We start from the raw sequence: 72,089 nt of genomic DNA on the forward strand, positions 1-72,089 counted from the left end.
AATAATTAATATATATATAGCTCCATGCCGTAATCGGCAACGGCGACCCTAACTAATTACGAGCGTGGGCTCTGACATGGCTGGCAAAGCCGAACTTATTTTTAAAAAACTATCGCAGGTGGGGCAGTAAAGCTGACCAGAATCATTGTAAGTGTAATTATAGGAGGGTTTCGGCCGGGACTTACGTATCTGACGTTTCGTATCAAGCGTCACCTAACTGCCTGCGGTATACCACCTGACAAATGGGAGGAGTATGCTTCTCAGCGGCCAGAATGGCGTTCTTGTGTTTAAGATGAGCGTAAAGAACTTTGAAGACGCTCGTCTCATTGAACTTGTCAAATAATTAGTGTGTGTCCAGATATTTAGGAGCACCTCGGCCGCTCCGATAAATCTGATGCCGACCGTATCTACATTTTATTTTCAAAAATTAAGTGATTTAACGATCGTCAATAGCGAATTCAACAATTTTTTATGAATTTACCACTCGATCAGGTTGGTTTTGATGATCAAATGTCTGTATGGGATCTCAAAGCAATACAAAAGTCACAAATGATGGTCAAAGTCTGGCTTCCTTCACTTTCATGCTATAACATTCCTCACACACGCTCTCTCATTTCTTCAATGTTATGATTATACTTTGCTGAACATAATTGTGACTTTTAGGTAAAAATGGTCACTTGGGTGTTACGTAACTTTTAGGTAGGGAGAGGGGGGTACACGAAAACGTTACGGAGCGTTACGCGGGGGGAAGGGGGGTTAAAAATCTTCGAAAATTGCGTTACGTAATATTTGAACGCTCCCTAAGGGTTGTTTGTCTTGTGCTTAAGATTCGTGAAAGCCCTCCGAAAAGTTCTGCGATACTTTCGGCTAATTGTAATGAAGTATGGAACTCCTTATAACGAGCGCAGTTTAGAGTTTGGGTTTGGGATTAAAATGCGGGTAAGACAGACCAACGGTTGGAAAAACTTATTATACAGAAGACCGATTCTAATAATTCTGTTATGGTTTTGATCATGTTATGATGCGACCTAGATACGACTTAAATTCTAGAAAAAAAAATGACTTGTTCTCTAGCTGAATACGTATACGTACATGTATATACTCTGAGAGGTGTATATACATGTATAATTTTAATTTTATGAGCCAACCTCGGAATCGAAAATTAAGCTCCTGTTTTGTACTGGAACAGCTGACTTTTTCCCTTTTCAGGGTTCCGTACACAAAGGGTAAAAACGGGACCCTATTACTAAGACTCCGCTGTCCGTCTGTCCGTCTGTCTGTCTGTCACCAGGCTGTATCTCATGAACCGTGATAGCTAGACAGTTGAAATTTTCACAGATGATGTATTTCTGTTGCCGCTATAACAACAAATACTAAAAAGTACGGAACCCTCGGTGCGCGAGTCCGACTCGCACTTGGCCGGTTTTTTGTGGTTGTTACCTTAGTAAGTAAGTTCAGCATCAAATGGTCTTTATTACCCCTCAGATTATGACAGGTAATCTCTAAAATTATGTTTGGAATGAAAAGATTCGCACGCTTCTGGTAAGCTTTAGTAGCTCAGTTGGTTCAAAATGATCGGTCCGGTGTTCCGAAAAGTTTCTAGTTCGAGTCTTGCCCGAAGCGGTGAATTATTCAATTTTTCCTTTAATTGTAGTCTGCAATGCTTGCTAAAGGGGCCCACTGACTATCAGTCCGCCGGACGATATCGGCCTGTCAGTTGTTCGGAACTGTCAAATTTTTGTTCTAACTGACAGGCCGATATCGTCCGGCGGACTGATAGTCAGTGGGCCCCTTAAAAGTCAGTTTACTATGGGTTAGCAACTCAGCACATTGTTACTGGTGAATCCTTAATATAACTTAGCACTCCGGTTTAGATATTATTAGGTAACTTCATTATCCTTCTATTGCTCTAACCCAATTATACCGGATGTAACTATCCTCAAATCCGGTTGGAACTAATTTAAAACTGGCTATAGTTCGTTAACGCCCGGTTTGATTACCAGCGGATATCCGGAAAAGTCGGTAAGTTTTAAATGAACCTATTGGCTCGCCAGTAAAGAGGATAGTAGACGCCCGTTTCTCCATACAAACGTAGTACCAATTTTCCTCCCTGTATGTTCGCTAGGTGCACGACGGGTGCTGCCTTCTTTTTGTGGGCTTTTCTGCGTAAAATCTTCTTCTTTCTCTCTTCTTTGTCCAGCCCATTTCCCAGTTCAGCTGGGGTCGGGCCTCCTCGTACGTCGGCGCCAGGACAATCTATCCTGGGTTGTCTGTGTTGTCAGGTTTTGTGTCCTCATCTCTTTTTCGACATTTGACCACCAGGTTGCTGGTCTTCTGCCTCTTCCCCTGGGGTTGCTTGGGATATTTATAGCCTTCCTCACTGTATAGTTTTCTGCGTAAAATCTTATGTAGTAAATAGTTAAAACGGCTGCCGCTAGAATAATGTGGGACATACCATTAGATTACGTGTGTTTGTGATAATCAGCGCCACTTCTCCCTCAGCCGACTTCGCACCTTGCCAGTATTAAATAATAAAAAAATCGAACAAAATCAAACGGACGAGCTTACCTGAAGGTAAGTTAAAAATATTTTGTACCTATAATGCTAATATCCAGAGACATGAAGACTGCCCACCACCTCAACGCGAAAGACCATCGGGTCATTATAAAATAGTTGAAATTTATTAAAATTTCAATTTTATGATTTTCCCCACTAAAGACTTATGCTTCGGTTAAAGTCACTATAATAAAAGTTTTCATCATCTTCATTAATTTAAGAGCCTAGCTCTTGTCGGTGGAGCAATTTCCATATATCTCTTTCCTGAGCCTTTCGTTTGACCTCCTGATACGACACGACGTTTATCTTTTCCTTTAGTTGGTCCATGTATGTTCTTCGGCCTTCCGCCATCCTTCTACTTTCCCTTCCACAATATTTTTTATGAATTCGTCGTGTCGTAACGGGTGCCCAACCATCTTCCCTTTTCTGCTCTCAATGATTTGCAACAGGGACCTCCTCTCCTGCACAAGGTTCTCCTGCAATAAAAGTTTTAAGCAGACTAAATTTGCATCAAAATCATTCTAGATTGGTCTTCATAGACCTAATAAATCTTGAGAGATAATCTATTTTATATATGCGATCGACGACTTAAGCAAAAATAATCAAAGTCGAATTCTTAATACCACTCTGCAACTTTTTAATAGTAAGTGCGCAACTGAAACCCTGTAAAAACAGTCTACTTAGTTCACAAAGTTGACTCATATCTCAAGTCGAATTTGAGTAGGCTACTGAATAATAGATACCCAAGAGGTAGATTCTGTTTATCAGTTTGTAAAGGTCGAGATGTTATTTTGATAAGGCCTTGAGTCCTGTCAGAAAACTAACTCGAATTTGCATTTTGTTCGATGTCAAAATGATATCTGAATTATGGCATTTGTCGGGGCTTCTAACCTCCGTGGCGACCTGACGTAGACCGATTGACTGACTGGCTGACTAACATACATATTTGGAATATTGGAACGACCGACATTTAAATTTAAAATTAGACATGACAATCACAAAACCAGTTGACGGCCAGTTCACGACAGATAGCGGACGACGACAGACGCTTCGGCATTTTATCATTCGTGCGTGCCTTTTACATATCATTTTGACATCAAAGTTAAGTTCTAATTGGCCCCCTGGCATCTTACTCTCACCTCACTCTCACGGGCACCAATAAGTGTGAGCGAGATGCCTTATAAGATGACTCCTGATTGCATTTTGTGAGGACTAATCAGCGTCAGCGGCTTACGCTGATTGGTGCAGCGGCACATGCTGACTCATGGTCGTGTCAAATTAACCATTCAGATTTTTTTTATTTTTTTTTGTGTTGGGTCATTGCCTAAAAATATGTTGACAAAAAAAAAATGTTGTTATTGTTTTTTATACTGCGGCAAATTGTTGATAATTTTATCAAATTAATGTGTTTAATACACAATTAAGGCCGTTCCATCGGTTTGCCGCTGTCTCTGTCACATTTCGCAAGAAAGAACGGGAAAGATCATGCGCGCCAAGTGTCAATTTTGATCGAATTTTGTCGATTTTTATTTATTTTAAAAACTTTATCCTACAATATCGAAATTCGAAAGCTATGAAATTATTATTTCAGTTAAGATTGTTTTTTCTTCTTTTTTTGTTTATAGTATCACATAATAAATAACCGAGTAAAGTTGGATTAAAAGTCCGAGTTAGAGGTTACTTTGGGAATTAATTGTATCGAGCGAAGTGTCATAATTCGTGTATCGGAAGCTATGATATTAAAGATAATATAGTCAAGAACTACATATATTTTTTCCACGTCTACGAATATCAACGCCTCTTAAAAAAACAGGATCTTATAAGGAGATTTTTCGCCTTCTGGCTCAGGGAACCGCCTTAAAGCCGAAGAAGAATATGAAAATGAAAAAATGAAAAATGAAAAATCGTTTATTGGTCACAATCATTTTGTTACAAATTGAGAAAGGGTTGGGACCTCCTAGTAAGTATTGCAATACTAATATTTTGAAGGTAATAGATGATTAGTTTTAGATGATTGTAGTTTTTATTTTCAATTACATTTTGTAAAAGACGAGTAAGGAAAATATTCCAAAAAATAATTGTCAACGTAGGTACTTTAGGCCACCCTGTGAGATGAAAACCATATCAATTTGTAAAAACAGAATTACCCTCCAAGTGAACTCTCAGTTTGATTGAGACATCTGAAACTTAAATGTAAAATGAGCTGACTTGTAAAATTTATGGATTGCTGACGTAATTTAGTTAGGGTGTCTTTTGTGAGATATCTTCATTCTAACGCTTCGAGATTGGACATCATTTATCGCAGAGAAATGACTAATTAGGGCATTTACTAGCGGGTGCACGCACGGCGCACGCGGGTGCACTTCGCGGGCACACGCACGCGGGGAGCCTTTGTAGGTTAAATCCTTTGCTCAATGCTCATACCATCTCATACTATTTATTTATTTATTTATTTATTTTAAACTTTATTGCACAAGAACAAGTACAAAAGGCGGACTTAATGCCTTGAGGCATTCTCTACCAGTCAACCACTGGGCCAAACAGAAATTGTTAAGGTGGGTAACTATTTTATTTTATTTTCTTTATTTAGAAACAAACAGTTTCTTATATTAATAAGTTGTTACAATATAGGGTAATAGCAATAGCCTCATAGACCTACAGTTTCCTAAAAAATTGCATGAAAACCATGTGACTTATATAAATACTAAATTAAACTAGAAATAGAAATTCCAAGTTGTCAAAGCAATGTTACAAAAGTACTCTTTCATTTTAACAAAAATAAAACAAGAATGGAAAAATAGAACAAAAATGGAAAAATTGTAAAAACTAAACTATTTACTAACTATTATTATTTATTAATTAACTAACTATTGTGAACTATTTTGCGTTAACCCGCTCACCCGCTCCGTGCGACCGCGCCAGCTAGCGGATGTCCTTAAACTAAAGACAAACTTGGACACCGTAACACTGCCATATAGATAGGCCAATTCGAGTTTTAGTTGTTCGATCTGTTTCTGATATGATACTGATTTGTCAGTGTTAAAAGTGACGTTTTTGGTTGAAAAAATGTAAATTTTTACACTTCTTTCTTTTTCTTCTTTGATTCTTTGATTTTGATTATTAAATCAAGATCAAATGCGGGTAGTTCGCAAAACGTGCGCAGCAAGAAGATGTTGATACAATTCCTAGTCAGTCTGCCTGTGACGACGAACGTAACGTCACGTTCGAAACGTCAGGCCATAAATAAACGTAACGTTTTACGCTATTAAGTTTAAAGTTAAACTTAATATTTTTTTCGTCAAACACTAAAAAAATGTTTAAAAGCGCTAAAACGTTTGTTAAATTGTATTGGCCAGTAATTATATATAACACAGAGCCAGTGGCACTAATCACAAAATATGGAGGGTAGAGGTAAGGAGAACTCTCTTTGTATGAAAAACGGTCCTCCAAAAAACCTTAAATAGGTCGCGCTACAATACCAGAGGATACGAGTATTTGATCTAAATTTGAGGTCTCTGGCACGCACTTAACTCCGTCAATAACGTCTAAGTTCATTTCATGTCCTATAGCTACTCTAGCGCCACTCTGAAGAGATTTGGAACTGTTAATTATAGCATAGCTGAGAGATGGATACTTTTGCAACTTTTCTCCCATTAAGGATTTGCCACACTGGATGCGTTCTGTGGTCAGCGGTCAAACCAAACCCGCCAGGTCAAACCCGCATTATGTATGAATAACAATGACAGCAACCTTTGAAGTTGAAGTTTGACCTGACGAGTGTGGCAAATCCTTAAGAGAGCTTTCTCCTTATCTCTACCCTCCATACCACAAACTGAACAACGTCAACCAACCGTGACCAGTTCGTATACAATACAATTTAGAGAACATAATTAGCGGTGACGGACGGTTCGGTGCAACCTATATATTTAGTATTATATTAACCAACCGAGTGCCTATGGGATACTTGTAACCACAAATTGATGGGCTGAACAACGTCACCCAACTGTGTACTGAAGTTTCGCATACAATTGTTTTATTTACATAAATTTAGCGAACAATTTAGCGTTGACAGACAGTTTGTTACCGAAACCGAACCTAAAATACCCGCTAGCATGAGTTGCGTTTCAATTCAATCGGAGTTAAGCTCTCCTTTTATATGGCGGCGGCGGTTCCCTATTGTGTTGCAGAAAGTTTTGGGACATATTTTTGTATTGCATAATGTTACTTGGCAGAATTACCTTTCGCATACTGCTATTCGCATAATATTACTTTGCAAAATTTCTTTTGCATATATTATTCGGCAGAAAATATTAACGTAACCAACTTAGAATATTATAAATATTATGTGAAATTACTATTATGGCAATTATATATTTATGCGAAAGTATCATTCGACTAGAGTTAAACCAAGAAAATTCTGCAGAGATTTTGGCAGCACACGCAGTGCTTTGACACTTTTTTTTATTGGTCTACTTTGGTGTCCCACTGCTGGGCAAAGGCCTCCCCTCGTTTTCTCCACTCGACCCTGTCATCGGCATTTTCCCACCATTTGGGGTAGAATGCGTCCAAGTCGTCCCGCCATCTCCTTTTCGGTCTGCCTGAACCCCGACCTGCACCGTCTATGACATTATGACGTATAAATAACACTGGCACTGCGTGTGGTGTCAACCAGAGACTTTTCTTGATCTAACAGAAAGTTTTCTGCGATATACGTGTTATGCGAATTGTATTTCTGACAAACAATATTCTGCCAGATGTGGGTAACCCGGCGGCGGCTCGTGTGTCTCTTAAAGTTTTGATATTGATAATTATCACTAGACTTATATTGACCGGGATAAAGACCGTGATTACCTTTTGTATTTTGTATTATTTGTGTCAATATAAGTCTAGTGAAACTAACCGTTAATCATTCAAAACTCGAATTGATTATGTTTCGATACTTGCGAGTTGCGATCGTTCGCGCTTACTGTTGCCCGCAAGACGCATTGCAAGATCGTATCTTAACAATTTTAAAACCTAATTGTAACATCTGGATATCTCTAGGTCATAAAGGTGAACCTGTACAAAAATGAAATGAAGGAGAAGTAATGATAAACTAAATTCACTTAGTATGCATCCCTAGAGTTATGTCGGTAGCCGATAGCCTAGCGTTTAGATAATTGGCTGTTTGACCACAGCTAACCACGACACACACGTCATATTATATATGTATTGTACTTTAGTTTATACGTATACCTATACGTATACGTTTTTACTTTAACAGGAGGGCATCCTCTCCACGGCCACAAGCTACCACCATCTCGTCTAAAGAGCCGTAGGAGCTTTATGCGGTGTACTGCAGCGATCCGGATTCCACCGTCCCAGAAGCGACTTGCCCAATGGGAGAGTTCCCGCGCCCCTCCTGACGACTACGTCCGCCCCGCTGAAGCGCTTCCCGCTGGGCATAAGCAGCCGTGGCCGATCTGGAAAGCCTTAAACAGACTGCGTTCCCAGGTCGGTCGTAACAAAGAGAACATGCTGAAGTGGGGCGCTCTAAGCGGCTCAGACGCCCAATGTCCATGTGGGACGACACCCCAAACAATGGAACACATGTTATCTTTCCCAGCGTGCCCGCATTCCTGCTCTGAGCAGGATCTCCGTGATGCGACGGACAGGGCGATAAATGTCGCTGCCTTTTGGTCCCGCACAGTTTGAAAGTCTGAAACCATCGACACGAGAAGAAGAAGAACTTTAACAGGAGTTCTTTGCGATCCTAAAATGCCTATAAGAATGAAAGGCAAGGTCTACAGAACAGTTGTGAGACCTGTTTTACTCTACGGCAACGAGGCATGGGCTATGAAGAAAATCCACCAACAAAAACTTCATACAACTGAAATGCGGATGCTGCGGTGGTCGGGTGGAGTTACTCTCAGGGACAAAGTGCGTAATAATTACATAAGGGGTAGTTTCAAAGTAGCGCCCATTACTGACAAACTAACCGAGTCACGGCTAAGATGGTACGGCCATGTAATGCGTAGATCCGAAGACCATGTCGTGAAAAAGTGCCTTTCCACGGCTGCGCATAATAGAGGGAGAGGTAGGCCGCTGACTACCTGGATGACGTATGTCCAGAGAGACATGAAGGAGCTCGGCCTAACTCCCGACGACGCTTATCAGCGGAGCAAGTGGCGCCTCAAGATTTAGAAAGCCGACCCCGCGTAACGGGAAGTGGCGAGAAGAAAGAAGAAGAAGACCTATACGTAAACGTTTTAAAACTGACAGGCCAATAGGAACGCGCACGCATCAAACCGATATTTGAATGATATATCATTGGAATCATAAATCAGTTAGCAGCCATTCGGGTGGGCGTTTCGCTCGCACTAACACTACGGAGAAGTCAGTGCGAAATGAACGCGCGGATGACAGCTAAACGATATGATTACAATATCATTCAAATATCGGTTTAATGTCAGGTGCACGTTCGAATTGGCGAATGTTTCAGTGACACTAATGTTGTTATTCAATTCAATATAATCATTCAATTCAATGTAACGTGATACTGTGTCTGTAACATACCTATAGGGACCGTGCGCGTTGGAGGGTCTGCCATCTTGTGGCCTGAATCGGAACCATAAACATGTACATCACATGTACATTGACACTTCACGCCAAAGCAAGTGCTGCCATCTTGTGAGCTACTTTGGAAGAATAAACTACACATTTACGCCTCGCGCCAAATTCTGACGTCTCCTGTGCTGCCCCCTACAGTTTATGCACGCTCCCTATTGCAAAATCTAAAGACTGCTTCATCTGCCCCAATCTGTGACCGATACCATAATCAGACGTTTCCAATTCTCAATGGGCCCTCGGTATTATGACAATTACCTCACACCAGCTTACAAGCTAGTTCCATTTAACCACGCAACCTCGCATCTCACTCGAACACGGCATTTCAAAATCGGCTCTATCACTAGTTGTTAGAGATGAATTTTGAATTACTTTGAACAGTTAGAAAGGAAATGGTGAAATGTGTTTAAGGTTATTAGGCTAAATGTTTGATAGTAATAATATTATTATTGGCTTAAGTAATGGCCTTTATAATGAATATTGGCGTTTTAGACTACATTAGCCCAATATTCTGATTGAGTAATGTTAGTGACATAAATTACCTATACATATTACCTAACCTCAAGAAGTATCGACTGAGAGATAAGGTTATTAATTCATACCATAGAGTAACTTATACTAGAGCGGTACTACTGTCATAGTAAATTTTGTAAACCCAGTAAATTCACTGCCATCTGTCGACACACTTTAAAACTAAAAATGAAGATTTATAAAAATACGATAAAATGTATTTAAATAGGGATAAATGATTTTTTTTATTTGCATTAATTATTTTTTTGATTTGACCCATGTTCTTTCACTGATACGCGTTAAAATTGTTAAATAACAAACGAAACAATCAACGCCCTCTATACGAGTGTAGGCCAAAACTAGTGGCGCCATCTGATCGAGAATCAAATTTTCTTGATTTTCGAGGCACGTTTTTTCCTTAGACTGTATCCATCTATTACGGAGTTATATGTATCTTTGATTCATACATAAATAAGTAATGTAGCAACTTAGAGTAATGTTAAAAAAGGCACATAACACCGGACAAGTGCGAGTCGGACTCGCGCACGAAGGGTTCCGTACCATTACGCAAAAAACGGCAAAAAAATCACGTTTGTTGTACGGCAGCCCCACTTAAATATTTATTTATATTGTTATAGCGGCAACAGAAATACAACATGTGTGAAAATTTCAACTGTAGCTATCACGGTTCTTGAGATACAGCCTGCTGACAGACGGACAGACAGACAGCTACATGTACCTACTAAGAGCTTCGTCTATGTATATTCTCTCGACTTTCAAACATGATGGGTTTACTAAAAGTCAAATACGAAACTCATTGTGTCTAGATTAAGCCTTAGTTTGTAGTTAGTAGTTTCAAACTCAAACTCAACTCAAAAATTATTTATTTCAAGTAGGCTTAAAAATAAGCACTTTTGACAAATCATACAGTCATAATCAAGAGAAAATAAAATATAACAAACATTCACTGAATAAAATAAAATTTTGAACGAATACAATTGGTTACAATTAATAAATTAATAGAGAATTTACATACAAGAAGGGAATAAAATGTCAGACAATTGGTAACAATTAATAAATTAATAGAAAATCAGTATCAAAATTACATACAAAAAATTGAATAAAATGTCAGCACAAGAAATAAAACAAACATAAATATCATTCAGTCCCAGGCAGTTTTGTCATTAATGTAATCTTTGGTACTATAATAAGCTTTACAAATTAATTTATTTTTAATGTATGTCTTAAATCTATTCATTGGAAGCTTAGTTATACTACTTGGCAGTTTATTGTAAAACCGTACACAATTACCTTCAAAGGAATTTTTAATTTTTTGCAGCCGTGTGGCTGGCACTGCTAACTTGTCCTTGTTTCTTGTGTTAATATTATGTACGTCACAATTTCTCTTAAAATTATGGATATGTTTATGAACATACACAATATTTGCGTAAATGTAATGGCAGTATACAGTTAGTATATTAATATCTTTGAACTTATTTCTGAGCGAAACTCTAACATTCATTTTATAAATTGAACGAATGGCGCGCTTCTGCAGTACAAAAATGGAATTGATATCAGCAGCATTACCCCAAAGCAAGATGCCGTATGACATGATACTATGAAAGTAGCTAAAATACACTAATCTTGCTGTTTTTTCGTCTGTTAAATGACGCATTTTGCATACTGCATATGCTGCAGAACTGAGTTTACCTGCGAGAATATTTATGTGAGGGCCCCATTGCAGCTTGGAATCTAACGTCAAACCCAGAAATACTGTACTATTGGTCATTTCCAGTTCCTCATCTTTGATAGTGACAGTCGTTTGTATATTCCTGACATTTGTAGTGACGAACTTTATATATTTGGTTTTCTTCTCGTTCAATAATAGGTTATTGACATTGAACCATTGCACTACTTTTGCTATAGCACTGTTTACATGATCGCTCGTATCTTCGTGACGCTTGACTTTAAAAATGATTTCTTACTAAATGATAGTTTTTAATTGTAACAAAGTCTGATATTTAAATTATAATTGGTTCCCCGCGATACAGGCACTGCCTAGTGCGGAGACCCCTGGAATGTCTGTAACCTTTAGCTGAAAATAAATGATCTTTATTCTTTATTCATTGATAATAAATTAAATTGGGTCTACAAATACAAGTTCAAAAGGAAATTTATGCGAAATCCTAACAAAACAAAGCTTTAATAATAATCCTCTTCAGTACTTCTGTAACGTTGATAAGCTATACAAGACCTAGGGTTCATTCAAAACCAAATCTATCCAAAACCTGAATAACTTAACAGTAAGCTTCTACTCAGAGCTACTGAAACTTTTCGAGACAGGGCTTTGAGCAACTTTAGAAAGTTTAACCCTATCCACTTTCAGTATTTTAGCGGATCCTTTATCCTGCAGCGGAGGGGTTAACGGCCTGTTATAGTCATTTGATATGGTAAAGTTTGGCTGTCTCTTTGATGAAACTAATTGTATGAATGAAGATGATTGTATGATTGCAAAACACTTCTTACTGCGTGGCTAAAAACAAAATCATACGAAGAAACGGAAAAACTACTAATATCAGAATACTAAAAAAAACATAGGCAAACGGACAGAACAGTATCACACACACACACACACACACACACACACACACACACACACACACACACACACACACACACACACACACACACACACACACACACACACACACACACACACACACACACACACACACACACACACACACACACACACACACACACACACACACACACGTTTTTCATGCATTTATAGTTATTATTATAAATTATTTAAGTTACAATATCATAAGTTTGTTAAAATATAGTGTAAGTTAAATGGTCATTTTTGTTGTTTTAGAATTTAATCTTTAGATTTTAAATTTTAGTTTGTACAAATAGTTTGCTTTAACCTAGGGAAGACCGGTGCCTCCCGACACGGGCAATTTTTTGCTTACCGGGCGGTTCCATCACCTAAATCATGGCAATTTGTGTTTAAAACAAATAAAGATTTTTGTATTTTTTTGTATTTTGTATAGATGAGTATTAAAACTATTAAAAGCTAAACATATTTAAGAGAGTAACGTACGTCTAGGCTAATTTCGCACCGACTTTAATAGAGCAAAGTGAGAAGTGCGTTAATTTTAATTGATGTACCTAGTTATAGTTTAGTTTTAAGAAATACTTGCTGTGCCCTTTCAGGGTTCATGTGTGAACGTACCCTAATGTAACATCTGTTTTGTACCACATGATATAAGCAATAAATTATGAATTATTATTATTAAGTGAGTGGTTTTCCCGAGGCGCTACAGTATGGAGTCCTTCAAAAAACCGGTCAAGTGCGAGTCGGACTCGCGTTCTAAGGGTTCCGTACATTACACAATTTAAACAATGTATTTTTTATGTGAAACCGTGAAACGTGAGTGAAATGTCTTTAAAAAACCCGTAGGGGTCTGATCAAAAACGAAGTAATTTTAGATTCGCTATTAGATTTTATCAGTCTAATATCAAAAATAGTGGTCGTTTTTCCGGAGGCTTATTCGCAGTTAACAATTTGTTATGATGTTGATCTTGTTCAGATACGCTCACTTTACATTTTATTGTGCGTGAAGTGGAATCAGCGTCGTGTCATTAGAATTTAGGAATTTGCTCGCATTTACTAGTACTCCAATTCCAAACCGCAATTATAAAAATAAGCTTTATACATATAAGTAGTATTTTTTAAACAATCGAATTTAAACTGTTGTGAGACATACTAACATTAAATAATTTCACGGTTTAGACACTTGGTTTAGTCACTCGCGTGACATGTTCAATGTTGTTCATGTGTTGTTCATGCATTATGTTCATTTTTCAAACAGCTTAGATACCGGTGACAGATGTCATCTCCATTCAATTTATACCCTTAAAACGCAAAATATTGCAAAATTAATTGTATTAAGAGTTGGGTATGTCACCGTATCCAAGTTGTTTGAAAAATACGATAGCTAAGCCAGAGCGTATTGTAATATTAATAAGATTATTATTATGGTATTGGTTGTCAGGAAATGCCCAAAAACTTTACCTTTGTTATAATTTTGACGGTTATTTCAGAAACTTGAGTACATTCGGCAATCGCCTTAAGCGATCCTTTCTTAAGCAAGGGATTTATTAAATCGATCTAGGTGACTGTTTCACCGCCAACGATACAGGCCCATGTACAACAACAAACAACAATCCTTTTGTGAAATTCTTATTATTAAGTTTGACATATCTATAATATTAAATCATTTTACGGTTTAGACTCACTTGTTTTAGTCACTCGCGCGACATGTTTCGGAGAGCCTAGGTCTCCTTTCTCAAGCACTAATAGTGCGAGATGATTTAATGTTAGTATGTCTCACAACAGTTTAAATTCGAATATCTAAAATAATTCAATGTTTTTGAAAATAATAATAACTGCATCAATAAATTGCTCTGATATTTAGATTAAGGTAATATTTGTAAAACTTGACAATTTAAAAGTGCTTGTTGCTAGGCCTAAGAATATTTTGACTTTGACTTTGACAATCAACAGCTAAGAAATCAGATGTTCATATATCACTACGGTCACTTAATACCTTGCCACAGCACAGTGATAATAATGAAAGCCGCTAGCCTCGTATTATTGTCACATTGAAATGACATAGAAATCAAATTCCTTGACGTAAGTTTGGTATAACTTTACGTACCATTTTCGCAAAAAAAGTATGTGATTTTCACAGACTGAATCTGACTGAAAAAATGTATTAACCGCTCAAACGCTTAGTTTGTGCAACTAGAAAATCAATGTAAAAGTTTTCATGTTTTTAATAAAAAAACTTTAAAATTAACTAATGTTAAAATTAATTAATGGGTTTAAAATTTGGACCATTGAGTACCAGACCATTGAATAACAGGAATGAGTCTATTTTTCTTTTCAGAATTATTTTGTCAGTTCACTCTTTCTGGTTCTGTAAACATGTTGGCCCAAAAATAGGTTGACAAATAATGTTTAGGATAAATTTTCTTACTTACACGTATTCTACAAAATCCATACTCCATACTAATATTATAAATGCGAAAGTCTGTCTGTCTGTCTGTCTGTCTGTCTGTCTGTCTGTCTGTCTGTGTGTTCCCTCTTCATGCTTAAACCGCTGAATCGATTTAGATGAAATTTGGCATAGAGATAGGTTGAGTCCCTGAGAAGGACATAGGATAGCTTTTATCCCGAAAATCATCCCTTAAGAAAGTAAAAAGCGGGGTGGAATTGAAGTGCCTGCTAATTTGTGTGCATAATATGCTCAAATTGAATGATTGCTATGCGAATTTTTCCAGGCGCTATACTTACTTTAGCTGCTGTTACTAAGTCCACGCAGACGAAGTCGCAGGCAAAAGCTAGTGTTAATATAAAAAAGTAAACTATAATCATTTAACTAAAACAAAACGCATTATCTACAAAATTTCTCATTTAGCTTTGTTACTCAAACGCTGGTGTATGTTCAGAAATATGCGCAGTAAAAAAATATTTGTCAACGTATTTTAGAGCCCCTTGTATTAATACAAGAAAACGACTAAATTTAGTCGTTTCTCGCAGCCGGTCGTACTAATGCCTATATAGGCAATACCAAGCCACGATTCCGGTTGGCATTTCTGCCTAATTGGTAACTTTATATTTTACTGTGGGCTCCAGTAACTTCGCTTTCCTACGATTGTGATTTTATTGTTAAATTAGCCTCTGCCTGCGACTATGTCCGCGTTTAAAGCTTAAAATTGCGCAACACTCCTTCCTAGCACTCTCAACGCGCTAAAAGTACCTGCGACCCTGGAATACTTTTTTATATACTGATATTGATATATCTCTAAAGCTCGTGTTCATACGTATTTATAACAGGTCGATTTGAACATACACTGATATCATAATGACATCTAAATGTTGGTTTGGTTATCTTGTATCGGCGAGGGAGACGCACGATAACCTAATGACAACATTCAAATACCACTCTAATGTCAGTGTACGTTCGAAATGGCCATACAGTCTAATTATTGAGCCACATGCAGCTTGTCGACGCATATGACATAACTCCAATTGTTATTATTTTTTAATACAGTTGTTCAAAAAGTGGTACTTTTTGTGGCTGCGTAGCGTGTGAGAAGCTCAATTTCTCGAACTAGTGCTTTTTACTTTTTAGTTCCAAACTATACTTTCGAAACGTAGTTAAAATGTAATTTAGCTTGAGCAGGTACCAGGGCCTCATGAGTTACTCGGAGGTGTCGTTGACCAACCCGCGCCGGGCCCGCGGCGGCCGCGGCCGGGGCGCGCACGAGTATGAAGGTATCGCGGGCTGCGGCAGCTCGCGTATCGCGGGCTGTATAGGTACTTTTGGTTTTGGTTTGGTTTGGTGGTATGATTCTACTAATGATATATTAATTTATTATTTTTTCGCAATTGTATTAAAAAACGTCGTTTACAACACGTGTGAAATGTCTTTTCACACTAGTTGTAAAATGTACTATTATTTATTTTTATTTTATAGCCTTTTATCAGGATATGTGGTATCATTTGTTTAATTATTTTCCATTGCTAATTCTGTGTGCCCTTTGGCAAAGGCCTCCCCAACATTTTCCATTCTTCTCTCTTCTGTGCCAGTCTATTCCAGGTTTTGCCAGCTGTCTTTACCAGATCATCCTCCCATCTTCTGAAAGGTTTTTCTCTCTTTCTCTTGCCCTCTCTTGGGTACCATAGTGTTGCTGATTTATTCCATTTGTCTTCTCCTCTAATTACATGGCCAGCCCATTTCCACTTAAGTGTTCTTAGTTTTTGCACCACATCTTGGGTCTTTGTAGTTTTCCTGATCATGTTGTGGTTGATTTTATCTATTTTCCTCTTTCCCATCATGCTCCTCCTCCTCTCCTCTTGTTAAGCGTTAGATAATTTGACGCTGACGAATCTTTTGTTAGACTTTTTTGGAGCACTTCCAGTTTAAAGAGCATAAAGGAGCCCACTACCAGTCCGCCGGACGATATCAGCCTGTCAGTTAAAACCAAAATTTGACAGTTCCGAACAACTGACAGGCCGATATCGTCCGGCGGACTGGTAATCAGTGGGCCGCTTTAGACTTTTTTGGAGCACTTCCAGTTTAAAAGCTTCCCAGAACCTTTTTCTAAAGACGCCTAAAGCCATTATTGCCCTAATAACCGCCCAAGCAAGACCTCAACTCTAAAGTGTCGTTATTAATTATTCCTTCGTCTGGACCCGACTGTCAGTACGAAGGTTTTATTGAAAAACTTGCTTCAAATCTGCTTAACAATTTTTAAAGCCTGCTTGAGCCTTGTTAAAGTATTATGGCGCTCTTTTGTTACTTTTGACAGTTCTTGTTAACAATAAAAGGCCAATTGAGTATGATGAAGTGATTTTCACTTCGAAACTGGTATATGGATCAGCCTCACTAGGTTAAGTAACCATAGCTAGGGCCCTAGCAAAATAAATTAATATTTTGGTATTACAGGCAATATTTTAAATAGTAGGTATCAACCGATTTTTTCGTTAGATCTGTTTCGCATCTGTCTTCTTCTTCTTTACGTGCCATCTCCGTCCAGGAGGTCGGCGACCATAATTATATCTATATGTCTCTCTATGTTCAGTTATGCGAATTAGTCTATCTATGCTCTTCATTTTTCTTTCACCAGTCTCTTATATTTTCAGTCCATGATGTGCGCCTTTTACCGCTACCACGCTTCCCTTCAATTTTTCCTTCAATTATTAATTTCAGTAAATCTGTCTACCCTATGTTAAATTGGAAAACCATTTCGAACTGCGCGATAATACGATAATAATATGTAAAATGGGCTTTTAAATGTCACATACGGTTGTTATGCGTATTTGGGCAGTATTTGAACGGTCGTATTAACTAATAAGGATTGTATTTATGTTGAAACAGATTTAAATTTGTTCATTTTTAGGGTTCCGTACCCAAAGGGTAAAAACGGGACCCTATTACTAAGACTCCGCTGGCCGTCTGTCCGTCTGTCTGTCTGTCAGCAGGCTGTATCTCATGAACCGTGATAGCTAGACAGTTAAAATTTTCACAGATGATGTATTTCTGTTGCCGCTATAACAACAAATACTAAAAAGTACGGAACCCTCGCTGCGCGAGTCCGACTCACACTTAGCCGGTTTTTTATTCCGACATTTCGATCCGGGTTTCGTACTGATAAAACCAAAACAGAGATTTGTATAGAATATCTGATTTTAGTACTGGGATTACTTTAAGTCGCAGGGTAACGTTAATCATCACTTTTGAGGAATAGGGAGTTTTTGACACGATCTTAACTATTTTACGATGTGGTTGACAACCTCTACAGAAATACACGATGAAACGAATTCCTTATAGTTTAAAAATATATGCTTGCTTACCTACGAATAAAAAAAATCATTGTGTAAAATCGTGAACAAATTTCAATGAAAAAATATATTCCAACAACCCCATTTTCCTTTCGTGCCAAAGCGTCATATAACTAAATATGACAACAACCTCTATATATCGAAGGGTGCGAGGGAAAATTGAATCAGATTTCCAGAAAAACGAGAAAATATTACACATCTCGTTATATTGTTGAAGATTGGATTTGTTCAATGTTTACATGGTTGGGAGACTTATTGAAATACATGATTGGTGAAATTCAAATCATAATAACCTAAGGTGACCTTACCTTTTCACCTTGTGACTTACAAATTTAAATAGTAACGTGAAGGTACCGTTCATATTCAGACAGCATTACTGCTCCAGTAAAGCGGCGCGACATTACTGCCGACTGCATTCCTGCCACAAATGTCAAAATCATATCATATCGTTTATTGCATACATATTTGTGTTACAATAGGTCTTTTTAGGGTTCCGTACCCAAAGGGTAAAAACGGGACCCTATTACTAAGACTCCGATGTCCGTCTGTCCGTCTGACAGCCTGTCTGTCTGTCACCAGGCTGTATCTCTTGAACCGTGATAACTACACAGTTGAAATTTTCACAGGTGATGTATTTCTGTTGCCGCTATAACAACAAATACTAAAAATAGAATAAAATAAATAGTTAAGTGGGGCTCCCATACAACAAACGTATTTTTTTTGCCTTTTTTGTGTAATGGTACGGAACCCTTCGTGCGCGAGTCCGACTCGCACTTGGCCGGTTTTTTTAAATAGCGGAGCTGGGATGCCTGACGTACCTACATTTCACAGAGCCACTAGTTAAAACATGCGTTATCTATTTGGATATACATACATACATACATATAATCACGCCTATTTCCCGGAGGGGTAGGCAGAGACTACGGATTTCCACTTGCTACGATCCTGACATACCTCTTTCGCTTCCTTCACTTTCATAACATTCCTCATACACGCTCGCCGGTTTAGGGTGCTCTTGACCTGGCCTTTCTTCAGGATTTCCCCGATCTGATCAGCGAAAGTCCGCCGAGGTCTGCCCCTTCCAACTCCCGTTTCCACCTCTCCCTTATACACTCTCTTTGTTAGCCTTCTTTCACTCATTCTTTCCACGTGTCCAAACCATCTCAACATACCTTTCTCAATTTTTGTCACTACATCTTCGCTCAGTCCACACTTTTCCCTTATCACACTGTTCCTAATTCTATCTTGTAATCTCACACCACACACACTTCTCAACGCTCTCATTTCCACTGCATTCACTTGGCTCTGATGCCTCTTCTGCCATACCCAACTTTCACTACCATACATAAGTGTAGGCACCAGCACCCCTCTATGCATTTGGATATGTCTGTGTCTAACCCCCCTAACGCTTCTTATCTCTTGTAACAACTAGTAGTTAAACTTCCCCCATTGCGGACGGATTATCGGCGGACTACTAGATAATTTAGTAATGTTAGACCGATGTGTTCGGCTTGTTTTCTGAAAGCGGATCTTACCGAAGGTAACTACGTTTATACATAGGATGAGAAACGTATTTGTTACCGTAAAATGGGGTGAGTAGGGTTCGCGGGGTGAGTTGGGTTATGAATGGAGAGAGAAGGTTTGAAGGGTGAGATGGGATTTTAAGGCTACTGCTACAAAAATAATAATTCCAATTTAAGTGGAGCTATAGTAATACTCATAATAAATAAAAATCGATCCAACAATCTTCCATAATCACCTTTATATGAAAACCCATCTCACTCCAATTACGAGGGACTACGGGGTGAGAAGTTATGAAATGGAACTACCCAAAATAAAATAAAAACTAAAATATAAACGTCCGGAACACTTATTATATACACCATTCAGTTTGCATATGTAAAAATAAAAAGTTATCGAAGTTTGAATGTCAGTTTTGCCCCTACTCACCCGATTTTACGGTATGTGGATAAAATGCAACTTTCTCATCAGTCTTTGAACAATCAAGAGAGCTTTTACCAGCTGGTGTGGCGAAAAATTATAAACAATATGCCACAGAAAAAAATGTTTGCTATATGCCTATTGACAAACGTCAAGGGATTGTCTCATTTCAAACATAGACAGAGAGAATCATACTATCTTTGTCTTACACTGGTACTAGCACCCAAAAGAAAAGGATGAGTATAGTTTTATTTGTTCCTATTTACTGACAAGATTTGCTTGACCAACTATAACGTATTTTTGGGTCATCTGACTGAGATATCACAAACGTCATATCGCAAGGTTTAATCAATACAGGTCGAACCAAGTCCAGGTACAGTGGATTTGCAGTTATTAGAGCAGTTAATCTTCAGTACGCCGGCCATGATGGATTTACGAGCACTGCCGTGATTTAGCTTCTAGTCTGTTTTAAATTATTTATGACTGTGAGAAACATGTTACCAAACAAATGGTTGGATGAAAATTGTTTATTATTGGGTTAAAGTTTTGTTCATATTTGTCGTATTAAGTAGTGGATAAGACTACGCGTGTAAAAAAAACTACCTTTCTCTAATAGTAACTTAACAAAACGAGATATTATGGCGCTTATGTAGGGATGATTAGAGTTTTGAATGATTCACGGTTAGTTTCACTAGACTTATATTGACCGGGATATAGACCGTGATTACCTTTTGTATTATTTGTGAGCTCCCGATATTTCGACGCAGTTACATGCATCATGTTCACGGGTGACTGAAGATAGCGGGTGGGTGTCAAAGTTGTGTAGACAGCGCTCAGTCTACCCTCATTCTTGCGCGTCGGCTGCGTTCACTTTCAACGTTACCAACGGTCGCATTCACACTTGTTGGTCCGGTCGCGTTCACAATCGTTGGTCTGTCCAAACACACTACACTCACGGTGTCACTACGCGTGTTTGATTCGGATATCACTGTTTTTTTACACAAACAAATCACAGGATTCCACACATTTGACAGTTTAAACCCATCTTCACGATTGAAATTTTTGTATTTGTGAATTCACGGTCTATATCCCGGTCAATATAAGTCTAATAGGGATGATGACTGATGACATGTTGAATTTTACGACAAAATCTAGTATTTAAAATAGATAGCAAATGAGCAATTTATCAATACAGGACCTGAAAGTTTCAAAATTTATGTTTTTTTTTTGCTAACTTCTAAACAGGTAAAAAGTAAGGGTACCATTCGATGCCTTACATTTTATCTAAACAAAGATTGTAAAGCAACAATATACAGAAACGCAATATTTCACCGACAAAATCGCAATTTCCTTGTTTTCCACGGCTTCTTTTTAAGCAATAAATACAATACAATGCAATAGCGACGTTACATGCGGACGTCACGATGTAATGCCAATTTGTTAGAAGAGTTTTGTCAGTAAAAGTGCGGGTGCCAGACTGACCAATATTTGTGACTTTTGTATTGCTTTAAGACAATGGCGACACGACCAACGACCGACCTTCACTAACGTTTCGTAAAATGTGAAAACTAATTCAGGCTTATTTCTATCTCATCGTCGCAGGCGAGCTTTCGTTTTATGATCCATTATAAAAGTGACATTTAATACCAGAACAATGATTAGCAATCAGGGCTCATAATAAACTAGTTTATTAGAATGATTGGTGAGCGACGAGATCTCAGGGGCAATACGCCGGTATTTTATAAATAAAGTGTGCTAGTAAGCTTGTAGCTTGAGGCGGATGGAGTGGTATAAATATAATACTGAATTGATAGAAAAACTGACTCCAGGCTCGCTCCCATGAGCCGTGGTGAAAAAGCCTGGACAACACGAGGAAGATTATGATAATAACACGATTGCTAGCATGCATTAAAGCGTGTGTGATCCAGATAGATAAAATGGGACGTTTTTAACCAAAAGGGTACATTGTCGTTTGACAATAAGGCGCTATTCCATAAAGCTTCAATTTGAAATCAACCTTATCGACAGCCGACAGTTAGTGCTTTTAGTTGAATACGTTACAAATTCATACTGTTATTACAATCAAAATACGCCTCCGGAGCAACATTTAGCGTGTGACCAACCCCAAAATCTCGCATTCTGGGTTAAACTAAATGTGTGAATGCTGAAAAGTACAATTTCAGCACGTCACCGTGCAAACCATAAACCGGAATGAACTGAACAACCGCGAACTCAATAACATCCGACGCACTTGCACTTTTGCACACATGCCACCACCAACACAAAAATACAGCTAATACATTGAACTATAACCCTTATGCTGAGCACAAACAGTCTAAATCGACTGCTTGAAAATTTGGAAAGAAGAAAGTACCAAATTCGATATGCTGTCGGTTCAATCGGTTTTCAGCTTTGATTGAAGGTACGACGAGCGTTGAGAGGTGCATGTGAATGGGGATATTATACCGTGGTGCCACAGATCAACTAAGAATCAGAGAAAAGCGTAGAACAATCGCGGTGTGAGAGTAGTGGGTTTTATATGCAGCTGATGATCTGGTCTATTCAGCTCTGTGGTGCTCGGTTGATATTGGTTGCAATCATATGTCTGAATGTGAGTTTCAGAGCAGTTATTAGTTTTCCTGCATAATTAGACTTTTCCTCCCTTGGGAATGATCTCTATTTGACAAGTGTTTTAATGTTATGAATGAGTCAAGAGTCAAAATATTCTTTATTCAAATAGGCCTAGCAACGAGCATTTTTAAATTGTCAAGTTTTCAAATATTACCTTAATTTAGATATCAGAGCAATTTATTGATGCAGTTATTATTGTTCTTAAAATGTAATGGAAAAATAAAACCTCCACTGGGTAATTGTGCTCTAACAGTATACCTATATAAAAACGATATCACACACAACCACTTTAAGCGTTATAATATTATAATAGTGATGGTTTACATTAAATCGGCATATTAACAATTATAATTACTTTGAAATTTAAATTGAACTTTTAATTTCAGAGCAAAGTAAGCACAGCTTTTCTGGGAATCGGTCCCTCCGTCGAAAAGGGCCGGAGGAATAGTGAAATTTTACAAAAAACACCTGAACAGCTTTTACACATGGCCGGTTCTCATCTGACTTTCTTTGTTCGTTCGGAAGAACAAAGCGCCTTGGACATAACATACTTTTATTTTAAGTTCCCATTCACCCATTCAGGGTTCAAATTTTGCGTTCATGTACAGTCACCAACAGATATATCGAAGCGGCCAAGGTATGGACCCCTGTTGGGGCCTTAAATTATGTCATTTAGTGAAATTTCGCTCGTACTTGTCCGTACATGTATTAGCGCTAGGAAAACTGATTATAGAGACAGATATCATTGAGTAAAAAGATAGGTGTAGGTAAATTGCAATAGATTTTTGGTTCATTTAGGTACAGATATTTAATATTTCCAAGTTAAGTATTTATTATTCTATTAATCTTTATTACACAATGCAAGAAAGTTTCCGTCTTGTCGACAAGCGAATGATGATCCAGTCTCGTCTTCTGGAAGTCTAGAAGCATTCCTCCCTGCCGACGAGTTCTTGGATCAGCTGGAGGCAGCTGGCGCGGTGGACTTTGCCAGTGTGGGTGGTGGGGAGTGACGTCACGATCACGATGCCCCCACGCAGATGCTTGTAGTCGCTTAGAGTAGCTGTGAAAATAGATGGAAGTCAGTTTCTGTCGCTGCTGTGTTGTTGAAGAACCACAGCAGCGGTAGGTCCAGCGTCTGAGCAAATCACGACACATTGCTGGACTCCTGGTATAGAGCCTGACTATAAATCAGCATCACTCACATTTGACTGCTTGTTGTATATCCTCTCTTGTAACGCCGCACCCTTCTTGTAGAACCACGGCAGCGGCAGGCCCAGCGTCCGCGCCAACCACCACACATTGTTGGACTCCTGGTATACTGCCTATGACGCGCTCGATTTCTTCTGGATAAACCTGGGAATATGTCATCGTGTTTCAAAATTATCAAAAAAGATGCCGCAGTAAAAATAGTAGATTGTACACAAGGGGATAAAGCATTGTTTTATGTCACGGGCGCGACATTGAATCCTGAGCGTAACGAAGGACTCCCAGTTTTACTCCCAAACGCAGCGAGACTGACAGACTGAGTCCTGAGTGCAGTGAGGGATTCAAGCGCCCAAGACAAAAACAGTTTTATTCCCGAGGTATATACTTTTCTCACCTTATGCGAGACAATAAAAAACAGGCTTAGTACTTGTTTCTGCCGGCGTGGCCTACTTGATTTAACAAATGAAGATCGTGCGAATCTAGTAGGCCGCGGCTTCGGTTTTCGAAAATCGAGTTGGCCACGACAGCTAATTACCTGGTCGCAGGCGGGTGCAACACATGTTGCTTAACGAAATTAGACTTTATCGTCATAGCAATAAGGATTATGAAAAGTGAAAATTACGTTATTGATCGGTGGGTTATAATGAAATTCCATACAACATTATAACCCGGCTAAAGCCAAGGGATATAATGTCTTGCTTTCGGTGAGGTTTATATGATATATAATCTGGCTTTGTGGTGTAAAAAAAATTTAATTCCTTGATGGGAACAAGGAGCTTTTAGAGACTGGGTAAAGAATTTTGCTCTGTGTAGTGAAAATAAGGTAAAATTTAGGATAAACATAAAATTAAGTGGTAAACGCAGCGAAGCCACCCTGTTTGTACAACGTCGCCCATTCGCTAAAAACTTTAGTAGTAAATTAGGTGTACTTATAGTGGCTATGTGAGATAGACCTCGCGAGTATAATTTAAAACTGAAAAAATGTATGCCTCTGCCATTTTTTAATTTTTCTGAAAACTGAATATACGAGAAATATCTGTTTTATTATCGAACCTGCTCACCAAATTTCACGAGAATCGGTTTAGAATTGGGACCTGGAGAGGAGAACATCCGAACATACAAAAGCATATGTGACGTTTTCAACTGAAAGGTACCACATTGTCGCTTGTCGATAAGGTTGATTTCTAATTGTAGCTATATGAAAAAAGCGCCTGACAAGCGACAATAAGTACCCTTTTGAGTTTTGAATGATTCACGGTTAGTTTCACTAGACTTATACCGGGATATAGACCGTGATTACCTTTTGTATTATTTGTGAGCTCCCGATATTTCGACGCAGTTACATGCATCATGTTCACGGGTGACTGAAGATAGCGGCTGGGTGTCAAAGTTGTGTAGACAGCGCTCACAATAATAAAAAAGGTAATCACGGTCTATATCCCGGTCAATATAAGTCAAGTACCCTTTTGGTTGAAAATGGCATATATAGTTTTGCCCAATTTGATACGGAGAGCTTCCCTAACGCTCGGTTAATTAATTTATAGTCAAAGCGAAACTAACATGGTGGTTTAAGTATTTAAAGCTGAGCTTAGTTCTGTTGACGAAAAAGAGCCGTTCCTGCTCATCCCTGTAGAAAACGTCTCCGGTCTTCAGCCAGCCGTCTGGAGAGACGGTCTCACGATAGGCTGCCTCGTTGTTTAAGTATCCCTGTTAACAATAAATTTGTTGCAAAAGAAACGACGACATTATATGAAAAATAAATGCTCCGTCTCAGTCTCTCCCTTGAATGACAATTTGGAATTACCACTACTTTCTGCGGTACCGTCATCCCTTGAAAACAGCCTCTCTCACGGTTTATCTTGAAAGTTGCTCTACACAGCGTAGCAAAATTATAGTGGCTTTTAATGAAAAGAGAAAGAGAGAGAGATGAGAGAAAGAGAGTAGAGGCGCAAAATATAACGTTGGATGCAACGTTATATTTTGCGCCTCAACTAAACTTGATGTCCTTGATTCTTTCACATAGATTTTTACAATCTAGACCGTCCAGGGTGCGTAGCCAACGTGCCAATCATTAACGTACCGTAGTCAACTCTATCACGCTTCCATATTAGTGCGACGGTAACAGTTGTGTTTCGTTCGCAATGGAGCGTTAACGATTGGCAAGTTGGCTAAGCACCCAGGACAGAAACGGAATCCGATAATTACAATATTATTGTTGTTGTTATTACAATAACAGTATTATTGTTGTTTTGTACGATTGTAAAACGAAATTAGAAATTATTGAAAGCAAGCATGCCAAAATAACAAAACTTCCGTGAGACACAGACATATTAAATATATTAATAACGGGTCACTCACGTATTTTAAGTCGAAAAACGCTCGGCATGTTTCACTCCGTACCGAGGAGTGACACATGAGGAGGAGGAGGAGGAGTTTCGAGCGTTTATCGACTTTAAATACGTGAGTGACCCGTTATTAATATATTTAACATGCCAAAATAGAAGATAAAGTATGCGTACCTTGAAGAGACATTTGCCCTTTATATACAATTCTCCTTTTTCATTAGGCTCCTTGACTATTTCACCTTTTTCGTTGATTAACTGAAATACAAAATTAACAGATTGGAACTCAGGAATCTTTAAAATAATAAAATAACAACTGTAATTTTCCATTACGGTTTACATTCGAATATAAACTGTTGTGACATAGTAACATTAAATAATTATTCGCACTATTAGTGCTTGAGAAAGGAGACCTAGGCTCTCCGAAACATGTCACGCGAGTGACTAAAACAAGTGAGTCTAAACCGTGAAATTATTTACGGTTTACATTTCCATTTTGTAATAAAAACGCGTTTTCCCTAGTTAAAACTATTTTCCGGATCGCTTCAATGAAAACGCGTTTTCATTTTCACTAGTTACAGACAAGTTTTCCATAACGCCTTGGTCAGAAGTCAAAGTCATAACTATTTGTCGCAAACAGACCAATTCGAACGTACACTGATGTCAGAATAACATAAAACTGATGTCATTCAGTAATCGTGCATTTCGCTCGTACACCTGCACTAATATATTACACAACGAAGGCCGCAAAAATTGGTGTCGGAAGCCAAGATCCACTTCGTTTAGTCACGCTAAGTAATTATTTATTTAAATCATTTTACGGTTTGGACACTTGTTTTAGTCACTTGTTTTAATGTTAGTATGTCTCACAACAGTTTAAATTCAATTATTTATTTATTTAAACTTTATTGCACAATACATAAAGGTACAAAAGGCGGACTTAATTTTGACGACCGGTCTGGCCTAGTGGGTAGTTACCCTGCCTGTGAAGCCGATGGTCCTGGGTTCGAATCCCGGTAAGGGCATTTATTTGTGTGATGAGCACAGATATTTGTTCCCGAGTCATGGGTTTTTTCTATGTATTTAAGTATTTATATATTATATATATCGTTGTCTGAGTACCCATAACACAATTAGCCTCCTTGGGCTTACCGTGGGACTTGGTCAATCTGTGTAAGAATGTCCTATAATATTTATCATTTATTAATGGGTTAAACCAGAAAGATATTCTTAACTTACTTTATTGGACTTACCCTAATTGAGGATGTTGCTGATGTGCCCTACGGAGTTGAGTGGGGTGCCCGGTGGACCTACTGCTACCAACCCGTGTGCCTCCGTCATGCCGAATCCGTTAAGCAGACAACCTGGCGCTGGCAGCTTATCCTAAATTACATAACAGTATAAATATTGTCCTCGTTTACCGCGATAGTTACTCATGAAATAAAACTATGAAAACGGATTAATGATTAACAAATCTTCACTCAGGCATACATACATTAAATGTTTTAAAAATTGAAATCATGTCTGATAATAATACAATAGAATAAAAAGTAGGTTTCCTCCGTCTCTGTGATTACAAATAATGACAGACACTGCCCCCCCCCCCCCGTCCGTCGTCGTCAACGATGAGTGTCAGGAAAAATATGGCCCCAAGCTGTTTGTAAAACAAAGTCCTTTACCTGTAAGGGAGCAAGCATATCCGGCGAAAAAGTCGAGCCTCCGACGCAAAACCTGTCGATTGAAGACAGCTGGTCTCTTGTGGCTAAGTGTCCTAGCGGAGTGGCTAGTGCAGGTCCAATTATGGTCCATGTTGCCTGCAAAATAATTACAAATTTATGTTTCTTGACATGTAATCAGAAGTGATCGGTAACAGGTTCGAATTTAAACTGACGTGACTAACAAACTAATTTTAAATTAAACTTACGTGTTCTTAGTCACTCGCGCGACATGTTTTGGAGAGCCTAGGTCTTCTAGACGACGCAGCGCGGCCGTAGTGAACGCTGCTCGCACTGTTAGTGCTTGAAAAAGGAGACCTAGGCTCTCCGAAAAATGTCGCGCGCGTGACTAAAAACATGTGTTTAAACCGTAAAATTAGTTTAAAGTAACGGGTTGCTATATAAACCGTGGGTGTTTGTAGAAACTTAGAAAGCCAATATAAAGAAACCGTTGGAACGGTTTTTAAACTGGTTTTGACACGACCTTAACGATCGTCTTAGTGATTGGCATTCATTTCACATACGAATTTCAATCAATTTCACATGTAATCAGCATGAGTGATCTTAAAAGTGTTATCAAAATCATGAAAAAAAAAACAGAATCGGGCCCTTGGTCTTTGCGTTATTGATAAATGATCGATTACAATTTAATTCAGTGATATTCGTCGCCTAGGATATAACTATACCTAAATGACAGTAATAAACTACCTGTGATTTCCTATAATTGGCTTTCTGTTTTAATCTTGTTGTCTATTGTAAGTTTTTAGCTGTTGTTTCTCCTTAACATAAATAAATAAATAAATGCAAAAGTACAGTAGCTCTTGTCTGTCATGTTACTTTAATAATTTATTTTATACATAACTGCGAGAAAAAAAAACAGGACAAGTACGAGTTGGACTCGCGCACCGAGGGTTCCGTACATTTTAGTATTTGTTGTTATAGCGGCAACAAAAATACATCATCTGTGAAAATTTCAACTGCTAGCTATCACGATTGATGAGATAGAGCCTGGTGGCTGACAGACAGACGGAAAGACGAACAGACGGACAGAGGATTCTTAGTAACAGGGTCCCGTTTTTACCCTTTGGGTACGGAACCCTAAAAAGACTAAAGTGACCTTTTTCAAAGTAACTCTTTTTCAAGAACGCCACTACTGAATATTCATCAAAACCCTTCATTAAATTACAAAGTGTAAGTGCTTACATTTATTTCAATTTTTAGGTCTAACTCTGAAGACTAACTTGAATAAGTACTGGATTCTTGAGGACGCTTTATGTATGTATGTATGTATGTATGTATGTATTGACATTTTTAATCGCCTGCATGATGATATTAAAGATCTGCCTATTAGTTTATTTAAGCGTAAACTTAAGAACTGTCTCATTCAAGAATGTTTTTACTCTGTTGAAGAATATTTCGATTACTTTAGACATCAAACTTGAGATTTTATGATATAATTAGTTATTGAATCTGTATTGTAGTTATGACATATTGGTAATATAATTGTAATTTTGACATTTTAGTAATACGCTAGATTTAAGAGCACTAGAATATTAGTTGTAAGTACTCTAAATGCGTACCGTTGCATGCTTTCTTTTAATATTTAGGTACTTTAAATTTTGCATGCCTGTTTCTGGTGGAATGTGTGTGACCACGATATATTTTTTATAACATCTCTTGTACCACATTTTTAAGCAAAATAAAAAATATTCTATTCTATTCTATTCTATTCTAAAACATTTGCCGTATAAGAATATTTTAAGAAAAAAATAATTAGGTTTCTTTTCATTGGGGTAGTTTAAGAGCACACCCGAGTCGAAATGGATGTGACTAACCCTAGAGAAATAGAGCAGAGCCCTACTAGGGAAGTACCTCCGCCTTATAGGAAACCGCAGCCAAATAACACTAAACCATACTCATGGTGTTGTGTTCCTGCCGGTGATTAAGGTTGCCAGAGCTCACCGAGAGCGGAGTGATAGGGTCGGCAACGCGCATGTAACTCCTCTGGAGTTGCACGCTTATTAGACTGCGGAGACTGCTTACCATCAGGCGGGCCGTATTCTTGTTTACCACCGACGTAGTATAATTTTTTTACCGACGTAGTATACAAAATATTTAAAGAACACTCACTCGATATTTCCCCGCCAATTCTGCGATGTACTCTGCAGAGATTTTCAACGGAGTCATCAGGATCGGGACCTGGTAGACGGGGAAGCCGGTCATGATGATGGTGTGAGTCAGCCACTGGCATGTAGACACGAGGAGCGCCATACTAGTCGGGCGAGGGAACTGGGTGTAATGGATCCTGGGGAAAAAGCTTATATCACATTGTTGCCAATAAGTATCTACACCGCGATCATGTCGTTTGTAATGACAAAATGTAAAGTTTTTTTTTAGTTAGGTGTTGTAAAGCGAAGGAAAACCGCGAGCCAGTTGGTCTGACGACATCAAAAAGACATCAGGGCCGACCTGGCATAGAAGCGCAGCGTACAGAACACTTTGGAAAGACATAAAGGAGGCATATGTCTCTATGTCTCCTTTATGACCTTGGACCCTTCGATTCGGTCCAAAAGCGCGCTGTACGAATCGTCGACGATCCGAAACTCACAAGCGGTATTGAACCTTTAAGTCTAAGGAGAGACTTCGCCTCCTTGTGTGTGTTTCATATTTCATATATCTTTATTGCGTCCATGTTCATTTTACATAGGATGGTATTGAAACATTGTAAAGTCGGTACATGGTACCCTGTTAGGGCATGGCAATATAATCTTAATACTAATGGTGACTATTTACAAATAATACTAGACTTGATGTAACGTGTTCTACCGCTTGTACAATGGGCTGCGCTCTGAAGAATTGTTTGACATGATGCCAACGGCCGCTTTCTATTACCGCACCGCTCGCCATCGGCAGGGTGTTCATCCTCACACCCTAGCACCTAAATGGTCGCGTACTGTGCGGTTTAAGAGGAATTTCCTCCCGCGTACGCTTCGGCTGTGGAATGAGCTCCCTGCCGAGGTTTTCCCTAGGGGCTACAGTATGGGGTTCTTCAAAAAAGGAGTGTACAGGTTTTTAAAGGGTCGGCAACGCGCGTGTAATATCGGTGTTGCAGGCGTCCATAGGCTACGGTAACTGCTTACCATCAGGCGGGCCGTATGCTTGATTGCCACCGACGTGGTATAAAAAATATGTCCAGTGGACGTAAACATGCTGAGAAGAAGAAGAGAAGAGGTGTTGTAATTTATTAGAAGGGACGATGCCTCTTGTGAGATGCAACGTGCATGAGTACATTTGCGCCGTCCCACTTGAGTCGCACTGTCAGGTCTGGGCTAATATAGGTATTCTTACCAAACGCTCGGCATCTGCATGATAATGCCTTCATGAGTTAGCATGGCAGCTTTCGGTACACCCGTGGAGCCGCTGGTGGGCTGAATTAAGGCCGTGGCATCCGGTCGCACTTCTGGTAGCCTGGATGTAAGAACAGTGGGAGGACATCACAGTACAATATGGTAACTTATTTATAACCTTTCAGGAATACCTTAACACTCAAAATTCTTTATAACAGTTATGTACGAAGTCGACTTGAGTTTGCATGTGCGGTCTGGAAACCCCATTACAGTATTCATATTGACAGGATAGAGAGATTGCAAAAAAAGTTCCTAAAAGCCCTTGATTTTAAATGTGGTATTGAATACAAAGACTATGTCGAATCCTTAAACCGTCATAAAATGCAGTCGCTTGAGTGTCGGAGAGACTGCGTTGATTCTGTTCTATTATATAAAATAATAAATAGTCACATTGATGCCCCTAGCTTGTTAAAAGACATATGTATAAGAGTCCCAGGTAATAAAGAACGCCGATGTCGTCTCGGATACAAGCACTTATTCTCCATCCCATGTAGTAGAACTAACTATTCTAAAAATATGTTTATTAAGCGAGCATGTGCACTTTATAATGATAATAACATTGTAAAAAATGTAGACATATTTAATTGTACCATAGGCTCAATAAAATTTTTATTCAGGACTATTATGTAAATCTAGCCGCGATCTGTCAATATCTAAAAGTGTTAATATACCTATTATGTCATGTTTGTCGATACCTATTCGCAAATTCTGTGTAACCTTTTACTAATCTGCTGAACTTAAGCCAAGATAGGTACTTTTTCGTGCTATATATAAAGATATGTTTAATAAAAATGGAAACTATAGGTCTAGACTAAGAGAAGAAACTGTAACAATATTTTATGTATGACCGTTTGTTTCATATTTAAATAAAAAAAAAAAAAAAAAAAACGATTAAAAAACGAGTAAATTGTTCGATACAGCCGCAGATATAAATAGGTTGTTAGGTTGGTAATAACATCACTAGTTTAGTTTTGACTTTTAGTGTTATCTGTGGCAACTCTCTCTTCCACCCAAGATGGCGTCGCTGTACAAGTGTCTGGATTGTGCTCCACAAATATTTAATTAGAATAAATTATATAAAGTGCAGTTCGTCTTTCTTTCATCACCATTATAACATAGGTAACAAATTTAAAGTGAAGGGATCGAGAAAGAAGAATGATACTTACTGAAAACTGCCAATGTCGTCACTACACCCCAGCGTGAATTTGTCTAACGATGAACCATCGGCAACCACGACTCTGATGTCAGTTTCTTCCACCGCTTTTGTGGCGATATCGACACGATCAGGCTCGCAGAAGATGATGTGGGGGGATACCAGAGGGAGGAACTGCTGGATTTCATCTGAGAATGAAAAAATAAAGTATTATAAGTCTACAACTTATCACAGACGGTTGATAAAGAAATTACGCGGCGATTTACTGGTTAGTCAGTTGTCAAGTTTTGGGGCTAGAAGTAGTAACATAAATCAGTTTCATGCAGCAAAGCCTTCAACTGGTCCGTAGCTGACTATAATAACTTTTTACCGACTGCCTCAAACAACCTATAGCCAGGTCGAGTCTACCGTCGTTCACACGACACGGTTAGATAACAGGCAATGGGGTTGTCACCTGTCAAAAGTTTGCATAGATTGCTTCTTTCTTTAGTTTTGTTCTATGAGATTTGGCTTAAAGGGCTGGCATCCAGGGCACAAAATTCCAAAAAAAAAAAACAAGCTATGCTGGCGCCATCTGTAAAATACTTCGACCGGCCAACCCCATTTGTAAACCTCATTGTAAAATCAAAGGTGTTTGTTATTTAAATATTGTTTGTATATTTAATAACAAAACTTCCGTAAGACACAGACATATTAAACATTAATAACGGGTCACTCACGTATTTTAAGTCGAAAAACGCTCGACATGTTTCACTCCGTACCGAGGACCGTCATCAGGAGCTTGCGTTGACGGTGAAGGACCGGCGCAGACTGCGCTGCTGATTGTATAGTTGTTGTGTATCTCTTTTTAGTGAATAAGGAGAATTACTACTATTAAGGAGACCACTGGCCTGTCAGTTAGAGCAAAAACAACTGACAGGCCGATATCGTCCAGCGGAATGATAGTCAGTAGGCCCCTTTAAACCCCAACGGACATAAGTAGTGCCCCTTTATTACAACGCAACAAATATTTGCTCATTATGAATGAGATAACGCCAGTAAACAATCATTTAACAACCGGCATTTATATTAACTGCCCGCATTAACAGTATAACGATTCAAATTATCATTATTCATTACTGTGTTAACAATAAACATTTCAATAAATGTAAGTGTTACTGGTGCATTATTCAAATATTAACTTCATTTATTCGACTATTAAATATATTAAAAACGGGTCACTCACGTATTTTAAGTTGAAGAACGCTCAACATAACCCGTACAAGCTTACGTACCTACGAGCTTCCGTTGTGTTGCGTTCCTGACGACACTCCTCGGTACGGAGTGAAACATATCGACTTAAAATACGTGAGTGACCCGTTTTTAATTTTAATTAGGGAATGAGGAGAGATGACTGCCATATAGGTAAAAGAATGTTAGGGATGAATGTTGATAGACGGAGAGCGTATGGTAGACCCAAAAACGATGGATGGATTGTGTGAAAGAGGATATAAGAAAGAAAGGAGTGAGTGCTGATGTGACAAAAGATAGAGGAGAATGGAAGAGAAAAACATGTGCCGACCCCACATAACGTGGGATAAGGGCAGGAAGGAGAAGAGTTTGCCTTATTTTACTCACATTCAGTAGAGTTCGGCTCCATCATAAAAGGGACCACGCCAGCAAACAATAAAGCATAAAACAACGCAGACATGTGTTCAGAGTTCCGTAGCATTATAATCACCGTCTCTGTCGTACGATCACTTTTTAAGGCGCGAGCGATAGAGACAGCGCGCTTGAGGATTTGATCGTTGGTGAATTTTTCACCGGTTGCTCCATTTATCTAAAAAAAACAAAAAATTGCCAAATTTCAAATAGGCTGGGAATAAGAAATACTGGACTGTACAATACTGCCCCATAACATAACATCCTTTCCAAAGATTGTGAGCGTCAGGACGGCGGGTGGACCTCTGCGATTTCAACGATATATTTATAAACATATTGTACCTTCAGTGTACCTCAGTGTACCTTTAATAAAAACCGGTGTACCTCTCTATAAAACGATATATTTAACAAAAAAGGGCCATCTTGACCTTGTTTTGTACCTAGCTCGTTTTAGGGATAGATATACTGATTTATAATGAGAGTTTACACAGGTACACTTTTATTGTATTTTACTTATATATTATACTTTTAGTGGGGTATAATGCAAGATTTCATAGGTCCACCCGCCATCCTGACGTCAGAATGGCGGGTGGACCTTTTTTGTTAAATATCTCGTTTTATAGAGAGGTACACTGGTTTTTATTAAAGTTACACTGAGGTACACTGAAGGTACAATATGTTTATAAATATTTCGTTGAAATCGCAGAGATTTCACTGTATTTACATAGTATAAATACCCGGCGCGACCGACTGGCATCAAAATAAGCTCAAACTAGTATTGTACGTTCGAATTGGGCTTAAAAGAAGATTTACATTCCAGTTAATAAAATAAAAAAATATATTACCGTATGCATTCCATCCGGATTGTTTTTCATGCAGTAAAATATAACCTCGGCCAGATTGACCCCCTCTCTGCTCTTGGCCCTAGAGCCGCCATTTTGAATTATTGAGTCCAGTACACCGTCCAGGTATAGTTGGGATTTCCATGGTCTACCTCGCTCCACTGCATAAGACATCTAGGGAAGAGATAACAAAACTAACTTATAATGCTAGAATACCTAGCATTATCACCTTAAAATAGGCGTCGAGACACTCGGACCTTGGGGCAAGGGTGCACTCGGGCTCCACAAGGAGCTGAAGGAGCTCAGTAAACGCCTGAGGGAGGCAACGGGCGACCCTCGCGCGGGCAGCTTTCTCGCACAAAGGATTGCCATTGCAATACAGCGCGGGAATGCTGCCTGCGTGTTGGGAACCCTGCCCAAGGGTCCCGGTTTAGTTGTAAGTTTTTAGTATTTATTTTTAAGTTAGGTTTTTTAGTTTTAGTTAGTTTACCTTAAAATAGGTCTGTTATGATAGAAGCTAGTGATAAATAATGACATTTATTACTGGTTGAATTATCGATGTCATTAAGGTCATTAGCACTCAGTAACTTCATTTTCCTGGTCATAAGACTGAGTAATGATACTCTCTTAAGAAGCATTTATTTAATGTTGAGATTATTACCAATGCTAAGGTTCTAATTAATAAGCTGGACTTCAAATGCTTGAGAAGTTCTTTTTAGTCGGGCATAGGATAAGAAATATCAAATAGAATATTGTGTTTACGTACTTTTATTTTATTTTATTAATAGTAATTGTACCTACATAGATAACGATTAAAATAAATAAAGGAATTTTACTAGATAAGTAACTGAAAGCACAGTGTTAATTAAAATGTAAGCGTTTTCATTTATAGCCATTTTCCATATGTTGGAACCGTTATGATTGAGATGACCACTTTTTGATAGGGGATGATTGAGTAAATACCTATTCTAACGAATTAGGTAACAACAGGGCCAAATAAGAAACGATTAGGTGATAAGGATAATCAAATCAATGACACTAATGAACAGCCTTGTAATAAGTACAAATTGTTTGTATTATTACGAGTATCTATGTATCCCTTATAGCAAAGAGGATATAATAAGATAGAGCGGTACTGTCATAGTAAATTTTGTATCCACTGTAAATTCACTACCATCTATCGACATACTTTAAAACTAAAAATGAAGATTTATAAAAATACGATAAAATGTATTTAAACATGGATAAATGATTTTTTTTATTTGCATTAATTATTTTTATATGATTTTGAACCATGTTCTTTCACTGATATGCGTTAAAATTATAAATAACAAACGAAACCGTTAACGCCCTCTATACGAGAGTAGGCTAAAACTAGTGGCGCCATCTGATCGAGAATCAAATTTTCGTGATTTTCGAGGCACGTTTTTTCCTTAGACTATCCATCTATTACGGAGTTATATCTATCATTGACATCCTAAGGTAACATAGATCACTCTCTAATAACGTAAATGTATAAATTATTTTTCAAGATAAAAACCAAATTTTATATTATTACTTTAGGTAGGTACAGTCGCCATCAGATATATCGGAGCGGCCGAGGTGCTCACAATATCTGAACACGCACTCTAACGCCTTGACAATAGATGCGTGTTCAGATATTTGTAAGCACCTCGGCCGCTCCGATATATCTGATGGCGACTGTACTATGCGATTCACAAATTCAGTAACAATAAAATATTACTTACTTTTTCCTCAAATAGACACTTTTTCTGCACTCTACTTAATCGACACTTGACCATATAATTTATTACTGGCACTAAAATAGGGCAGGGTTTTCACTGATATAAAACGTCAAATTAGAATCTTATCTTTAATTTCGGGCTCTCCGCTTAATAAAAATAAACACTTAGTACGAAATTAATGTCCATCTACATCTATAGTTAACACTCGCTGATCATTTTTTATTTATTTAAATATATTGACACGGCATCACATCAAATGCTAATACACCGAATAATTACACTATTTCAGACGTCATCTCAGACCTGTTCACAGTTAGCAATGTAGCAATGCCAATGTTATAACGTTACTTACCTATATAGGCTGTGCAATGCACAGTGAGATGATGTGGGACAGTAAGGAAACTCGCAGCCCGCTTACAATGGCAGCGCAAGACCAAGCCTCAAAAGTGTAAAGGGGCCCACTGACTAGATATCAGTCCGACGGACGATATCGTCCTGTCAGTTAGAACAAAAATTTGACAATATTGGCACAAGCGAGAACGTTTTAATTGGCCTGTCGGGTACGAAATACCTATAGACAAACATACTTTGAACGTGAACCAGTGCTTAGCACTGTGCAATTGCCTGAAAGACTCCTTTTTCCACTTTTTAGGTCTCCATCAAGCTCTCTCTCTCTTTTAGTAACATTCTACGTGTATTAAACGGTAAAATCAATTTATAGTTGGTCAAGCAAATCTTGTCAATAGAAAAAGGCGCGAAATTCAAATTTTCTATGTGACGATATCCCTTCGCGCCTAATCTTTTTAAATTTGCCGCCTTTTTCTACTGACAAGATTTGCTTGACCAACTATAATAACATTACTATCGCAACAGACAAAAACGGTGGCATAATGTAAGCTTTTCATTTGGCTTAATGCAGTTTAGGCAACCCTTGTTCCCTAAGCTGAATATACTTACACTGGCCTGCCTTTACATATAAGAGGTTTCACTATTTGTTAAGCAAAATCCAGATCTCTTTCCCACACCGGGGAACGTTTCCAACAGGTCCATAAGACAATACCAAATGCCAATACCGCCACACAGTCTAGCAGTCAGAAAAAAGAGTGCATACATTATGTGCATTAGAATCTTTAACAAAATTCCTGTGGCATTAAAATTTTTATCAACTCCGGAATTCAAACGTAAACTCTATGAACTGGTATGCAAGTGTTGTTTTTATACTATTGATGACTTTCTTAACCATAAATTTTAATCCTTCTCATGTTAATTCTTAAGCTTATATATGTATGACATTCTTTCTAATTTTGTAATTACTTTGACTTTTATAATCGAAATGACGTAACTTTATAACTTGACATTGTATAAATTTATAGGTATAAATTGAACTATGTTGTAAGATAATTATTATAATTAAGTAGTAATATTAATTTTCTGTGATTTGGCGAAATTCTACTACTGTTAGTAGCGAATCAAGCCAATATACAGTGCATGTACACCTGTATAGGTAGAATCTTGGTGAAACAAACTCAAAATATAGTACCCAACACCTACTTATGTAACCCAATATTCATATGCAAATAAATCATTCAAATCAAATTTATTTTCATGCAGATTTAAGAATTATCTACAATGTACATTTAAATTTCTAATTATAATGAGCTGCAGCGTCAAAAATAAAAATAGCCCTAACGATAACCAGCCTCCGGCAGGAGACGGCACCATAAGAAGAAGAAGAATTATAATGAAGATTATAAAAGGGGGGATGTGCGGTCAGGAATTTAATTTCAGTATAATTTCGTACCTTGTTGGTTGTTGCATTGATAATAAGTATGAGGTCCCTAGCGACTTTCATATTAAACATATTAATAACGGGTCACTCACGTATTTTAAGTCGAAAATCGCTCGGTACGGAGTGAAATATGTCGAGCGTTTTTCGACTTAAAATACGCGAGTGACCCGTTATTAATATTAATAATTTTTATTCTTTTATTTTTGACATGTTTCCTGTAACTTAGTTAATATTTTAGTAATACATATTTTAAGTTTTAAGTCTGTATTTTAATTTTAATAGATTTTTATGTTTCAAAGCTTTTATGAGCCATGTTGCTTGAATTAAATGAATACAATACAATATGTTTAATATGTCTGTGTCTCACGGAAGTTTTGTGACTTTCATATTGATTGTCACTGTGACAAGGTACAAAATGGTACAGAAATTAAATTAGGTATTTGACTGTACTACTGTTTCAATACTGCCGACCGTGTCCTACGATGTGAAGTAATTTATTATCACGGAACGTAAATCATTACACGTCCATCATACTTACCGTTCGAAGAGGTTTTAATGATAAAAAAAGATAAACATACAGGGTGGCCCTAGCCATTGGACATGGCCGAAATATACATACACGTATGCATTAGGGTATTTAGAACCAGTATACAACGTATCATAACAACCGGTGTAGCGGTTACGAAGAAATTAACTAATTACGAATTTTACTTTGGAGCAGCATGTATGTGTTAGTAGCTCCTGAGCTGCTAAATAATATGAAACCTTCGACCTTTTTGATTATCTTTTTTTATTTATGACACTAATAAGATTCAAATTTTTGACAAATGTCATTATTGCCGCACATTTTCGAACAAATTGTCAAAAGTATTGCCAATGATTAATACAGTATATTTACTTTTGTTGTCGATTATTGGAAATAACTTTTGTTTAAAAATTTATTTTTTATTTTTTGTTCTAATAAAAAAAAAACCTGATTTCAGGGTTTGTCCAATGGCTAAAGACAGCCTGTATATTTTAATAACAAAACTTCCGTGAGACACAGACATATTAAACATATTAATAACGGGTCACTCACGTTTCACGAGCGTTTTCGACTTAAAATACGTGAGTGACCCGTTATTAATATGTTTATTACACCCTGTATACTATTTATATAGGCCGTCCTTTTGTTCTCAAGCAGCTTGTTAAATACCAGTGCGTGTGTATATCTATTTAATCATGATGATTGTGTTGTTGACATTGAGTAATTGTAACATATACGCACTTAAATTAACTACACAAGGTTATATCCGTGTCCTCCTTGGTGAGTTATATTGGTTACGTTTGGTCACGTTTCAACCGCATCGAAACACCACACAGGTACAGAATAAAGTAATAGTATTATCATACAGAACGGCCACGCACCGCCCCGCCCCGACTCGAATTACCTCGCCCCTCGACAGCAGATTGACGGCCGTTTGCCGGCCGCTTATTACTATTTTTAAGCAACTTACTCACACTATGATGCATGACGCGTGTACAGACGTGCCGTTCACACATAGAAAGTCTTAGAAACGCAAGTGATTTTTGATGTATAGCGTGTCCGCCCTGTGACACAGGCATTACATATACATATTTGCACAATGTTTTAATCTGCTTTGCTAAAATAAATATTGAAAACCTGATTCTCACAGATCCTGGTGTTTTTGGGTTCTTTCAACTCAGAATCACTAGCATATTCAATCCTGATGATAAAAAAATGTCCCAAAAATTTGTATGAAAATTGTACATTCCACTACGTTACGCACATACACATGAAAAAAAAAATTCACACTAAAATGTGACGTAATGGAATGGACATTTTGGGACATTTCTTAATGGCAGGGTGAAGATGCTGGCTGTCGATTCTGAGTAGAATTTAATTACACGAGACAGATTATATTATTTTTACATTTTCGAGTAGTGTACAAATATGTCAATTAATTTTACAGTTTTACAATATTGATTTTTAGTTTTCTTACATTAAATTATTTTGTTGAATGTCAATTTGTCAATTAACAAAATAAAACCTTACATTTAAGTATCTTTGTGCTCTTACGGTTATGTCTGTGTTTGTAACTTAGTTCTGTATTACTTAATAATTATTAACAAGTCTTGTAAGTTATGCTTTGTACATGTACCTAATACTAACACTTTTATGGGCTTTGCCTGAAATAAATGGTTTATTATTATAATTATTAAATTATGTATTGTAGAAGTCATTCAAGCTGTAAAAGGCATGGGAGAGCCATTTTTTTAATTCACGCGTAAATGAGTTGGACGATTCAATCATGATGACGTCTTTGGGCAATTTGTTAATATAGGAGGCAAATGAGCAGACGAATCGCCTGATGGTAAGCGATTTCTATCGTCTATGGACCTGCAACATTAGAGCGATCGTAAGTGCTTTGCCGGGTTTGGGAATACGCTCTTTTCTTAAATGTTTGAAGGTCGTATCGGTCCGAAAACACCGCAGGCGACAGTTCATTCCACAGCTTAGCTTTGCAAGGCAGGAAGTTTCTGGAGAGTACAAAAGACATCTGGACAGCATACTTGGCTGGTTTTCATCTAACTTTCTCAGTCTGCGTTTCGTCCGTTCGGAGAACAAAGCACCTTGGACATAACTTGCCCACTTCAATCTAGTTTAATATTTGCATAAGCTCGCACAGATTATTATGCCATAATATGCCACCTCAACCGGCACAGAGAACCAGTATTTTACGCCATGAGCTGCTGCCGTTTTTGCATTAAACCATAGAAGCGGAGCGTGAATCTCGCGACCTTAACGCGTTAAAAAAAATAAAAAAAATAATTAAAAATCATTTATTACGGACTACAAAAATAAAAAAACAAAAATAATAATTAAAAGTCATTTATTACGGACTGCAAAAATCCATGAGGTTAGTTCTCAAGTCCACATTTGGCCCTGCAGGTACTTAAAACTATGTTAGTTACCTTAGCTTTAACACTTAAAACTACATTGCATATACTGCTAAAATAGTTTGGATCTTCTCAAATGATTTTTACGCCAAAGACCCTGATAAACAAAAGCCATTGTTTCTTTTGTTTCGCGTGACACGCGCTCAGGCACAATGGTCACGCGCTCAAACACAATGGCCACGCGCTCGTAAAAAAATAACAATGGCTTTTGTTTAACAGGTTAGGGTCTTTGGCGTAAAAATCATTTGAGAAGATTCAATCTACAAGCGCCATGAATTTTACGGCGTTTACGACGTTTTGGTCGTGTGGTGTACCACGCCTGCCAGTTGTAGGCTGTGATTGCGGCAATTAATTGCGACAATTTCATTGTTTGGTCGGTCGTCTCTATAGTAATAATAACTCAATAGTAGATTGCAACAAATTTTTGGTTCGTTTTAGTATTCATATCGAAGTAATCCCAAGTTATGTATTTGCCCCCTTATTCATAAAACTTTACGGGTCTGATTTAGTTAAATATGTTTTATCCCTTTCTTACAAATACATAAGTGAAAATGACAGATAAAGACAAACGATTCATAGCCAATTCAGGCCAGGCCATGAATAACACCATTAATCTTTATTGCACAATACAAGGAAGGTGACAAGAAAGTGCGTTAGCCCCCTCTTAGGGCAATATCATGATGATCTAGTCTCGTCTTCTGGAAGATTCTAGAAGCATTCTCCTCTGTGAACGAGCTCTTGTATCAGCTGAAGGCACTTGCCGCGGTGGACTTTCCCAGTGTGAGTGGTAGGCAGTGACTTCCCGATCGCGATGCCCCCACGCAGGTGCTTGTAGTCGCTTAGAGTAGCTGTGAAAATAGATAAAAGTCAGTTTCTGTCAAAAAAGCTAGGTACTTACTTAAAAGTTATTCTTTGCTTTTATTTTATTTTCTGCCGATTTAATACAGTCAAGTTGCAAAACTAAAGGATAATACGAGTACCTGTTGATATATTCGTAACTGTATGGCTACGATTATACATACAGTACATTATAATAGATTGGTCGAACTTAAACTATCGTGAGACATATTTCAAAATATTTAGATCAGTACGGTTTCACTCACTATTATTTTTAGTCGCTTTTGGCGACATGTTTCGGATTATTTGGGAGTGCACGACGTACAACCGCCGCGGACACTCGTGCCTGAGGAAGGATTCCCAAGGAATTCGAAACATGTCGCCAAAAGCGTGAAACCGTACTGATCTAAATATTTTGATAATAGATTGGGTTGTCAAAAGTTAACGTCTGACAATCCAGTCTACGACTTCAGCTGTCGAGTCAAAACCTTTACAAAAGGCACTCATTTACTTCTTTTCTTTATTTTAATTAAACGAGAATTACTTTTTAGACATAACCAAATGGAGACGACTGTAATTTTCTGTACAAAACAGTGCCAATTTTTGCGGGGGAGGGGAACGTCAAATGTATACGTAACGTAAAAATAGCCATGTCAGATTAACGTCAGTCCATACAATATGTATCACCATTGGTCATAAAGTTTCGACAGAGGGAAAAGCCTGTTAATGGCTGCTCCGTTTGGTTATACCCTCCAAGGACCAGATCGATGGACAGAGTCATAACTTGATGGTATGCATTTTTATTTTTTATAAAACACACAATGCTAACTACAGAGTCTAGCACTTAACACGCTTTACTGGGCCCATCATAGACTGTCGGTTTAAGATATCAGTGTTACTCACAGTTGACTGCTTGTTGTATATCCTCTATTGTAACACCGCACCCTTCTTGTAGAACCATGACAGCGACAGGCCCAGCGTCTACGCCAAACACCACGCATTGCTCGACTTCTGGTATAGTACCTGACTATAAATCAGTGTCACTCACAGTTGACTGCTTGTTGTATATCCTCTCTTGTTACTCCGCACCCTTCTTGTAGAACCACAGCAGCGGCAGGCCCAGCGTCTGCGCCAACTACCACGCATTGGTGGACTCCTGGTATAGTGCCTATGACGCCCTCGATTTCTTCTGGATAAACCTGCATGGGAATAATATTAGTATTGTGTAAAAAGAAAAATTGTTTAGACAAAATAATCAATGTCTTATCAATGGAATCACGATTACTACAATCATAGATATAAATATAATCATAGATATAGATATAATGTGGAAGTGGGAAAAAATAAATGATTATTTGATTAGGTGACCTTATTAATGTGGCCAGAAATACAACCAATTGTAATATACTAACATGGTGGTTCAGGTATTTGAAGCTGAGCTTATTTCTGTTAACGAAAAAGAGCCGTTCCTGTTCATCCCTGTAGAAAACGTCTCCAGTCTTCAGCCATCCGTCTGGAGTGACGGTCTCACGATAGGCTGCCTCGTTGTTTACGTAACCCTGTTAACAATAAGTTTGTTTTATAAGACAGGCGCTATTAATTTATTACGTAACACGATTTTTGCCAATTATTGACCTCCTCCCCCTGTTTAATATTACGTAAGAAAGGTTTTCTTTGTCATTCATTTTTACATAAGATTTTTATTAGTCCAGGGGCTCAAAACTTGAAAAGTGGATTCAAATCCATCTTAAAGTATTATATTGTTTTTTACGATTGTAAAACGAAACTAGAATTTAATGAAAGCGTGCATGCCAAAGCAAAGGTTCCTAATATTGCTTTTTTTTATACTACGGCGGTGGCAAACAAGCATACGGCGGATGGTAAGCAGTCTCCGTAGCCTATATGAACGCCTGCCACTCCAAAGGTGTTACCGCACCCTTACCGGCAGGAACACAATACTATGAGTAAGGGTCTAGTGTTATTTGGCTGCGGTTTTCTGTAAGGTGGAGGTACTTCGCCAGGTTGAGCTCTGCTCTAGATCTGGAATGACATGTGCCGTGCTGTGCCCTACCACACAAAGTGAGATGTTTTCGGGTCCAATTCTAAACTACTTTGTTAAAAAATATGCTTACCTTGAAGATACATTTGCCCTTTATATACAATTCTCCTTTTTCATAAGGTTCTTTGACTATTTCACCTTTTTCGTTGATTAACTGAAATAAAAATTAACAGATTAGGACTTAAGCAAGCAAAGCACTACGAAGGATACCTACATTAGTTATGTTAATATGGTCATAAGGTTTCTTAAATTTTCTAATGTTCCGCGCAACTTTCTTATACTTTTTCTTTCATAAGAACCTTCTCCTGACAATAGCAAACACAACACAAAAAGAATACGCAGCCAAGTATGTGAGAGGTACCTTGAACAATTCCCGACGCGCGGCGACTCGCACAAATATAATTTTAGGCGAAGAGGAGAACTGCGTCCGTCCACCATGTACCTACTCGTCAAGTCTAAAAAGTGTCTCCACTCAATAGGTCCTAAGTTTCTCAGTCAAAATCATGACTATATGTCGCAAATAGGCCAATTTGAACGTAGACTGATTTCAGAACAGAATCACAAATCTAACTGTTAATAATTCAGTTATCGTGCATTTAACTTGTAACCTACATGTACTTACTTACTTATATTAGCGCTGCGTTGGCGAGACGCACGATAACTAAATAATATGATTCAAATATTATTCTGATGTCAGTGTATGTTCGTTTGAATTGGCCTGAAAGTGCCTTGGTTAAAACAAGTTTTCACTAATTATTTGTTTATTAGTCGGCGCCGTCGACTGGACAGAAATGGCGTGGCATGGCGGTCTTTGGTGTCGCGTGTCGGAGGCCAAGATCTACTTCGGTTCTTCGCGTCATCGCGAATGACACGAACTATATTCATAATTAACTTACTTTATTGTGACTTAATTTGGCTTACCCTGTATTCGAGGATGTTATTGATTTGCCCTACGGAGTTGAGTGGGGTGCCCAGTGGACCTACTGCTATCAACCCGTGAGTCTCCGTCATTCCGAACACGTTTAATAGGCGACCTGGCGGCGCTGGCAGTTTATCCTGCAAATAACATGTTTTCCTTATTTTTTTTACCTTTCAGTGCAAGCAGTCCAACAATAACCAGCCTGTCAAAGACTTCCATATTGATTGTCACTGTTATAAGGTACGAAATGGGTCATAAATTAATACTTTTTAAAACTTTTTAAGCACAACAGCGGGAGTTGCGGAGATCACGGGGAGAGGCCATTGCCCAGCAGTGGGACACTTAAACGGGCTATTAAAAAAAACCATACCTTTAGGGGAGCAAGCATATCAGGCGAAAAAGACGAGCCAGCGATGAACAACCTGTCGAATGAAGATAGCTGGTCTGGTGTGGCTATGTGTCCTAGTTGAGCGGCTATTGATGGTCCGATTAAAGTCCATGTTGCCTAAAAAAAAATGCCCAATGAAAGTTCCTGTTTAATATTTTAGTTGCCCGAATAATAATAGGAAGCGATTAGAGACTTTTGAGATAGGGTTGTGGAGAAGAATGGAGAGAATAAGTTGGACGGAGAGAAAAACGAACGAGGAAGTGCTGCGAATTGTGGGAGAGAAGAAAAACCTACTGAGAACCATAGAAAATAGACGAGGCAAAATGATAGGTCACTTGATAAGACACGACACTTTCTTTAACACTATTATTAGAAGGCAAAATAGAAGCGAGAAGAGGCAGCGGAAAACCACGAGCAAGCTACACACAACAACTGAAAGCGAAAGCAAATGTCGTGTCTTACAGGGACCTAAAGAACCTGGCCGAGGACCGCGAAAACTGGCGCATACTCCACCGACAAGAGCCATCATGCTCTTAAATTATGATGATGAATAATAATAAGCCTTTGAATTTTTAGATCTAACTCTGAAGAACTTTAGTAGATTGTTAACCAAGAGACGAAAGGCACTCATTTCTGCCGAGGTATTTTGGCGCTCGAATGCAGTGAGAGCGCCAATAGTCCGAGGCAGAAATGATGCCTTTCACCCGAGTTAAACACTCTACTTTTCATTTCGAATACGAGGAAAGTAAAATGCATGTATTTTTTTTAAAACATGACTAAGTATACATTTTTATAGTATTTCTTGAGGGTACTTTCAATTAACAATTCAGACAAAAGTATCGTTATTTATGGAATGGAGAGTCAAATATCAAAATGAAAAATTTATTACAAATCCATTTAAACTCAAATTTCAATTGCGTATCGTAAAAAAATTAAAAAAGTCGTAGTTCGAACGTAAAATGCTCTAGTGCAGACACGTATCATTTTCTGCGCACCTTTTAGAACAACAATGACCCTCTTTCAGAGCATGAGAAATGAAAAAATAATATACATGCAGGCGTCTTGTGGACGCTTTATGTAAACATTTTGAATATTTTAAGAAAAATTTAATTAGGTCCCTTTTCATTGGGGTGGTTTTAGAGCACACCCGGGTCGATATGGATGTGACGAACCCTAGAGAAATAGAGCAGAGCCTAACGCCCAGTTAAAAACGCCCAGGGGGAAGTACCTCAACCTTACAGAAAATCACTCAGTTTTGTTTCTGCCGGTGAGTAAGGTTGCCAGAGCTCGACGAAAGTGTGGAGTATCAGGGTCGGCAACGCGCTTGTAACTCCTATGGAGTTACAGGCGTACTAGACTACGGAGACTGCTTACCATCAGGCGGCCCGTATGCTTTTTTGCCACCGACGTAGTATAAAAAATGATTAAAGAACACTCACTCGATATTTCCCCGCCAATTCTGCGATGTACTCTGCAGAGATCTTCAACGGAGTCATCAGGATCGGGACCTGGTAGACGGGGAAGCTGATCATGATGAGGGTGTGGGACAGCCACTGACATGTAGACAAGAGGAGCCCCATACCAGTCGGGCGAGGGAACTGGGTGTGATGCATCCTGGGAAACATTTATTGGTGAAGTCACATAGCTTGTATAACATTAATGCGAAACGCTAATGTCTCTTTGTCACACTTATATGGAAGAGTGATAGAGACATTATCATCTTAAGTACTTCATTTGGGTTTATCACACAATGTATTCTTACCAAGAGGAAGGCATCTGCATGACCATGCCTTCATGTGTCAGCATTGCAGCTTTCGGTACACCGGTGGAACCGCTGGTGGGCTGAATTAAGGCTGTGCAGTCCGCACGCACGTCTGGCAGCCTGGATGTAAGAGCAGTATCAGAATACAATGGTAACTTAGGGCCACAGGCACTATTTACTAACCCGGGGTTAACTGGTTAAACCTGGTGTTACCATGGTTACCAGTACAATTTGACACTGTATTAACGGTTTCATCATCATCATCATCATGTCAGCCGATAGACGTCCACTGCTGGACATAGGCCTCCCCCAGGGCTCGCCACTCCGACCGATCCTGTGCCGCTCGCATCCACCGATTTCCCGCGACCTTCACCAGGTCGTCGCTCCCATCTCGTTGGAGGCCTACCAGCAGTTCGTCTTCCGGTACGCGGACGCCACTCCAGAACCTTCCTGCCCCACCGGCCATCAGTTCTGCGAGCAATGTGCCCCGCCCACTGCCACTTAAGGTTTGCAATTCTGCGAGCTATGTCGGTGACCCTAGTTCTACTGCGGATATCATCATTTCTGACTCTAACACGCAGAGATATTAACGGTTTAACCCCGGGTAAATGGTGAGATGCTCAAACGCTATGAAGAGGCCGCACAAACATAGCACATAAACATAGCTAGCTGGTACAGTCGCCATCAGATATATCGGAGCGGCCAAGGTGCTCACAAATTTCTGAACACGTCTCTATTGTCAAGGCTCTAGGTGCGTGTTCAGATATTTTTGAGCACCTCGGCCGCTCCGATATATTTGATGGCGACTGTATATAGCTTATGACCGCACAAAATGGAGACAAATTACATATCGTCGCAATCCTCGGCAATGAGAAATGAGAAAGACGAAGAAGAATATTATATTTGTATATGTATATGTGATTATATGTTATTTTTATTTTATTTTTGCTGTTGTATTTGTGCACCGCCCACAATTTCTCTGCTTAGCCTTAAGGTTGACTGGTAGAGAATGCCTTATGGCATTAAGTCCGCCTTTTGTACTGTAAGGTTTTCTTTTGTGCAATAAAGATTAAATAAAAATAAATAAATAAGAAGAAGAAGGATATACTTACTGAAAACTGCCAATGTCGTCACTACACCCCAGCGTGAATTTGTCTAACGATGAACCATCGGCAACCACGACTCTGATGTCAGTTCCTTCCACAGCTTTTGTGGCGATATCGACACGATCAGGCTCGCAGAAGATGATGTGGGGGGATACCAGGGGGAGGAACTGCTGGATTTCATCTGAGAATTAAAAATAGTGTTTTGTAAAACAGGTACATAATATTCAAGGGCCAAAGTTAAAAAAATAAACGAAGTTGAGTTTTGTAAAGACAGGCCAGAGAATTTTAAGACCTAAATAATTATGTTGTACACAATTTTTTTTTTCAAAGACGGCAGCAAACACCTAAAATAATTATAAATAAAATCAATGTAAATAATTGTTTGCAGATTTTTGCCTAGCGAGTTCGGCTAATTATTGTTTTCATTGCGTATATAGGGGCATTTCACGTCAAGCGGGCAGCAAAAAAATTGTCAGGTTCTGGATTTTGTTCATAGTTGGATTAATTGGACCTATATGTGAACTAAAAAATTTGGCATCATTACTTTTTTAATATATTGCTTCGTTAAAAATTTATACGCATTTGAAAAAACTACAAAATTTGAGGAACGGATTTTTTAAAAATTATTATTGCAATTCTTTCAATGGATTTAATTATAACTAAATAGTGATTATTTGAGAATATTAGTTGATTTCTTTGAAAATTTATAAAAAAAGTTTTTTTTATCTTTTTATCATATAACAAACCGGAAGTTAGTATTAAATATCTTTTTTTTTCCAACTTCGCATTTTTTTATTTTTTTTATTTTTACACAATAATGTAGCTTATGGTGTACTAATGTCCTATAAAAAAAATTATAATGGCATCTCGATTGGTTTTGAAGGTTCATGAAGTAATTCGAAAGTACTGCGCGACGCTCCGTACTGAGCGGTAGTTCTATGTGGCAGTCTTTAATGGCCAATTACGGGTTTTTTTACTTTTGCGTAACGGAATTAAAGCAATAAACAATATTTCATCGGTTAAGATGTATAAAAGCAAATCATGTATTATTCAATCGTGCCTTGTAGCGCTATCACTGATCAACCATATCTTAGAACTGAAAACAAAACGTTTATGTTTTAAGAAAACGCTAGAGGTAACTTAATAACTATAGCTAGGTTTAGGCGGGGTATGTCACATGCTTAAGAAGTCACTTTCGAGTTAGGTCACGTTCTGAGGACGTCACTTTCTGTACGTCACATTCTGAGTTTGTCACATTCTGAGCTGAGCGCAACGATTCCAAAATGTTGGCTGTTGTAATAATATGAGGATAGTGAATATATCATAGAAAGTTTATAATGTGTGTAGATAAAATAGTATATGTAACTGTACATAATTAGGCATTAAAACACTCGTGTGGCCCTATTTTTCGTTCGTTTCTTAAACCCACATTCGTATTTATGTAGCAGTCACATACGGGCCTGTTTTAGTTCAAGTTTTATCCCTTTCTTACAAATAAAAAAGGCAAAATGACAGATAAAGACAAACGATTCATAGCTAATTCAGGCCAGTAAAGCGTTTATAAATAACCCCATAAATCTCTACTTGTTAGTTATGCGGAAATCATTGAGTTTTTGTGTTGTTGTTATTTTATAAATATTTATAATTGATATCATATGACCTAGACGTGACTCACAACACACGTATCATATCAATAATAAATCAAGTTGATATTAAAAATGTCAATACGACTATTAATAATATCTATTAAGTTATTATATAGTGTGGAAAAAATGTATGGGCTGGAAACATTCTTTTAGTTTTAAATTCGCATTTCTCGCCCGGGAATTGAATCAACTAAAAATTCCAAAAAACAAACACACGCTATTTTATTATACTATTCGATACAGTTAATGTTAATGATAACATTTCTCTGAGAAACATTAGGTCTTACATTCGTCTATCGTACAAAATATCCATAAAATCGAATATTTAGTATTCAAGAATATTTTTAGACAAGCAAGATTAAAAAAAAATTAAAACTGCATTCAAAGTTTCTTTTTACCACATTTTCACAAATAAAATTATGTTTCTTTTAAGTAAAATGAGATAACTTAAGGTTTCAACTTTTAAGGCACCTTCCCTCCAGGGTTCATAAATTTTTTCCACCCTGTATGTAAGTATATATACAACTACCCTACCGCGCATAATAGCAGTAAGTAACAGGTATTGAAATAAATAAATAAATAACATAATGTGGCAGTGACATTTTTTAAGCAGGGTGCTCAAAAATAACTAAACACGCACTCTGACGCCTTAATGGCGTGTTGAGATATATATGAATACCTTGGCCGCTCCGATATTTCTGGTGGCTAGTACGTATTTGCCTGATAATTTACTCACATTCAGTAGATTGCAGTTCCATCATAAAAGGGACCACGCCAGCAAACAGCACAGCGTAGAACAGCGCAGACATATGCTCAGTGTTCCGTAGCATTATGATCACCTTCTCTGTCGCACGATCGCTTCTTAAGGCGCGAGCGATGGAGACGGCGCGCTTGAGGATTTGCAAGTTGGTGAATTTTTCACCAGTTGCCCCATTTATCTAAAAAAAAATGTTAATTTTGGCAAATTTCAAATAGGTTGAAAATAATAATATTGGACTGTGCGCAGCACATCACATTCGTAATGTGCTTTTATTATTTTATTAAATGGTTCTTTGGTAGGTACTTTTATTTTCATATCGGAAGTTAAAAAAATACTAAAATTTTGAAACTTAACAAGTTTTTGTATTTTTTTTTATAAAGAGTTTATGCTCATTATCTGTTTATTTAACTAGAATGTGTTATAATTAATTTAATTTAACACAATAAATTTAATTAATATAATTTAACACATGTCAACATCCCAATAAAATTAGTTTTCAAAAGTCACTTACGTTTGCTATATTAAAAATGTGGTACAGTCGCCATCAGATATATGGGAGCGGCCGAGGTGCTCAAAAATATCTGAACACGCACTCTAACGCCTTGACAATAGAGGCGTGTTCAGATGTTTGTGAGCACCTAGCCCGCTCCGATATATCTGGCGACTGTACCTCAACACCTACCTACGTAGGGCCCCAGCCACACAAAAAAAGATTGTTAAGTTTTTGCGTTATTATTATAATGTTGATTAATAGGCAAAAACAAGTTTTTTTTTTTGTATGTGAGTGTACAGTGCCTATACAAAAACGCATAAACATAGCTGACCTTGAATTCTGATTTTTAGGGTTCCGTACTCAAAAGGGTAAAATGGGACCCTATTAGTAATACTCCGCTGTCCGTCCGTCTGTCTGTCTGTCTGTCCGTCTGTCACCAGGCTGTATCTCATGAACCGTGATAGCGATAGGACTACCGCCTGGGCGCAGCCAGCGCGTTATTATTTAAAACAAAATAGTCATAAAATAAAAACATTACCGTATGTATTCCATCCGGACTGTTTTTCATGCAGTAAAACATGACTTCAGCCAGATTCACCCCCTCCCTGCTCTTGGCCCTAGTGCCGCCATTTTGAATTATTGAGTCCAGGACACCGTCCAGGTATAGTTGGGACTTCCATGGGCTGCCTCGCTTCACGGCGTAAGACATCTAGGGAAGAGAAAATAAAATTAAGAAAATAAAATAAATAAAAAAGACATCCGAAGAATTTACCATGTGTAATTTTAAGTGCAATTGTATATTGTGAGATAAATAAATCATATCAATTTAACTTAATGCAATTGAAAGCATCTTAACATAGGTATAATGTGAATCTTCTCAAATGACGTCTAAGACCCTAATTTGTTAAAAAAAAGCCATTGTTTCTTTTATGCGATCGGTCGGCCATTGTGTGCCATTGTGTCTGAGCGCGTGCTACTGCGCGTGACATCGTGAGACACAATGGCACACAATGGCCGACCGCTCACAAAAAAGAAACAATGGCTTTTGCTTAACAGATTACCGTCTTAGGCGTAAAAATCATTTGAGAAGATGCAGACTATAGGTATGTATATTTTATACAGGGTGACCTTAGCCATTGGACAAACCCTGAAATCCCACGTAGGGTTATTTCTCAGGAATGCTCTGCGATAGTTACTCATGAAATAAAACTACGCAACTCAATATACGCGATACAATCCGTTTTTAGGGTTCCGTACCCAAAGGGTAAAAACGGGACCCTATTACTAAGACTCCGCTGTCCGTCTGTCCGTCTGTCACCAGGCTGTATCTCATGAACCTTGATAGCTAGACAGTTGAAATTTACACAGATGATGTATTTCTGTTGCCGCTATAACAACAAATACTAAAAACAGAATAATATAAATATTTAAATGGGGCTCCCATACAACAAACGTGATTTTTTTTGCTGTTTTTTTCCGTAATGGTACGGAACCCTTCGTGCGCGAGTCCGACTCGCACTTAGCCCGTTTTTTTATAGTTTTATTTCAATACAAAAGGTAATCACGGTCCATATCCCGGTCGTCTAGTGAAACTAACCGTGAATCATTCAAAACTGTTATCAGATAATTGATGTCTGTCCGTCTGCACTTCGCTCTCGTGTCAGAAACCTGATAACTCTGTACAAGCCGGAATGGGTCTTAAGACAATTAGATAAGGTTCTTATCACGTTGTAAGTGTGAGATCTTTTTTCCGTAGGTCAATGACATTTGTTGTAAGAATTGTCTTGGTAATTATGTGATATACGCTAATTTACTTAGGCCCACTTTTCCGATACAATTTGACACTGGGTTAACCGTTTAACCCGGGGTTAGTGGGATGGTGCAAGTGGGCCTTAGCAAAGATAGATATAACTCCGTAATAGATAGATACAGTCTAAGGAAAAAACGTGCCTCGAAAATCAAGAAAATTTGATTCTCGTTCAGAGGGCGCTACTAGTTTTGGTCTACAGTCGAATAGATGGCGTTGACGGTTTCGTTTGTTATTTAACAATTTTAACGCATATCAGTAAAAGAACATGGGTCAAAATCATAAAAATAATTAATGCAAATAAAAAAAATCATTTATCTATATTTAAATACATTCTATCGTATTTTTATAAATCTTCATTTTTAGTTTTAAAGTGTGTCGACAGATGGCAGTGAATTTACTGGGGTTACAAAATTTACTATGACAGTACCGCTCTAGTATAAGTTACTCTATGGTCTTAGTTAACCTTTTCGATACCGTATCAAACACAAAAGCTGTCATCCAGAGTCCAGACGCCACGTCACCGAAGTGTCAAAACTGAAATTGAACTTTATGCATATGCACGTAGGTCTATGTTGCTCTGTGGTCTATGACCGATTAATCGGTCTTTGGCGTTGAACTTACGGTGCGTATATATCGCTCATTGGCATCCAAAAGGTTAATAACGTTGATTATACAATGAACATCGAATTTATTCAGTGATAGCCGAGTGGTTTAGGCGTGCGACTTATGGAAGGTCGTCGGTTTGATCCGACTGTATAAATAGAAAAATACCGGCCAAGTGCGAGTCGGACTCGCGCACCGAGGGTTCCGTACTTTTCGGTATTTGTTGTCATAGCGGCAACAGAAATATATCTGTGAAAATTTCAACTGTCTAGCTATCACGGTTCATGAGATACAGCCTGGTGACAGACAGACAGACGGACAGACGGACAGCGGAGTCTTAGTAATAGGGTCCCGTTTCTACCCTTTGGTAACCCTAAAATCTAAGACGAAAGTGGACTGAGTTATGTGTAGTGTAGGTAATTAAGGGTCAATATAAAAATTTCAACCTAAAGGTACCACATTGTCGGTAGTCAATAAGGTTGATTTCAAATTGAAGCTATATGGAAATAGCGCCTTATTGACAACCGACAATAAGTACCCTTTTGGTTGAGAATGGCACAAATAACAATTGTTTGTAAGAAATCGCATTCACGCGGCTAATAATTAAAAGAAATAACTTGATTTACAATGGTGGAGGGTAGATTAAGTTTTCTGCGAACAAACTACTATGCAGTTCGGTAGATAAGTAACAATAATTAATGTAACTTCTCTGTTTAGGGTTCCGTACCCAAAGGGTAAAAATGGGACCCTGTTACTAAGACTCCGCAGTTCATCCGTCTGTCCGTCTGTCACCAGGTTGTAACTCATGAACCGTGATAGCTAGACAGTTGAAATTTTCACAAATGATGTATTTCTGTTGCCGCTATAACAACAAATACTAAAAACATAAAAATGAATATTTTAGTGGGGCCAACATACAACAAACGCGATTTTTAGTGTTCCGTGCAAAACTTTGATTTGACAAACAAAACACTTATCACTTCGGTCTTGCAAATCATTTTTTTTTCCTTTTTTAATAATAAATAAAATAATTAAAAATATGACTTACTTTTCGCTCAAATAGACACCTGTTTCTGCACTCTGCTTAATCGAAAAATTACACTTAAACAAATAATTAATTTCAAATCTAGCACAAAAATAAAGAACGACTCACTGATATGAAACATTAAATTAGAATCAAATCTTTGGGGCTCTCCGCTTAATAAAAATAAACAATTAGTACGAAATAAATGTAGGTACATCTACATGTAGTTAGCACTCGTCGATCATCTCTGACCAGTTCAGGGCAAGGAATGTTGCTATTGCTAACTTCACTTTCCTATAAATAGGCCGTTCAATGCACAGTAGATGATATGGAACAGTAAACAAACTCGCAGTCGCCTACGACAGCGCAAGACCACCCGCCACCGGTTTTAAAGTAAGTAAGTAAGGTTGTGTGTCTCTTTTTAATTAATATGTTTGTATATAATTAGGTATTCTTTGTGTGTAGCTTTGTAATGTTTTAATATGTATCTTTGTGTGTTATCTGTCGTGGCATCACCGAATGGGCCCTACGGAAGACCAGCGCTGGCTTTATAGCTAGCATTATGCTGAGTTGGGTCCATTTCGTGATGCACACTTGATGATCTCTTCTTTTCTTGCTGTTGTTGTCTGTACATGTTCGTACTTGTGTTGTGATCGTCACGAATAAATGTCTTTTATCTTTATCTTTATCTTTATCTTTTTAGCGCAGTGGTTGACTGGTAGAGAATGCCTTATGGCATTAAGTCCGCCATTTGTACTTATAATTTTATGTGCAATAAAGTTTAAATAAATAAATAAACCAGCAACATCTAATACGCGCTTAATTACAGACGATACACCTTTTCTCTAGTTTTGTCGCTTTAAGGACGTATTATAAGGATGTATTATAAGGACCCATTTGCATGCTGCCAAAAACAGCTAAAAAGTAACCTTGTAACTTTTATAATATCTATGTAATACCCTTTTTATGTGCAAATAAATGATTATGATAAGGATTTGCCACACTGGATGCGTTCTGCGGTCAGCGGTCAGGTCAAACCCGCATTATGTATGAACAACATTGACAGCAACCTTTGAAGTTTGTCATGATTTATTTATGTTAACATTTAAGATAGCAGTTAAATAATAATTCTACTGTGGCAACATTAGTACGTTACCCCGATTAATACAGGGGTAGCTGGGAAAGTAACATTATACTGTTGGCTTGGCAACACGGGAGTTTTAGCAAATGGTGGGGCGCGGAGTAACGGGGACAGACTCGTTCACTTGGGTTGAGGCGGTCAAAAAGGACGCATCGCAAAGGACTGGTTAAGTCAGAGTACCTGTAAGTACCTCCATTGTTATGTTGGGAATAATTTAGAGTAACCATGCAAGAAGCTTCACAAGTTGAAGTTTGACCTGACCGCTGCTCGCAGAACGCATCCAGTGTGGCAAATCCTTTGTTCGTTTTATATCTACACACTACAGACATTGAGTGTGTCAGACACGTGCCGTGCATTTTTTACTATAGAGTTATCCTGACAATAGACATAAACGGTGGCCTAATTTAAGTATATTATTTGGCTTTTCATCCAAATAATTAAAAATTATCTACAATGAACTTTTCTATTTACAGTGAAATCTCTATAGTCAGGCACATCGATGGTCCGGTATACCCAGTAATCCGGCACTAAAATTGGTATACAAATGTGACGTTTTCAAGCAAAAGGTACCACATTGTCGCTTACCATAAGGACAAAATTGGATTGTATCTTTATACGAATAACCTGTCAGAGCGTCCGTATGGCAAGCGACAATGTGGTACCTTTTGATTGAAAACGACACAAATGACCATTCTATGTCCTAATTTACTATGTGCGCTTACATTTTTGCCCTTCAATCTTTTTATAAATGTCTAAAGTTCCAGATAAGAGTAGAATTTTCATTGAATTTAGTATTTTAGTAAAATATGTTTCTACGACATACTAAAAAACCCTTCCTTCTTCCTCGCGTTATCCCGGCATTTTACCACGGCTCATGGGAGCCTGGGGTCCGCTTGACAACTAATCCTAAGAATTGACGTAGGCACTAGTATTTACGAAAGCGACTGCCATCTGACCTTTCAACCCAGAGGGGGAACTAGGCCTTGTTAGGATCAGTCCGGTTTCCTCACGATGTTTTCCTTCACCGAAAAGCGACTGGTAAATATCAAATGATATTTCGTACATAAGTTCCGAAAAACTCATTGGTACCTCCGGATTGAAAGTCGCACGCTTTTACCGCTAGCCCATACTACGCTACGACATACTAAAAAACGTATGAATAATATGCAGATTTGCTCCAAATTCCTTTAATCCGAATTTTCCAGTAATCCGGCACTCTTGTGTCAGAATTAGTGCCGGATTAGTGAGATTGTACTGTATAATGAAACCTACTGCTATTTTAACTGGGGAGATGTATTACTGTTACAAAACGGCCGACTGTGACCTAATATGGGATTCATGAGTATAAATAGTTATCGCAGGATCAACAACGATTTGACAGTAGTGAAAGATTATGACGAATAAATAATAACAGAAGTGACATTCCTATCGAGTACTTAACGTTTATGTTACAGATCTCGGAAATGTTCGTATTTGTCATTATAGCATGCTACTTCAGTGAATGTCAGTACTTCTTGTACCGAGACTGACTGAAATAGCAAGACATATAATTATGTTCGTACGTTTCCGTGAAAATACGATGGAAAATAATTATGAAATGTACCTATGGGTTCGAAATGCAGCAGAATCGAGTTTAGATAAAATCACAAAAAATACTTTAGGAAGTAAATATTAGTATACAAAATTAAATACACTGGTGACTTATTTTTTAATGGCGTCCTGGTGTCCTAGCGGGCGCGCTGGTGGCCTACCGGGCGCGCTGGTGGCCTAGCGGGCGCGCTGGTGGCCTACCGGGCGCGCTGGTGGCCTAGCGGGCGCGCTGGTGGCCTAGCGGTATAAGAGGTTATAAGAGTGTGCGACTTTCAATCCGAAGGTCGCGGGTTGAAACCCCGGCTCGTACCAATGAGTTTTTTGGAACATATGTACGTGTCATTTGATATTTATTTACCATTTGCTTTTCGATGAAGGAAAACATCGTGAGGCAACCGGACTGATCAAGATAAGGTCTAGTTTGTGCCCTCTGGGTTGAAAGGTCAGAAGGCGGTCGCTTTCGTAAAAACTAGTGCCTACGCCAATTATTGGTATTAGTTGTCAAGCGGACCCCAGGCTCCCAGGAGCCGTGGCAAAAATGCCAGGATAACGCGAGGAAGATAAAGATGACTTATTTTTCAAGTTGACACGTTAACTTATAGGTAGGCTTCAGTAGGCTTACATAATGAAATACGAGTTTCGTTGACCTTTTCCAGCGAAAACTTCATGCTAGATATGAAGGACATCTTAGAGGTTTAACAGAACAGAGGTAGGCAGAACATTCCACTCATGGAGACTATATAAAGGAGCCAAATCTCTATGTATGAAAAGTGTCCATCAAAAAACAGTAATTAGGCGGCGCCACCATACACCGAAATACTACCAAAATCAACCTACGTAATTTGGTCGGGTTATTTGTTGCCTTATATGGTTCATGTTATACTCATGTCCCAGAGCCTAACTAGCGCCACCGGAGAGATTAGGAACTATTATTTAAAGCTTAAAGCGGTCACTTTTGCAACAAGTCTGCCATAAGAGATTGGCATCCTTTCTATACCATCCATAATTCCACTTTTACAAAACAGACGTTACATGTGTTACTTGACAGTCTTGTTTTTGCTCCAACAATGATCATGAGAAGTAATTTATTATCACGGAACCTAAATTTTTATAACGTTACAAATCTTTCCTTTCGAAGAGGTTTTAATGATAAAGATATTTATATGGGCATTCGTCCTTTTGTTCTCAAGCAGCTTGTTTATTTAGGACAAGTATATCTAGTTGTCTAGTCATGATGATGAGTTGTTTACATACTTAGTGTAACAGATACGCACTTAAACTAACTACTCATACACAACTATAATTTATATTATTGTGTCCTCCTTTTTTGTGAGTTCTATTTGCCTAGTAATGATTTCCTGTTTATCTACAATGAACCGTGACGTTCATAGTTGACGAAACTAAAATGCAGGCAATATTTAGTGGAGCATGGTACGGGCATGTGATGGGGAGGGATGAAAGTCATGTGACGAGAAAGGTATTAAGAATGAATGTGGAGGGAGGTACGAGGAGAGGAAAACCGAGGAAAAGCTGGATGGACTGTGCGAAAGATGATATGAAACTAACGCAAGTGAATGATGAGATGACGGGTGACAGAGAGGTATGGAAGAAAAAGACATGCTGCGCCGACCCCAAGTGAATGGGACAAGGGCAAGTGAATGATGATTTAGTAGAGGATTGTGACAATCTTGACACATTGGCGTCAACCGTACGACTTCTCAATGTAGGTTCCGGAACCTATATTTGATGGCTCACGATCGAGCACCTGGTGCCATATCTAAGTACCTTCCTTTACTTACATCCAGGTTTAGACATACAGGCTATTCCAAAGTAAAAAATCGTAATTTGTTAATTTCTTCGTAACCGCTACACCTGTTGTTATTGTTATATGATACATTGTATACTGGTTCTAAATACCCTAATGCATATATTATCCACATTTCGGCTGTGTCCAATGGCTAAGGACACCCTGTATGTAGTTCTTGATTATATTATCTTTAATAACACAGCTTCTAATACACGAATTACACTTCGCTTGATACAATTAATTCCCAAAGTAACTTCTAACTCGGACTTTTAATCAAAGTACTCGGTTATTTATTATGTGACACTATAAACAGAAAAAGAAGAAAAAACAATCTTAATTTGAATAGTAATTTGACAGCTTTCGAATTTCGGTATTGTAAGGCAACGTTTTTAAAATAAATAAAAATCGACAAAATTCGATCTATATTGACACTTGGCGCGCGTGGTCTTTCCCGTTCTTTTTTGCGAAATGTGACAGTGATAGCGGAAAACCGATGGAACGGCCTTAAAAAAATTTACGGTTTAGACACTTGTTTTTAGTCACTCGCGCGACATGAGTTCAAGAACCGCAAATAAGTCCATTATAATGAATCTGTGCCGTTATAACAAATCTATAATCTGTAAAAATTTTCCACTAGACTTATATCGACCGGGATATGTCGGGCATATGTTATGTGGGCCATGGGGTCGATATAATTAAGTCTAGTGAAACTAACCGTGAATCATTCAAAATTGTGAAAATGTTATTATTGCGTAATAATAACGTCAATATCGATTTAATAATGTCATTCAAATTTCGGAGTTTTCGGACATTTCAAATGAAGTGTCCCCTCTGTATTCACACTCTGCTAACAGCCGTCGAACTCATTGGCAATGGTTATAGCACTTTTCTGTTTTTGCTACACCTAACATTTCCTTGGACTTGCAGCTAAACTACAAGCAACACTGCAATATAATAGAATAGAATAGAATAGCTTTATTTTGCGTACATTATTTCGTGTCTACAGGTGTAATTCTGACAATTTGTTGCTTATAGGCTATGGAGACTGCTTAACATCAGGCGGGCCGTAAAAAAATGTATATAATAATACTAGCATGGAAAAATTTACACAAATTCAAATTTAAATGATAACAAATTCAGTTAACAATTTTGCTCCTGATTATTCTCATAGAGAAAGTCTTTGAGACAATAATATTTTTTATCTAATAAATAACTAACAAGACTTCTTTTAAATTTACTTAATGGTAGCCCATTCATGTAATTTGGTAGCTTATTATACAATTTAATGCACATTGCAAAACACTGTTTATTATATAATGAAGTCTTGGGAATAATATAATGTACAAGACGACCTTCGTTTCTCGTGCCCCTCAGAAATACGGTTTTAGCCGACGTGAAAAGCTCCATATGATTTTTGACAAAAATGCACGACTCCAGAATATACAAAGACGGAAGCGTCCGGATATTTAAACATTTGAACATTTCGCTACATGGCTTATAAGGGCGTGAATATACATATAAAGTTATCCTAGTTAGTACAGATGTAGTGAACAATCCTTTGCCATCGTATTTTATCGGTAACGTTCGTAATTTGTCATGCTACTTCAGTCAACTTTAGTACTTTTTGTACTGAGACTGAAGTAGCATAAGTTCGTGCGTTTCCGTGAAAATATGATGGTAAAGGATTATTCACTACATGTGTACTAGGAGCTAGGAGGGAGGTCAATTCAAACTCCCTTTGACATCTAAATTATGTCTCAAATAAAACGGGTCACTCACGTATTTTACGTCGAAAATAGCTCGAATGTCATTTTGTTCTCGTCCGAACGAACGAACACCTGCGAGCGAATGCAAACATGAATGACAACTACAGGCACATATATAGGTAGATAGATAGATAAACTGTTTATTTGTTTGCCACAATACACACAAAATATTCAAATACAAAAATGACATAAGTAGACAAAACAATCCAGAAAAAAATAGAAATTACAACAACAAATAAGAGTCACACAGATTATTACATAATAGAGAAAGGAAAAAATACATATAAATACTGTTTCATACAAATAAAAATCCTGTGTGCGTCGCAGCAAAACAAAAAGGTTCTGGCTCAGTATTACGCTTCACCCATTAGGAAAAGCACTGATTTTCTGCCAGGACCAGATCACGTCAACAAAAAACAGTGGAAAATAATGAAATAGTCGAAAGTTAGTACTTACCTAATTAATTATTAATAAATAACTAGTGACACAGTTTAAACTATAGCGACATTTAAATGTTTGCACATCGTTGTGACATAAAAGTATCAGTGTGGTTAGCAAGTATGTAGTGTCAAATGTGATTTAGAGAAAATCTTTATTTTTTAACAGGATTAAGTCTAAATTCGGTAATCAGCAACCAGGTAACCGTGAGGAATTCCCAAACTTTGCTTCTATAAAAGGATTTTTTTTAATGAAATTTTAAACTCGTTTTAGATATCATTTTAACATCAAAGTGTTCGTTCGAATTGGCCTCCAGGAAGTTTTTTAGTCAGTTCAGTATTAAGAGGGGCTAACTTAAAGAGTCAAATTCCAATATCTAATCTACGTCTAAAAGGGTTGTACATTCAGAAAGGGATGTGTGCCAAAATTTTTATCATTAAGTACTTATACTTATGTACACAAATGCTGTTGTAGTCTAGTGAATAACCATTTTTCTAAAGTCTTTGTATAGGCAAGGTTTTTTCCATTTAAAATATTAAGATAAATATCGCTCTGCTCTTTCAAGGCGTGACCTTACCAAAACATAACGGTCATTAATATGAACTTTACCGGCCGGTCCAGGAAATTCGCATTACCTGTCACTAACTAGTTCAATATTGCTTCATTTGCATGTTGGTTTAGTATAATGGATATTGTTGGTCCATTTGCATGGGACGGTGCTTTGGCAAAATGACAGTTCAGGTGACTGATCAATTAGTTTATGTAATCAGCGTTTGATTTAATAGTATCCTTACCATGAGTTAGATACTGACACACTAATAATATTAATACTAGAAAGAGATATTAAATATTAGAAAGAGATCACCGTTTTGCCAAGCGATTGGCATGTTGGCCCTCTAATGTTTTCGTAAATTAAATGGGGCATTTTCTATGAAAAGGGACGTTATTGTCGATGGCGCTTACGCCGCACAGCATCGTTTATAATGGCGTAAGCGCCATCGACAATAAGGTCCCTTTTTATAGAAAATACCACAAATGGCATCTACAATCGGGCAATTAGAGTGCCACCTGGATGACCGGTCTGACCTAGTGGGTAGTGACCCTGCCTGTGATGCCAAGGTTCGAATCCCGGTAAGGGCATTTGTGTGATGATGAGTCGTGAGTGTTTTTCTATGTATATAAGTATGTATATCGTCGCGTAGCACCCATAGTACAAACTTTGCTTAGTTTGGAGCTTGATTGATCGGTGTAAGAGGTCCCCTAATATAATATTACCTAGGAGACATCAAATGTGACGTTTTCAACCAAAAGGTACCACATTGTCGCTAGTCAATAAGGTTGATTTCAAATTGAAGCTATATTAAAATAGCGTCATATTGGCAACCGACAATAAGTACCCTTTTGGTTGAGAATGGCACAAATTCCGTCCCGTTTCAGTTAAGTAGTAATTTACCCACTAACTCGTGGAGCCGGCGGGAAGTAATTTGAATTAGAGAGGTGCAACGGCCACAGATCTCTGCCCTATGGATGCAACTTATAGTAAGGCGGTTCCCTGAGCCAGAAGGCGAAAAATCTCCTTACATGGTCATGTTTTTCTAAGAGGCGTTGAGGCGTAGACGTGGAAAAAATATATGTAGTTCTTGACTATATTATCTTTAATAACATAGCTTCCGATACACGAATTATGACACTTCGCTCGATACAATTAATTCCCAAAGTAACTTTTAACGCCGACTTTTAATCCAACTTTACTCGGTTATTTATTATGTGATACTATAAACAAAAAAGAAGACAAAACAATCTTAACTTAAATAGTAATTTCATAGCTTTCTAATTTCGATATTGTAAGGTAACGTTTTTAAAATAAATGAAAATCGACAAAATTCGATCAAAATTGACACTTGGCGTGCATTATCTTTCCCGTTCTTTCTTGCGAAATGTGACAGTGACAGCGGCAAACCGATGGAACGGCCTTACTCAGCTGAACTCAGCAAACCGCATAGGGCCGCCCCACACTATGAGAGACTCCACACTAACGTCTTTTGAGCGTCGGCGTCTAGTCAGCAATGGAAAATAGCGTCGCTGCGCAGTTGCGCCAACGTTGCGTCAGTCCTCGCCTCCTACTGGAGAGGTTGATACTTTGTCACATGATAGTTTAGATGCTATTATAAATAAATAAATAGTCAGCCGGTTGTTTCGCGGTGGAAAGTCCGTGAGCTGGTCACGTGAATGTACAAAAAAAAATTCAGTCATCGCCTCCCGACCGATACTTTGTCAGGTGATTAGTTTAGAAGCTATTATGAATTAAAGCAACCGGATGCCGGTTGTATCGCGGTGGAAAAACCGTCAGCTGGTAGCATGAACATGTATAAAATACTCACCATTTTATGTCAGCAAAGTATGCGTAGGAACGCAGTTTATTGAAACGCCTGATGGAACGCTACATGCAAACTTTCATGATTTGATACCACTATCATAATAAGGTACGGTACGGCACGTATTTTTTACATGTTTATGCGACCAGCTGACGGTCTCTCCACCGCGATACAACCGGCTGACGATTTTTTTAATTCAGAATAGCATCTAAACTATCATCTGACAAAGTATTAAACAGGAGGCGATGACAATTTTTTTACGTGTTCCGGTGGATGCCATTCCTCAACCCACTAACGGAGCGGCAGCTGACGGCCACGAGGGTTCATCATACATAGCCGAGTTATCGCCCGGGAGGCGATTGGTCATGGAAATTTGTTCCTGGCTCGCGGTCTACTAGTGGGGTGATCCATAAAGCAAGAGTTATTGAGCGCTAAGAAGAGTAACTCGTGTAATTGAGTGCATCCGCCCTAAAACATCCACATATCTGCCAGTAGTACCTAAACTCAGTGCAAATTCTATAATTAGGTAGTCTAAGGATGGAGCGCGAGGCATCACTCCAATAGCTCACTTTGCGCAAACGAGTCGCAGGCTCAGATAACCAATATAAGCTTGCCTTTCAATCGTGCATGATTGTTACGAATCTTCAGGTCACTTTACACTGGTTTTTAAATCAATGGGAGTTAAAACCAACTTCCCAAATAAATTAGTCGAGCAAAAACATAGCGTGCCTTTTCTAAAAGTTGGGGCTTAAATAGTTTATGTTGGACTTACACGAGCTAGATATTAAGTCAGTGAAGTGCTGGAATACTATTACTTATTCTGTGGTGCTGGTGTCAATTAGTGTAAAGTTAGTTATTTTTATGAACTACCGAAACAGGGTTATCTTTTTAGAACATTATATGTATTATTCATTGGCACTACTGGCACTAGGGTATTTGGTGTTTCTGAATTCGACTTCTTTATTTGAAAAAGTTGTCGGTGGTATTTGACGAAGCAAATACCTAGGGAATCCGTGCACACTGAAGGAGGCAGTTAGCAACCTGAATACCTTGCTAGGTTTTGTAGAGGAGCTGGGGTGGCTAGAGTAGAGTACCTCGTTTCACGCAAAATAGGCACAGTGGATGTCGATTTGCGAAAAATTCCCAGCAATACTAACTAATATACGAGTGTGAATGCGACCGATGGTAACGTTGAAAGCGAACGCAGCCGACGCGCAAGAATGAGGATAGACCGAGCGCGGTCTAAACAACTTTGACACCCACCCGCTATCTTCAGTCACCCGTGAACATGATGCATGTAACTACGTCGAAATATCAGGAGCTCACAAACAATACAAAAGGTAATCACGGTCTATATCCCGGTCAGTATAAGTCTAGTGTATCTAATATCTCTGCAAGAATAGAAATTTAGGATATAATGGCAATTACCTATTATTTTAAGCTTCTCGGGCAAGTGACTCGACGGCGATGTTCAGACTCAGATCGCCAAAGACTCCCGATCGTTTCAGCATTAACAATTCCGGTCCGAACACAGAACTTGTATTTTTAGGTGTAAAAGTACATGATTAATGCGCATAATTAGTGCAAATATATTCCAAAGGTTCTTAGTATTACCATTTGATGAATAAATGAGCCAATGGCCAGTGAAAGAGATTGGGTTGATGAGTTAGCTTTTATAGTCAAACAGTTATTTATTCACTAAAAAAACTATAAGTAAACTCGAAGAAAATAAAAAGATTGTAAATACTTTACCTCGTTGTATAAAAATACCTTTTTAATACGGATTTTTCATCCGTTTTACCTCTGTAACGCCTCTTTAAATCGAACAAAATTACGGTGGCTAAAAAATAAGTGCATTCCCTTTGCCAGGGAGGTATTGGGATTATACTGAGCAACTTTTACTATGAGACCAACCCCGAAATCGCGAAAAAAAAAATTGGCTGTTTCATACATTTTGGCTGGTCCATTTTCTATCGGAGGGTAATTTTTTTTTGCGCGATTTCGTAGTTGGTCCCATAGTAAATGTTGCTCAGTATAATCCCAAAACCTCCCTGGCAAGGAATGAACTTATTTTTTAGCTACCTGTATTAGGACCTTTCTAAGACACCCTCTTGTCGTTCCGTACTATCGAGGTCCTAGTCCTACTCTCCTACTCTATTTTAAACACATAAATTCTCAGTTTTGTTATTACGCTTCGGTATAACTACTTAAATAACGGTCTGCTGCTGAATATGAAAGCTGAATATTAGCCGTTTATTTTAGTTTACAAGGATGTTTCTTTGAGGAAATATGGAGGAGCGAAAACCCCGTATAATTAACTTTCTCGAGCACGTTTAAAGCATGCGGCCGATTCTGTAATAATAATGGGATATGCACGTACAACCTATGGCCATTGGGGCGGAAAGGTTCTCGAGTGGCGACCACGTACCGGAAGGCGCAGCGTGGGTAAACCCCCCACAAGGTGAACTGATGACCTGATAAAGAACGCGGGAGTCCGCTGGATGCGGGTGGCGGTCATTGTGAACCCTAAAACAAATCAAGATAATTTACAATACAATTTGATTTGTTCCCTAATTGTAATTTGATTAGCGGCTCACGTATATCGGTGCAGTGGCGCACGCTGACTCAAAATCAAATCAAATTGGTAAATCACAATCGGTCTCCGCGTAAAGCATGCGCGTTCATTTACGGTTGGGAACGAATTTGTTTATAGCAGGCATTACTCAAGACGTTTTAATGAGAGACATCGGCCGCATGACAATGTACGAGTTCAGTCGCCATCAGATATATCGGAGCGGCCAAGGTGCTCACAAATATCTGACCACGCCTTTATACGGTATTTCACAAATTTTTATTAATGTATCAGTCGATCAGGTTTGTTTTGAGGATCAAATGTCTGTATGGGACCCATTGTCTTAAAGCAATACAAAAGTCACAAATGATGGTTAAAGTCTGGCACCCGCATTTTACTGACGAAACGCTTCTAACAAATTGGCATTACATCTTGACGTCCGCTTGTAACGTCGCTATTGCTTACAAGCCGTGTAAAACAAGGAAATTGCGATTTTATCGGTGAAATATTGCGTTTATGTATAATGTTGCTATACAATATATATTTTTAATAAAATTTAAGGAATCGAATGGTACCATTATTTTTTTCCTATTTGGAATTTTTTTTTTTTTTTTGAAACTAAAGTCTTGTTTTTTTTTTTTTGCGTGAGGACGTAGATTACACGGGGTGATTTGTAAAGATACCGTTCGGATTGAGACAGCAATACTACCGCAATATTGCATCGCGACATTATATGGCCTGTAGACGGGCCATATTTTCACTGCAATATGTGGCCGGCAACTATTGGTGTTTATGCAATGCAGCCGGCATTGTTGCTGCAGGTTTCATCCAATTAGTGCATTTACAGAGACAACAATTATTTTGCTAACAGCTACATAGTGCTAACGCGGATCACTTACATTCTAACATTAAATCATTTTACGGTTTAGACTCACTTGTTTTGGTCACTCGCGCGACATGTTTCGGAGAGCCTAGGTCTCCTTTAATGGTTTTAATTTTAGGTGATTTAATGTTAGTATGTCTCACAACAGTTTAAATTCGATAACTTACATTCTAGTTTGAGTTGACTACTATTTTTCACTGAAATATTTTTTTATTTAATTTAAACTGATTATTTCATGAGAGGTTAGGTACAAACATTCGTCTCTCAGTTACATACGTCTCTATATTTTGAGATTATTTTAACTAAGCTTAATACATTATTGAATAATAAATCAAAACTAGTTTTTAGCAACGCACTTTGCGAAAAGTATTATTGACTGAAAACTCCCAGTTAGAGTTAGATATCACCGAGACCTATCCCAGACCTTACGGAAAATTATTTTTAGGTAGTTTAAACCCGTTTTTATTCAGGTGTTACATATTAAAAAATAAAAAAAACTGCCAAGTGCGAGTCGGACTCGCGCACCAAGGGTTCCGTACATTTTAGTATTTGTTGTTATAGCGGCAACAAAAACACATGATCTGTGAAAATTTCGACTGTCTAGCTATCACGGTTCATGAGACTGGTGACAGACAGACGGACAGACGGACAAACGGACAGACGAACAGACAGACAGACGGACAGCGGAGTTTCAGTAATAGGGTCCCGTTTTTACCCTTTTGGGTATTCATATTCATATATTTTGCAAGGATCATAACCAGTTTTTACAAACGTCATAAAATATTACCTATACAACAAATTATACTCGTACAATAGTAACCAGTAGTAGTTGTATCGTAATCGATACAAGTGCGAAAAATAGGAAATTCGCAACGAGTGGCGAATTTTAAAACACGACCTAAGGGAGCACAGATGGAAGAGCACCGCGCTAGCGATCCGGTGGTCATGGGTCCCACCGTTCCCACGTTCATTGTCTTGTGAATTTTTCCTAGCGTTGAAAAAACCGGGAAATGCTAATTTCAGTAACAATACTTCCGAAAAAAAGTATAAAGCTAAAAAAACAAGTTTTTTCAAAACTTCTTTATTTTTCAATATACTTAATTAGGAATTTAAACAGGTAGGTTAAGGTTGCATGTCTAATGTATTTGTTTATTGCATTGCAACTGTCATCACTCATCATCAGTGGCATTGTGTGTGACATATATTTTTTTTCTGAATAGAACTGGAAAAAAACCGAAAAGAACGAAATTCTGTAAAATTCCCAAAAAAAAAACATTAGATTTTTTCCGGAATTTTCATCCCTAATTTTTCCACTTTTAATTTGTTTCGAAAATATCCATGTTATAATATGTATTACAGAGGAGCACATTAATTCATACAAGTGTTTTATTTCATAAACTTGAGTACGGGAGTGTTTCACTTAAAATAACAATAGGTTATTTTCAAAACAGTAAAAACCGGCCAAGTGCGAGTCGGACTCGCATTGCAAGGGTTTCGTACATTACACAATTTAAACAATGTATTTTTTAAGTGAAATGTCTTTAAAAAAAACCCGTAGGGGTCGGATTAAAAACTAAGTAATTAAGTCCGACTAACGCTTAACTGCACATTTCTTATAGGTTTTTCTGTGGTAGATCTATTTTGTTTATTTTTTTCAAAAAATTTGGCCCAGTAGTTTCGGAGATAAAGGGGGGGGAATGGTCATTTTTTGCCTATTTTCTTGAATAACTTCTAACCTGTTTATCTTAAAATGAATAAAAAATATATTTGAGATTCTCACAATGAGCTCTTTAATTTGATATATAACACGATATAGTTTGGAAAACTTTATTTTTAACATGTTTAAAATTCATTTGCTTGCGTTACATGTCCGTCTTTGGGTCACAAACTTACATATGTATACCAAATTTCAACTTAATTGGTCCAGTAGTTTCGGAGAAAATAGGGACAGACAGACAGACAGACGCACGAGTGATCCTATAAGGGTTCCGTTTTTTCCTTTTGAGGTACGGAACCCTAAAAAACTACTAAGTAAAACGAAATGGTGTTATTTGCAACCCTGAATGACTTGCGGGTTCGAACCCCGTTAGTCTGTAATATTTTGCTTTTCTTTTATAAATGTGCTGAGCCATTGTTTTAAAGTTACGTTATGCAACTGATGGAGTAAATGGATCTTTCGGTTTATGTAACACCTAAGAAGGGTTAGCAGATAAATAAGCGATTTTTATTTTCTTGTAGATTTTTCCTATTCTGTGCTATATAAGGGCAATTTTGCTGTATGTCGTACAAAATCTTGAAGACCTGTCTGGCCTAGTCTGTAATAGTCACACCACAGGACGGACACTATACATCAAAAATCACTTGCGTTTCTATGTGTGAACGGCACGTCTGTACACGTGCCATGCGTTATAGTGTGAATAAGTTGCTTAAAAACAGTACTGAGCGGCCGGCAAACGGCCGTCAATTTACTGTCGCGGGGCGAGGTAATTCGAGTCGGGGCGGGGCGGGGCGTGGCCGTTCTGTATGATAATACTATTACTTATTCTGTGGTCACACTAGTGTCCCTGCCTATGAAGCCAATGGTCCCGGGTTCAAATCCAGGTAAGGGCATTTATTTGTGTGATAAGCACGGATGTTTGTTCCTGAGTCATTGCCGGTTTCTATCTATTTAAGTAATCATAACCATTTGTATATATTATATACTAGCTCTTGCCCGCGACTTCGTACGCGTGGATTTGTATGTTGGTGGTTATAAATTCTACATGAGCGTAGAACATTATGCAGCAAAAGATAGCATTGTTACTAGACATGCGCAAAATGTGTCACTAAAAAGAAAAGATTGATATGCATCTTTCATACGCTGTGAAGTACTTCACTCTTTTAGTTCACTAGTTCAGTTTAGTTCAGTAGCTCAAAAGATTCATCTATATCAACAGTACTGGTTTTCTATCTCTCATTCGCGGATATATTGAGTTGAATGAAGGATTCGATTGATAATTTCATTCCATATGAATCACTCAAATAAATGAATTTATGAATCAAGGTTTAAACGTGGCGTCCTTGTCACTCTCTAAGCGAATGAGCAAGAAGATGAAAAGATAATTAAACTGAACTGCTGAAGTAAAGAACTAAATAAATCCAAACTGAACTAGTGAATGAAAGAGTGACATCAAGTGAAGTACTTCATTTGAATCTTTCATTCGCGAACTACTCATGTCTAATTGTTACATGAAGTAGAGTAATCAATTAACTACATAGAATCGTAATGTTAATTTCCATTCGATTTTTTAAATGAATAGACTCAAATAAATACAAATAATAAGATAATTGCATCATAATATACCTACGCCAGTTTCTAATTGCGTACAAATGGTACAAACTAAGCCAAATTGGTATGTAAATTTAATTCAAATTAAGATAGTTAGAGTAATCACACACGGAATAACGCGCGCCGTAATTCCGGCCCTGGATTAATAAATGCTCTCAAACCACTACCGGATAGAGTAAAATTATGGGTAGACACGGAATGAGTAGTGGGTCCATTTTTGTTTCATTGTCGTTTTTTTCGTCGGTGGATAGGTAGATAGTTCCCTATACTCAAAACTCAAAAACAAAAACCTTTATTCAGCAAATAAGGCACAGGGGCACTTTTACGTGTCAAATATTAGATACTTTATAGTCTCTCTTGTCTTTTGTTTTACACAAAAAAAAAACAATAATAAAGAAATGCAAAAAACACAAAATAAATACTAAAATTCATTAGAGATGTAAAAGACTCTTAAGTGTCAGAGCTAAAATATATACAATAAAAACTATCATCAAATTATCCTTAGAGAAATAAAGGGTCTCCAAGACAATCAAATTTTCGTTTTTTCCTTAGACTGTATCCATCTATTACGGAGTTATATCTATCTTTGATGGTACAAATCAGTTGGTTTGCGTGTACATTGCAGGGGGAGGTAGAGAGCTTTGGGCAGTCTAGAGGTTCGGACAACACCTTTGCGTGTACATTGTAGGGGAGGTAGGGAGCTTTGGGCAGTCTGGAGGTTCGGGCAACACCTCATAACTCGAGACGTGTTATGAAAGCACTATTTAGTTATGATGGAATAAATTGAGTCAAAGTCTATTCGCCAAAGGTACCTTATTACTCACCAGTCGTCGCCCCGAGTTTTGAGTAATTTGAGCATGTCGTTTTAAAATGAGTCAATCGCCAAGCCAAAGCCAAGCGGACCCCAGGCTCCCATGAGCCGTGGCAATATGCCGGGATAATGCGAGGAAGATGATTGTAGTTTTAAAATGTGAGGGTAACTTCGATTGCGTAGGAGTATGGCGAGCGGCGAGTTAGTGAGAGTAGCAGTCGGAAGTAGATACTTATCGATGTGATGAAAATGAAAAAAAGGTAGCTTTACCTTATCTTAATTTATATTAATCTACATCGCGGGAACCACCAACCAACCGCCAGCATTTTCTAACCTACCACAACAAATAGACGACAAGCTTTTCACAGCTAAATTTAACAGACAGGCCAATTCGAACGTACACTGACAACAGAATAATATTTGAATCATGTTATTTAATTTACTTATAGTTATCGTGCATTTAGAGCACAGAAGAGTTCAAAAAAACGCCTTAATTAAGATATACAT

General features: G+C 38.0%; 2 protein-coding genes across 2 annotated transcripts; both read right to left on the minus strand.

Moving 5' to 3' along the window:
* Positions 1–23,564: 23,564 nt before the first annotated feature.
* Positions 23,565–36,786, minus strand: LOC134750319 (luciferin 4-monooxygenase-like). Its single transcript, XM_063685483.1, has 12 exons — positions 36,718–36,786; positions 34,973–35,143; positions 34,104–34,305; positions 32,500–32,674; positions 31,275–31,394; positions 30,057–30,231; positions 27,891–28,025; positions 27,469–27,594; positions 26,389–26,469; positions 25,430–25,576; positions 23,866–24,016; positions 23,565–23,723 (listed from the first exon to the last, which is right to left on the minus strand). Exons 1-12 carry the CDS (start codon positions 36,769–36,771, stop codon positions 23,584–23,586), a joined length of 1,677 nt encoding a protein of 558 aa, XP_063541553.1. The 5' UTR covers positions 36,772–36,786; the 3' UTR covers positions 23,565–23,583.
* Positions 36,787–41,380: 4,594 nt separating this feature from the next.
* Positions 41,381–55,127, minus strand: LOC134750030 (luciferin 4-monooxygenase-like). The gene is made up of 12 exons (XM_063685109.1): positions 54,896–55,127; positions 51,973–52,143; positions 50,918–51,119; positions 48,542–48,716; positions 47,430–47,549; positions 47,107–47,281; positions 45,650–45,784; positions 45,282–45,416; positions 44,434–44,514; positions 43,714–43,860; positions 43,350–43,500; positions 41,381–42,312 (listed from the first exon to the last, which is right to left on the minus strand). The coding sequence occupies exons 2-12, from the start codon at positions 52,141–52,143 to the stop codon at positions 42,173–42,175; spliced, it is 1,632 nt and encodes a 543-aa protein (XP_063541179.1). The 5' UTR covers positions 54,896–55,127; the 3' UTR covers positions 41,381–42,172.
* Between the last annotated feature and the right edge of the window lie 16,962 nt (positions 55,128–72,089).

Source organism: Cydia strobilella, chromosome 19, assembly GCF_947568885.1.
Source record: "Cydia strobilella chromosome 19, ilCydStro3.1, whole genome shotgun sequence".
NCBI classification, from domain to species: domain Eukaryota; kingdom Metazoa; phylum Arthropoda; class Insecta; order Lepidoptera; family Tortricidae; genus Cydia; species Cydia strobilella.

Excerpts from the sequence above, each read along its gene's own strand:
- LOC134750319 (XM_063685483.1), bottom strand. The coding sequence starts at position 36,771 with ATGGTCAAGTGTCGATTAAGTAGAGTGCAGAAAAAGTGTCTATTTGAG. Across the intron at positions 30,232-31,274 it reads ATGCAGATGCCGAGCGTTTG|GATCCATTACACCCAGTTCC; the intron begins GTAAGAATACCT and ends CTTTTTCCCCAG. Across the intron at positions 25,577-26,388 it reads AGGGCAAATGTCTCTTCAAG|GGATACTTAAACAACGAGGC; the intron begins GTACGCATACTT and ends TATTGTTAACAG.
- LOC134750030 (XM_063685109.1), bottom strand. The coding sequence starts at position 52,143 with ATGTCTTACGCCGTGAAGCGAGGCAGCCCATGGAAGTCCCAACTATAC. Across the intron at positions 47,282-47,429 it reads ATGCAGATGCCTTCCTCTTG|GATGCATCACACCCAGTTCC; the intron begins GTAAGAATACAT and ends AATGTTTCCCAG. Across the intron at positions 42,313-43,349 it reads TATACAACAAGCAGTCAACT|CTACTCTAAGCGACTACAAG; the intron begins GTGAGTGACACT and ends CTATTTTCACAG.